Genomic DNA, 72,089 nt, shown 5'->3' with positions numbered 1-72,089 from the left:
ATATCAACAGCAAATGTTCAGAGGAGACTGCGTGAATCAGGCCTTCATGGTTGAATTGCTGCAAATAAACCACTTCTAAGGGACACCAATAAGAAGAAGAGACTTGCTTGGGCCAAGAAACACGAGCATTGGACATTAGACCGGTGGAAATCTGTCCTGTGGTCTGATGAGTACAATTTAGAGATTTTTGGTTCCAACCGCCGTGTGAGATGCAGAGTAGGTGAACGGATGATCTCCGCATGTGTGTGTTATGGTGTGGGGGTGCTTTGCTGGTGACGCTGTCAGTGATTTAATTAGAATTCAAGGCACAAAACCAGCATGGCTGCCACAGCATTCTGCAGTGATACACCATCCCATCTGGTTTGCGCTTAATGGAACAATCATTTCTTATTCAACAGGACAATGACCCAACACACCTCAAGGCTGTGTAAGGGCTATTTGACCAAGAAGGAGAGTGATGGAGTGCTGACCGTAGAGCGAAGGAAAAGCAGCCAACAAGTGCTCAGCATATGCGGGAACTCCTTCAAGACGGTTGGAAAAGCATTTGTGGTGAAGCTGGTTGATAGAATGCCAGTATGAAAACCTGTCATCAACGCAAAGGATGGCTACTTAGAATAATCTAAAATAGAAAATATATTTTGATTTGTTTAACACTTGTTTGGTTACTACATGATTCCATATGTGATATTTTATAGTTTTCATGTCTTCACTATTATTCTACAATGTAGAAAGTAGTAAAAAAAAGATAAAGAAAAACCCCTGAATGAGTAGGTGTGTCCAAACTTTAGATTGGTACTGTAAATATATACATATACACACACTACATATGCATATATACAAAAGTATGTGGACACCCCTTCAAATGAGTGGATTAGTGTCACGTATATGGAGGGAGTCAGGAAGCAGGTGCAGAAGGAGAGTTTAATAACATAGATGCAAGGCAAAATGAACAAAACAGGGGATGCGTACTGAACAGGAAAACAACCCAATACTGCCTGATGACTGAGGCTAATGAGGGCTAAATAAAGGGAAGGTAATGAAGGTGATGATGAAGTCCAGGTGGGCGTAATGATGGGGAGCAGATGTGCGTAATAATGGTTGCCAGGGCCGGTGGTTCGTAGACCGACGTTGAGAGCTGGAGAGAGGGACCGGGAGTAGGCGTGACAATTTGTATATTTCAGCCACACCCTATGCTGACAGGTGTATAAAATTGAGCACACAGCCATGCAATCTCCATAGACAAACATTGGTTAAAAAAAATGGCTTTCAACGTGGCACCGTCATAGGATGCCACCTTTCCAACAAGTCAATTTGTCACATTTCTGCCCTGCTAGAGCTGCCCTGGTCAATTACGTGGTAGGCCACACACTCTCACAGAACGGGACCGTCGAGTGCTGAAGCCCGTAGAGAGTAAAAATCCTCTGTCCTAGGTTGCAACATTCACAACCAAGTTCCAAACTGGCTCTGGAAGCAACGTCAGCACAAGAAGCTTCATGAAATGGGTGTCCATGGCCGAACAACCACACACAAGCCTAAGATCACCATGCGCAATTCCAAGCGTCGGCTGGAGTGGTGTAAAGCTCGCCGCCATTGGACTCTGGAGCAGTGGAAAAGCGTTCTCTGGAGTGATGAATCATAATTCACCTTCTGGCAGTCTGACGGACAAATCTGGGTTTGGCAGGAGAACGCTACGTGCCCGAATGCATAGTGCCAACTGTAAAGTTTGGTGGAGGAGGAATAATGGTCTGGGGCTGTTTTTCATGGTTCGGGCTAGGTCTCTTAGTTCCAGTGAAGGGAAATCTTAATGCATTCTAGATGATTTTGTGCTTCCAAATTTGTGACAACAGTTTGGGGAAGGCCTTTTCCTGTTTCAGCATGACAATGCCCCTCTGCACAAAATAAAATGTTTTTTTCCCAGCGAGATTGGTGTGGAAGAACTTGACTGGCCTGCATAGAGCCCTGACCTTAACCCCATCGAACACCTTTGGGATGAATTGGAACGCAGACTGCGAGCCAGGCCTAACTGCCCAACATCAGTGCCGGACCTCACTAATGCTCTTGTTGCTGAATATCACCAAGGCCCCGCAGCAATGTTCCAACATCTAGTGGAATGTCTTCCCAGAAGAATGGAGGCTGTTATAGCAGCAAAGGGGGACCAACTCCATATTAATGCCCATGATTTTGGAATGAGATGTTCGACGAGCAGGTGTCCACACACTTTTGGTAATGTAGTATATATATATATATATATATATATATATATATATATATATATATATATACACTACATTATATATACAGTTGAAGTCGGAACTTTACATGCACTTAGGTTGGAGTCATTAAAACTCGGTTTCAGCCACTCCACAAATTTCTTGTTAAGTTTTGGCAAATCGGTTAGGACATCTACTTTGTGCATGACACAAGTAATTTTTCCAACAATTGTTTACAGACAGATTATTTCACATATAATTCACTGTATCACAATTCCAGTAGGTCAGAAGTTTACATAGACTAAGTTGACTGTACCTTTAAACAGCTTGGAAAATTCCAGAAAATGATGTCATGGCTTTAGAAGCTTCTGATAGGCTAATTGACATCATTTGAGTCAATTGGAGGTGTACCTGTGGGTGTATTTCAAGGCCTACCTTCAAACTCAGTGCCTCTTTGCTTGACATTTTTAATATATATATATATATATATATATATATATATATATATATATATATATACATATATATATATATATACATATATATATATATATATATATATACACCTTTATTTAACTAGGCAAGTCAGTTAAGAACAAATTATTATTTTCAATGACGCCCTAGGAACAGTGGGTTAACTGCCTTGTTCAGGGGCAGAACGACATCATGGGAAAATCAAAAGAAATCAGCCAAGACCTCAGAAAAAAATTGTAAACCTCCACAAGTCTGGTTCATCCTTGGGAGTAATTTCCAAATGCCTGAAGGTACCACGTTCATCTGTACAAACAATAGTAAACAAGTATAAACACCATGGGACCACGCAGCCGTCATACCGCTCAGGAAGGAGACGCGTTCTGTCTCCTAGAAATAATGAACGTACTTTGGTGCATAAAATTAGAATCTGTCACGTCCTGACCCTAGTAAGATGTCATTTTCTATAGTAGAGTAGGGCAGAGTGTGACAGCGGGTGTTTTGGGGTTGTTCTATGTTCTCTATTTCTATGTTGGGATTGTTTGGGGTTGATCTCTAATTGGAGGCAGCTGATCCTCATTGCCTCTGATTAGAAATCATAGGGGTTTTTCTCATTGTTGTTTGTGGGTTATTATCTTTTGAGTAGTGTGTTTTCCTCTCTGTGTCACGGTTTGTTGTTTTTGTATATTCAAGTATTTAAGTGTATTGCATTCAGTTTCACGTTTAATAATTATGTGGAACTACGAACACGCTGCATTTTGGTCCAATCCTTCAAACAGCCGTGACAGAATCAAACCCAGAACAACAGCAAAGAACCTTGTGAAGATGCTGGAGGAAACAGGTACAAAAGTGTCTATATCCACAGTTAAACAAGTCCTATATCGACATAACCTGAAAGGCTGCTCAGCAAGGAAGAAGCCACTGCTCCAAAACCGCCATAAAAAAGCCAGACTACGGTTTGCAACTGCACATGGGGACAAAGATTGTACTTTTTGGAGAAATGTCCTCTGGTCTGATGAAACAAAAATAGAACTGCTTGGCCATAATAACCATCATTATGTTTGGAGGAAAAAGTGGGAGGCTTGCAAGCCAAAGAACACCATCCCAACCGTGAAGCACGGGTATGGCAGCATCATGTTGTGGGGGTGCTTTGCTGCAGGAGGGACTGGTCCACTTCACAAAATAGATGGCTTCATGAGGAAGCAGAATTATGTGGATATATTGAAGCAACATCTCAAGACATCAGTCAGGAAGTTAAAGCTTAGTCGCAAATGGATCTTCCAAATGGACAATGACCCAAAGCATACTTCCAAAGTTGTGGCAAAATGGCTTAAGGACAACAAAGTCAAGGTATTGGAGTGGCCATCACAAAGCCCTGACCTCAATCCTATAGAACATTTGTGGGCAGAACTGAAAAAGCGTGTGCGAGCAAGGAGGCCTACAAACCTGATTCATTTACACCAGCTCTGTCAGGAGGAATGGGCCAAAATTCACCCAACTTATTGTGGGAAGCTTGTGGAAGGCTACCCAAAACGTTTGACCCAAGTTAAACAATTTAAAGGCAATGGTACCAAATAATAATTGAGTGTATGTACACCTCTGACCCACTGGGAATGTGATGAAAGAAATATAAGCTGAAATATATCACTCTCTACTATTATTCTGACATTTCACATTCTTAAAATAAAGTGGTGATCCTAACTGACCTAAGACAGGGAATTTTTACTAGGATTAAAAGAAAGAAATTGTGGAAAACTGAGTTTAAATGTATTTGGCTAAGGTGTATGTAAACTTCCAACTTCAACTGTATAAACGCCCCCCTCATACTCATCTGGATGTTGAGAATGTTTTCATCTCTATCTCTGTAATGTGTCTGTATCTATGTAATTGTATATGTATTTATGTTAAATATAGGAATCACAATAGAAATAAGTCCCCGGCATTAGTGTGCAATCCCAGTCACTTAAAAAAGTATTTGTGTGTATATATGTATTTTTGGAAACTGACAAATAAAGTCAATCAATCAATCCAAACTGTGCACGGCCATTAGATGAATGGAATGAAACATCTGTTACAAAACACCAAAAAGTTGAATGACATTCGGAGATTGTCAAACCAAGCCTTCCATACTGGATATAGCCTATAAGGTAGGGAGGGATGTATTTTCTGTTTGTCGAGGTTGACAACGTCTATTTATTGTGGTGTTGAAAACGCAAACCATGATTTTGAAGAGCCTGAGGTCGCTATGCTTTGTTTATTGGTTGTGTGGTGTATTGGCACAGGTGGAAAATTCTTTGCATATATTTTACATAATTATAAATATGGCATCAAAATGTTGAAAATCTGATTTCCCCCTTGCTGATCTTTGTCTGCAGCCAGCTCTGATCGTAGTGTAATGAAACAGGCAGGGAGAGTGAACTCTCAATCTTCTGGCCCGCAGCCGTGAGTGGTCTGGCAGCCCAACTGATAGGCAAACATTTAGCAAATTAAGAAATCATGTGACTAAACTAAATCAAAATAATCTATACTATGAAACAAAGATAAATGTTATAAAAAATGATAGCAAAATGTTTTGGGGCACCTTAAATTAAATTTGCCAACTCGGCTCCATCATTCATTGAATCAGATGGCTCATTCATCACAAAGCCCACTGATATTGCCAACTACTTAAAAACCTGTTAAGGATAGGGGGCAGTATTTTCACGGCCGGATGAAAAACGTACCCAAATTAAACTGTTTACTATTCTTGCCCAGAAACTAGAATATGCATATTATTAGTAGATGTGGATAGAAAACACTCTGAAGTTTCTACAACTGTTTGAATGGTGTCTGTGAGTATAACAGAACTCATATGGCAGGCACCTGAGAAAAATTCAACCAGGAAGTGGAGGATCTGAGAATTGTAGTTCTTCTTTCTAGTCCCTTTCGAAACTACAGTATCTGTGGGGTCACGTTGCACTTCCTAAGGCTTCCATTGGCTGTCAAAAGCCTTCAGAAAGTTGTTTGAGCATTCTCCTGTCACTGGGCAGAGTATAGTAGCTCAGTCACTGAGTGGACTGCCTGGGGACAAAGGGATTGGATATGCGCGCCCGCGAGCACGCTGTTCCTTCTTTTTCTCCTTGAATGAATACGCCGTTGTCCGGTTGGAATATTATCGCAATTTTACGTTAAAAATACCATAAAGATTGATTTTAAACAGCGTTTGACATGCTTCTAAGTACGGTAATGGAACATTTTGACTTTTTGTGTCTCGAATTGCACTCGCGAGTTAGCCTTTGGAAAGTGACCTGAACGCACAAACAAAACGGAGGTATTTGGACATAAATATGGATTATTTCGAACAAAAACAACATTTCTTGTGGAAGTAGCAGTCCTGGGAGTGCATTTTGACGAAGATCAGCAAAGGTAAGAGCATATTTATAATACTAATTCTGAGTTTAGGTGACCCCGAACTTGGCGGGTGTCTGTATAGCTTGCTGTGATGGCGAGCTATGTACTCAGAATATTGAAAAATGTGCTTTCTCCATAAAGCTATTTTAAAATCTGACACAGCGGTTGCATAAAGGAGTACTGTATCTATAATTCTTAAATTAATTGTTATGTATTTTGTCAACGTTTATGATGGGTATTTTTGTAAATTCACCGGGAGTTTTTGGTGGGAATACATTTTCTGAACATCACGCGCCAATGTAAAATGCTGTTTTTGGATATAAATATGAACTTTATCGAACAAAACATACATGTATTGTGTAACATGATGTCCTAGGAGTGTCATCCGATGAACATCGTCAAAGGTTAGTGCTGCATTTAGCTGTGTTTTGGGTTTTTGTGACATATACTGTATCCTTACTTGGAAAATGGCTGTGTGGTTATTTTTGTCTATGTACTTTCCTAACATAATCTAATGTTTTGCTTTCGCTGTAAAGCCTTTTTGAAATCGGACAATGTGGTTGGATTAAGGAGAAGTGTATCTTTAAAATGGTGTAAAATAGTCATATGTTTGAGAAATTGAAATTATTAGATTTTTGAGGTTTTGTATTTCGCAACATGCTGATCCATTGGATGTTGGCTAGGTGTTCCGCTAGCGGAACATCTGTCCTCAACAGGTTTTAATTACTTTTTCATTGGCAAGATAAGCCAGTTTAGGGATGACATGCCAGCCACAAAGGCTGACACTACACATCCAAGTATATCGGACCAAATAATGAAAGACAAGAATTGTACTTTTCAATTCCGTAAAGTCAGAGTGGAAGAGGTAAAAAAAAGTATTGTTGTCTATCAACAATGACAAGCCACCGGGGTCTGACAATCTGGAGGTAAAATTACTGAGGATAATAGCAGACAATATTGCCACTCCTATTTGCCACATCTTCAATTTAAGCCTACTAGAAAGTGTGTGCCCTCAGGCCTGGAGGGAAGCTAAAGTCATTCCGCCACCCAAGAATAGTAAAGCCTCCTTTACTGGCTCAAATAACCACCTAATCAGCCTGTTACCAACCCTTAGTAAACTTCTGGAAAAAAATGTGTTTGACCAGATACAATGCTATTTCACAGTAATCAAATTGACAACAGACTTTCAGCATGCTTATAGGGAAGGATACTCAACAAGCACAGCACTTACACAAATTACTGATGATTGGCTGAGAGAAATTGATGATAAAATGATTGTGGGGCCTGTCTTGTTAGATTTCAGTGCAGCTTTTGACATTATCAATCATAGCCTGCTGCTGGAAAAACATATGTGTTATGGCTTTACACTCCCTGCTATAATGTGGATAAAGAGTTTACTTGTCTAACAGAACACAGAGGGTGTTCTTTAATGGAAGCCTCTCAAACATAATCAAGGTAGAATCAGGAATTCCCCAGGCAGCTGTTTAGGCCCCTTGCGCCTTTCAATCTTTACTAACGACATGCACTGACTTTAAGTAAAGCCAGAGTGTCTATGTATGCGGATGTTCAACACTGAAATGACTGCAACACTTTACAAAGAGTTGCAGTTAGTTTCAGAGTGGTTGGCAAGGAATAAGTTAGCCCTAAATATTTGTAAAACTGAAAGCATTGTATTTGGAACAAATCATTCACTAAACCCAAAACCTCAAATAAATCTTGTAATAAATAATGTGGAAATTGAGCAAGTTCAGATGACTAAACTGTTTGGAGTAACCCTGGATTGTAAACTGTCATGGTCAAAACACATTGATACAACAGTAGCTAAGATGGGGAGAAGTAGGTCCACAATAAAGTGCTGCTCTTCCTTCTTAGCAACACTATGAACAAGGCAGGTCCTACAGGCCCTAGTTTTGTCGCATCTTGACTACTGTTCAGTCGTGTGGTCAGGTGCCATAAAAAAGGACTTAGGAAAATTGCAATTGATTCTGAACAGGGCAGCACGGCTGGCCCTTGGATGTACACAGAGAGCTAACATGAATAATATGCATGTCAATCTCTCCTGGCTCAAAGTGGAGGAGAGATTAACTTCTTCATTACTTGTATTTATAAGAGGCATTGACATGTTGAATGCACTGAGCTGTCTGTTTGAACAACTGGCACACAGCTCGGACACCCATGCATACCCCACAAGACATGCCACAAGAGGTCTCTTCACAGTCCCCAAGTCTAGAACAGACTTTGGGAGGCGCACAGTACTACATAGAGCCATGACTACATGGAACTATATTCCACATCAAGTAACTGATGCAAGCAGTACAATTCGATTAAAAAAAACTGATTAAAAAAAACCTTATGGAACAGCGTGGACTGTGAAGCAACAAACATAGGCACAGACACATGCACACAGACACGATAACATATGCACTATACACACACATAGACATGGATTTAGTACTGTAGATTTAGTACTGTAGATATGTGGTAGTGGTGGAGTAGGGGCCTGAGGGCACACAGTGTGTTGTGAAATCTGTGAATGTATTGTAATGTTTTTAAAATTGCATAAACTGCCTTAATTTTGCTGGACCCCAGGAAGAGTAGCAGCTGCCTTGGCAGCAGCTAATGGAGATCCATAATAAATACAAATACATTTCTCATTAATGAGAGGTCAGAAAAAGTCCAAGTATGACTAGGTGAGATGAGGGGGAGAATAACAACTTCACATAGGAGATACATTTCAACAGAACTAGTGATACATTCTGTGTATAATACAGATGTGACAACTTCGTGGTTAGTTACGTGTAACTGCTGTAACCACCAGAAAGATGCTTAGCCACATAACGGAATGGGGTAGGGGTCTCTATGAGTCACAGGCCAAGTTCTGTTTTTTTCCCCACTACATTGTCAGCCAACATCTTTTGTTGTTACCAACAGATGAGAACCAAGGTGGAATCAACATTATTTCAATACAACCACTGTGCATCTCAGTAGCTGCATCTGCATCGCTCACCTTTTGTACTAACATGAATTCTAAGTGTCACTGACTGACTTGTTGAATCTTCACTTTTGTGAAATGACAAAGTAGCTTCCTCTCTAGAAAGCTTTTACAGGCATGTTCTTTGAGAAAAGAGCCCTGACCTAACAGAGTGACTAACATTATAAGGGGGAAGACATGTAACATATGTCTCAATTTCTGTCACTGTCACGGGTGTCGTAAGGATCAGACCAAATTTCAGCGGGAATGTGTATACTCATTTTATTTTTTATTGGGTAGAAAGAAGGAAAAACAAAAACAAAACACACGTATACAAAAATAACGACGATAAACAGTCCTGTAAGGCATATAGCTATACAAGGAACAACTACCCACAAAATCCCATAGAAAAACACCCCTCTTAAATAGGACCTTCAATTAGAAGCAACTAGGAGCAGCTGCTTCCAATTGAAGGTCAACCCCATTAACTAAACATAGAACAAGACATACAAGATAAACATAGAAATATACTAACATAGAACATAGCCCGACATAGCCCAACAAACCCCGAAACACTCTAAACAAACACACCCCTGCCACGTCCTGACTAAACTACAATAACAAATAACCCCTTTACTGGTCAGGATGTGACAGTACCCCCCCCCCCCCCCCCCCCCCCCCCCCCCCCCCCCCCCCCAAGGTGCAGACGCCGGATGCACCTTACACAAAAAATAAACACAATAATCCCAAACTAAAGGGAGGGAAGGGAGGGTGGCCACCGTCACCGACGGTTCTTGTGCTACACCTCCCCCTCCCCAACCTCCTCCTACGGAGGTGGCTCAGGCTCCGGCCTTACTCCCCAACCTAACCTGTCCACCCCTTCTAAATACTTATTAAATATTACCCCTCCCGAAGTCTCTGGGCTATGGCGCATCGCTGAAAACCTCGGGCTGATGTGCGTCGCTGGAGACCTCAGGCTGAAGGGCGACTCTGGCTGCGCCGATTCCGGACTGTAGGGCGACTCTGGCTGCGCCGATTCCGGACTGTAGGGCGTCTCTCTCGGTTCCGGATTGTAGGGCGTCTCTCTCGGTTCCGGACTGTGGGCCGTCTCTCTCGGTTCCGGGCTGTGGGCCGTCTCTCTCGGTTCCGGACTGTGGGCCGTCTCTCTCGGTTCCGGACTGTGGGCCGTCTCTCTCGGTTCCGGACTGTGGGCCGTCTCTCTCGGTTCTGGACTGTGGGCCATCTCTCTACGAGGCACTGTCGCCGGACACTCTGGACGAGGCACTGTCGCCGGACACTCTGGACGAGGCACTGTCGCCGGACACTCTGGACAAGGCACTGTCACCGGACACTCTGGACGAGGTAGCCGGACACTCTGGACGGGGACTGCACACTGAAGGCCTGATGCATGGGGCTGGCTTAGGAAGCGCCAGACTAGGGACACGCACCACAGGGCTAGTGCGAGGAGCAGGAGCAGGACGAGCTGGACTGGGCTGACGCACTGGAGGCCTGGTGCGTGGGGCTGGTAGTGGAGGTACCAGACTGGAGACATGCACCCCAAGGCTAGTGCGAGGAGCGGGAACAGGACGTACTAGACTGGGCTGACGCACTGGAGGCCTGGTGCGTGGTGCTGGCTTTGGAGGCGCCAGACTGGAGACACGCACCTCAGGGCTAGTGCGGGGAGCGGGTACAGGATACACTGGGCCGTGGAGGCGCACTGGCGGTCTCGAGCACAGGACTGGCACCACCCGTACCTCCTGGATGCCTGCTTCCCCCCGGCAAATGCGGGACGCTGGCACCGAGCACACCGGCCTGTGGATGCTCGGCCTCGACGCCGTGCGCATCACCCCATAGCACGGGGCCTGACCAGTACCACGCTGCCTCCGGTAAGCACGGGGAGTTGGCTTAGGGCTCAACCCTGGCCTAACCAAACTACCCGTGTGCCCCCCCCCAATTTTTTGGGGGGCTGCCTCTCAGGCTCCCTTAACTCCTCCATAGCCCTGGATCTGCTCATCCTCATCTCCGCCCATGTCCATCCTTCTTCATCGTGCTCCTTACCCCGCTGCTTGGTCCTTTGTTGGTGGGTAGTTCTGTCACGGCCGTCTGAAGGATTGGACCAAGGTGCAGCTGTAATGCCCTGGCCATAGAGAGGGGTTTTTGTTCTTTATTTTGGTTAGGCCAGGGTGTTACATTGGGTGGGCGTTCTATGTTCTTTTTTCTAGGTTGGGTTGGGTTGTTTCATTGATTTTGGCCGTGTGGCTTCCAATCAGGCACAGCTGTAGTTTGTTGTTGCTGATTGGGAGTCACACATAAGTAGCCTGTTTTTCCTTTGGGTTTTTGTGGGTGATCTGTGTAGTGTTAATCCTGACAGGACTGTTTTGCTGTCGTCTTTTGTTTATTTTTGTAGTGTTCTCTTTTTCAATTAAAATTCGAATGATGAACACATCCTCCGCTGCACCTTGGTCTAATTCTGATGACGGGCGTTACAGCAGCGGGAATGTGTATACTCATCTTCTTATTTATTGGGTAGAAAGAAGGAAAAAACAAAACACACGTATACAAAAATAACGACGATAAACAGTCCTGTAAGGCATTGATAACGACGATAAACAGTCCTGTAAGGCATTGATTTTGGCCGTGTGGCTTCCAATCAGGCACAGCTGTAGTTTGTTGTTGCTGATTGGGAGTCACACATAAGTAGCCTGTTTTTCCTTTGGGTTTTTGTGGGTGATCTGTGTAGTGTTAATCCTGACAGGACTGTTTTGCTGTCGTCTTTTGTTTATTTTTGTAGTGTTCTCTTTTTCAATTAAAATTCGAATGATGAACACATCCTCCGCTGCACCTTGGTCTAATTCTGATGACGGGCGTTACAGCAGCGGGAATGTGTATACTCATCTTCTTATTTATTGGGTAGAAAGAAGGAAAAAACAAAACACACGTATACAAAAATAACGACGATAAACAGTCCTGTAAGGCATATAGCTATACAAGGAACAACTACCCACAAAATCCCATAGAAAAACACCCCTCTTAAATAGGACCTTCAATTAGAAGCAACTAGGAGCAGCTGCTTCCAATTGAAGGTCAACACCATTAACTAAACATAGAACTAGACATACTAGATAAACATAGAAATATACTAACATAGAACATAGCCCAACAAACCCCGAAACACTCTAAACAAACACACCCCTGCCACGTCCTGACCAAACTACAATAACAAATAACCCCTTTACTGGTCAGGATGTGACAGTCACAGAATAAAACAGTGACATCCCACTGGGCACATAAGTCTATTTTTGATTTACATTTATTTCAGTTGTCAAATCAAATGAAATCAAAAGTTTATTTGTCACGTGCGCCGAATACAACAGGTGTAGACCTTACAGTGAAATGCTTACTTACAGGCTCTAACCAATAGTGCGAAAAAAAAAGGTGTGTGTGCGCGTGTGTGTGTGTGTGTGTGTGTGTGTGTGTGTGTGTGTGTGGGGGGGGTTAAGTAAAGAAATGAAACAACAGTAAAAAGACATTTGAAAATAACAGTAGCAAGGCTATATACAGACACCGGTTAGTCAGGCTTATTGAGGTAGTATTTACATGTAGGTATGGTTAAAGTGACTATGCATATATGATGAACAGAGAGTAGCAGTAGCGTAAAAGAGGGGTTGGCAGGTGGTGGGACACAATGCAGATAGCCCAGTTAGCCAATGTGCGGGAGCACTGGTTGGTCGGGCCAATTGAGGTAGTATGTACATGAATGTATAGTTAAAGTGACTATGCATATATGATGAACAGAGAGTAGCAGCAGCGTAAAAAGAGGGGTTGGGGGGGCACACAATGCAAATAGTCCAGGTAGCCATTTGATTACCTGTTCAGGAGTCTTATGGCTTGGGGGTAAAAACTGTTGAGAAGCCTTTTTGTCCTAGACTTGGCACTCCGGTACCGCTTGCCATGCGGTAGTAGAGAGAACAGTCTATGACTGGGGTGGCTGGAGTCTTTGACAATTTTTAGGGCCTTCCTCTGACACCGCTGTCACGACTTCCGCCGAAGTCGGCCCCTCTCCTTGTTCGGGCGGCGTTCGGCGGTCGACGTCACCGGCTTACTAGTCACCACCGATCTATGTTTCCCTGTTCGTTTGGTTTTGTCTTAATTGTACACACCTGTTTATGATTTCCTGATTATGTTCATTATTTAACCCTCTGGCTTTCCTGTTTGTCTTGTCCGTGATTGTTCATGTTTTGTGGTTGTTGGAGGTGTTTCTCCCAACCATGTATTATTGCTGTGGGAGAAGTTTTATTATGGTTTTGAGTAAACACGTTTTGTTTGCACTCATCCCTGTGTCCTGCGCCTGACTCCGATACTTCTCCTAACGAAATCATTACAACCGCCTGGTATAGAGGTCCTGGATGGCAGGCAGCTTTGCCCCAGTGATGTACTGGGCTGTACGCACTACCCTCTGAAGTGCTTTGCGGTCGGAGGCCAAGCAATTGCCGTACCAGGCAGTGATGCAACGGTCAGGATGCTCTCGATGTTGCAGCTGTAGAACCTTTTGAGGATCTCAGGACCTGTAATTTAAACAAAATTATTCTATGTGATGATGTTGATTGAATTTGCCAAAAATCATCAACGTAAGGGAATTTCGTATTTTTTTCACCCAACTTTGAACCTAAATCGAATGTCATGGTGACATTTCTTGTTGATTTCATGTTGAATGCCATTGTGACATGTTTTGTTGATTTCATTTTGAATTCATGTTAGTTGAATGACAACTCAACCAAATGTAAATCTAAAATAGACTTCTGTGCCCAGTGGGATGTCCCTGTTTTATTCTGTGACAGAAATTGAGACATAGGCTACAGTAAGAAGCATTAGAAGGTTGATCAGGGGGTCTTAAAAGACAAACAACTTGGCCTGTGACTCATAGAGACCCCAACCCCATTCCGTTATGTGGCTAAGCGTCTTTCTGGTGGTTACAGCAGTTACACGTAACTAACCATGAAGTTGTCACATCTGTATTATACACAGAATGTATCACTAGTTCTGTTGAAGTTAATCTCCTTCCATGTCGGGTTGGTATTCTCCCCCTCGTCTCACTTAGTCATACTTGGACTTCTATGACTTCTCATTAATGAGAAATGTGCTACCATCATGTACTAGAACCTTTATTGTACCTTTGTCACCTTAAGTAGTAGGTCTTAGCAAGATAGCATCCAGATTTTGTCATTAAATATTTTAGACAATTGAGTACGGTATATTTGGTTGTTGGCAATTCGGTTTCAAAGGATCCTGATGGTTTTAAAATCAGTCAAACTGATGACATTGGACATTTTGCACAAGTCCAATCTTACCACCGTTTTAGAGTTAGAGTTTTCTCCCGGGTTTGTAAATGAAACAGACAACTTGTTAACTAGATTAATGCATTCATTCTATTGATGTAAGTAAGACCATTTTCTGGTGAGCACTACTTTATTCAGTTTTCTGGGGCAACAAGTCATGACAGAATAGAAGCTGCATATATCTAACTATAGTTGACAAACAAAAGGCCTACCAAATGTCAGAAATTATAATATGACCTAACAAATGTCGGGAATTAAACAGAAACTTGTCTAAATTTGGGGTGAAAGTAGCAAGTGTGCTATACAGTGGAGTACGGAGTATAAGAAAAATAAATGATAATGGAATTATTATGGTGAAAAGAACTGCGCATTAATTTTTATTTATTTAACTAGGCAAGTCAGTTAAGAACAAATTCTTATTTTAAAATGTCGGCCTACCCCGGCCAAACCCAGAGGATGCTGGGCCAATTGTGTGCCACACTATAAGACTCCCAATCACAGCCGAATGTTATACAGCCTGGATTCAAACCAGGGACTGTAGTGGCGCCTCCTGCACTGAGATGCAGTGCCTAAGAACGCAGCACCGCTCGGGAGCGATGTTGCTTATTGTTTTATTTAGCTACTTAGTTGTCATTACTTTGAGCAAAACTGGCACTATTATCTGAATTACCGTTAATCAAGGATTATTTTACCAGTGGTCCCAACGATCGTCTCTCACCTCAGATGGAGAGATGAGAGCATCTTCAATGAGTAGCAAGCTAGTTAGGTACACGATGCATTAGCTAGACTTTATAAACTATCAGCCCTTCACTACCCGCATCTTCTTTGTATTGTTCAAGGTAAGCTATAGCCAGTGATGTTGGAGTGACAGTACTATTGAAGACAAGATGCTATAGCTAACGTTAGCCTAAATGTTTCACTGACTATTTCAGCAGACGTGGTATTTTTCATCCCTGTATCCCACTAAATAAGTTAGGTAGCTAACAAGTTGATGTTAATTCATTGAGCGAGAGGGAGAGAGAGATAAGAGACGTACAGTGGTTTGAAGAAGAAGAGAGCCCTTTCTTTGTGAGTGTATGTGTTTTAATAAATAAGACTGATAAAGAACTGAAACTATTTTTTTCCCTCTGGGTAAAATGGTGAAGGAAATGGGCAGGATCATGGATCCAAAATGGTTGTCACCATGAGGCACTCAGCTTAGGTAACAATGATGACCTAGTAGTTTGTTTATGTGTGTTAAAAATCTCTTTGTATTTGTCAGAGAGAGTCAATAATCATGACTCGCAATATAAACCATTAATTTCAATATGAATGAAATCCTTCTTGCCCACTGCAATCCTGGCCTTCAACAATACCAGGTTGCAGTCAACACACAACACTACCCAGTAACTTTATTGGCTTTTGCACACTAGCACTATACTATTTTACTTGCTTTTCTTCAGTTATATATTTATGTTTCTCATGATTATATTTTAGTGTTGTGAGTATTGTTTTGTTCGATTAATCATGTAACAATTAACTCATTAGGATTTGGGGCTGTAACGTCTGCATCCAACTCACACCCTCAAACACATAGATCCCCTGAACGCAGCTCACTTTCCAGCTCACACTCTCAAACACATAGATCCCCTGAACGCAGCTCACTCTCCAGATTCCAATCACCTGAATTCTGATCACCTGTTCACACACCTGTATGTCATTATCACACACTATTTAGTTCAGTTCTTTGCACCCCACCATTGTGAGGTATTGTTTGTTTTGTGACACACGTCTTTCAGAGTGCTGGGTTTCCCGTGATTTATTCCTCCAGTGTATGATAGTTTTTGCCTGCCTCACTAATGTCACCTTTTGCCTATTCCCTGCCTGTACTTTAGCCTATCAGATTTCCTGTTATCTACCTATTGCCTGATCTCCCGGACGACGTTACTAGTCTTTTCCCTGCCTGTACTGTTGCCCTTTGGACCCCCTGTGTATGAACTTCTGCCTGCCCCTGGACCCAGCTACCTGCCTCCTCCTGTGGTCCTTTGCAATAAACACCTGCTGCGCTTGAAACCAGCTCTCTGTCTCCCCTCGTGTTCATTACAGGGGCACCATGGAATAAGTTGTTTAACGAGTTACCATCTCCTGAATTAAACTCTAGATGATATATACATTATATTGATAACAGTAATTTACTAATCATTACCTCATATCAGTCATAATTCTGAACGTCGTGTACTCCTTGCATCTGCACAAACCCCAGCTTTACTGATCATTCTGTACCACACAAACTGATTTATTATTATAATTATTTATTTACTAACTAACTAAATGATAACACAGGATACACACACACGGTATAGGTTATTGATTAGAAACTTCATACGATGGAAACAGGTTCCTAGTGGACTAACAACAACATGACTGCTTGTTTATCAAAAGAGAGAGGAGTAGAGAGGAGAAAAGGGAGAAAGGAAGAGAGACAACACTTATACAATTGGAACTATGCTCACAGTAATCATAATACTTTGCCCCCGAACTGCCGCCCATTTGGAGTAAGAAGTCATGAACATATTTATGCGTTTGTCTTCCTTCGTTGTTTATCTCTGTTGGACCCAGGCCTTTGTGGAAAGGGTTCCGTTGGGCCTTCTCCTGAGCTCTTAAGTGTAAGGCTCTGATTGTCCACAAGAGGTCACAATGTCCTTCTTCTTAGTTGGCTGTGGCTTCAATGCCTTGTCCTGTAGTCTGAAGCAGAACTAACAGGGTGGTGTTTACTTTCACTCATTCTGGAAGAATGGTCCACTGAAGACAGCTAATCAGCTGTGTCGATGATCCCCAGCGGGGTGATGTGAGCAGTGTAGTAGACGATGGTTTGAAGAGAATAAGAGGATGGTTCTACTTGAATTCACTTTCTTAGATACAGTACTTAGAACAGCTACTCAGCCGTAACATTGATTGTTAGAGAGGCTACTTTGTCGTCTTCACCTCGTGTTGATTTTCAGGGTTGTAACCAATGGAGACCTAAGCTGCAGCTTGAGTCCTTCTGGTCTGATATGTTAATTCTCAACTCATCCTTTATACACTCTGGTAAAAAGGGGGCGTTCTGTCATGTTGACACACTCTCGGAGCTCCCTCGCGTGTGGCTACTTACTGGGGCAAAGTATCATCAAAACTATGATCTCGTTTTAAAACTAAAATATCATTCCTATCTTAACAAAAACACTCTCATCATCTTTGAACAGTGTGTATACTGTTCAAGTTACAATATTTTTGTTAGAACATTTCTATACCATTTTTAATGATATCACAAAATAGACATTAGTTTTCCATAGACCATCTCTCATCATTCCCCACATTTGGATGATATGAATATTGTTCTAGTGTTCACTTTTGGACGTTAGAGTTTTTTGGCGGCAGAAAGTCTCTTTAACAAAGTCACATTCCAATCACCAATTTGAAAGGGTAAAAAGAGTCCTCTGCTGCATACAATTTACGACCGGGCATGAGGTGTCACAAAACCCCCCACATCAATCCCTCCTCCCCTCTGCGGGTGAGAGGGGTCTGATAGAATTTGATCCATTGTAAACCTGATATTTGGATCCTCACAGGAGAGTCATGACAACAAACTAATTTAAGCTCATCTCTCAGCAGATGAGATTGTTCCTCCTGGCCATGGAGACATCGGCAACTCGTTCCAGTTATCATTTCAATTATCGTTATTTTTGCCATCTTTCATGCCATTCAGTGTTGTGTATATATAGTAAAATCAAACAGATCTTTCTTTAATGTTTTTATTTTGAAGGATTTGTTATTGACATTTCATAATTGCACTGAAATGTATATTATTTTGGCTTCAATTCAAATATATGTATCTGTCATTGTACTGTACAATAATTAGTTATAGTAATGATTATTTAATGCAAACAATACAAGCAGTTGCTGTTTTAAAAATGACAAATATAGTGTTTTTCTCTCATACCTCAATGGAATCATTAAAAATGTAACGGAATCTTGAATGCTGCTTTCTCAGTTGTAACCTTTGGCTGAAGTCAACTTTAAAAGCTCCTAACTCGGGTTCTAATAATAACATTTTTTTAGAAAAGAAATATGTTTTGAAGGGTTTTCCTGGGCTGCCACACATAGGTGACGTTTCATATGGTATTAATTTCTTAGATGTCCATCGTCCATTTCGTATCATATGTTACATATTGCAATGTGTACAATACAGTATGTAACGAATTCCAATTTGTTGTAAATGAAGTTAGCTAACTGCCAAATGCTAACGTTAGCTAGGTGGCTAACATTAGCTAGGCTAGGGGTTAAGGGTTAAAGGTTAGGGTTATCTAACATGCTAAATAGTTGCAAACTAGCTCAAATGCTAAGGTTGTCCATGATACCTTTCACTTTATACATCTACCCACCCAACCAACATACATTTGTTTTTGCCTTAAGTAACCTTCTGTCTTATATAACCATGGAAAACGTAACATATACTAATTTGAGCATCCCAGATTTACATTTACTATGTTACGTCTAGTATATGAGACCAGGCTGAGACAGCAAACTTTAAGGATGAGACTGCATAACTTATCAGGGGATTTAAACAAATAAAAACGGGAGAGGGAATAGTGAGACCTCCACACACTACATCATATGGCAGCTCTGATCTACCCAGAAGGCACTGCGCGAATACAGGTAGGCCTATGTAGAAAAGTGGCAAATATTTCAACAAGCAGCAAAAAGACATACAGTGCATTTGGAAAGTATTCAAACCCCTTGACTTTTTCCACATTTTGTTACGTTACGGCCTTATTCTAAAATGGATTACATAAAATGTTTTAATCATCAATCTATATACAATACTCCATAATGGCAAAGCAAAAACATACATATATATAGGTGTCATATATATTTATGTATTAAAAATAAGAAACTGAAATATACAATACAATACAATACAACATACAATACCAGTCAAATGTTTGGACACGCTTACTCATTCAAGGGTTTTTCTTTATGTTTACTATTTCAACATTGTAGAATATAGTGAACACATCACAACTATGGAATAACACAATAGTAGTAACCAAAAAAGTGTTAAACTTAGATTTTAGATTCTTCAAAGTAGCCACCCTTTGCCTTGATGACAGTTTTTCACACTCTTGGCATTCTCTCAACCAGCCTCACCTGTAATTCTTTTGAAGGAGTCTTGAAGGAGTTCTAAAATATGCTGAGCATTTGTGGGCTGCTTTTCCTTTACACTGCGGTCCAACTCATCCCAAGCCATCGCAATTGGGTTGAGGTCGGAGGCCAGGTCCGACCTCAGGTCATCTGATGCAGCACTCCATCACTCTATTTCTTGGTCAAATCCCTCTACTTCTTGTCCAGCGTGGAAGCCACACCTCCTCCTCCATGCTTCACGGTGGGAACCAACAATGCGGAGATCATACGTACACCTACTCTGCGTCTCACGAAGACATGGCAGTTGGAACTTAAAATCTAAAATTTGGACTGATCAGACCAAAGGACAGATTTCCACCGGTCTAATGTCCATTGCTCGTGTTTCTTGGCCCAAGCAAGTATCTTCTTCTTATTGGTGTCCTTTAGTAGTGGTTTATTTGCAGCAATTCAACCATGAATGACTGATTCACACAGTCTCCTCTGAACAGTTGATGTTGAGGTATGTCTGTTACTTGAAATCTGTGAAGCATTTATTTGGGCTGCAATTTCTGAGGCTGGTAACTCTAATGAACTTATCCTCTGCAGCAGAGGTAACTCTGGGTCTTCCATTCCTGTGGCGGTCCTCATGAGAGCCAGTTTCATCATAGCGCTTGAAGGTTTTTGCGACTGCACTTCAAGAAACTTTAAAAGTTCTTGAAATTTTCCGAATTGACTGACCTTCATGTCTTAAAGTAATGATGGACTGTCATTTCTCTTTGCTTATTTGAGCTGTTCTTTTACCAAATAGGGCTATCTTCTGTATACTACCCCTACCTTGTCACAACATAACTGATTGGCTGAAACGCATTAAGAAGGAAAGAAATTCCACAAATTAACTTTTAACAAGGCACTGCTGTTAATTGAAATGCATTCCGGGTGACTACCTCATGATGTTGGTTGAGAGAATGCCAAGAGTGTGCAAAGCTGTCATCAAGGCAAAGGGTGGCTACTTTGAAGAATCTCAAATATTAAATATATGTTATGTTTAACACTTTTGTGGTTACTACATGATTCCATATGTGTTATTTCATAGTTTTGATGTCTTCACTATTATTCTACAATGTTGAAAATAGTGAAAATAAAGAAAAACCCTGGAATGAGTAGGTGTGTCCAAACTTTTGACTGGTACTGTAAGTATTCAGACCCTTTACTCAGTACTTTGTTGAAGCACCTTTGGCACCGATTTCAGCCTCGAGTGTTCTTGGGTATGACGCAACAAGCTCGGTACAACTGTGTTTGGGGAGTTTCTCCCATTCTTCTCTGCAGATCCTTTCAAACTTTGTCCGGTTGGATGGAGAGCGTAGCTGCACAGCTACTTTCAGGTCTCTCCAGAGATGTTCAAGTCCGGGCTGTGGCTGGGAAACTCAAGAACATTCAGAGACTTGTCCCGAAGCCACTCCTGCCTTGTATTGGCTGTGTGCTTAGGGTCATTGTCCTGTTGGAAGGTGAACCTTTCCCCCAGTCTGAGGTCCTGAGCGGTCTGTACCAGGTTTTCATCAAGGATCTCTCTGAACTTTGCTCTGCTCATCTTTCCCTTGATCCTGACTATTCTCTCAGTCCCTGCTGCTGAAATACATTCCCACAGCATGACACTGCCACCACCATGCTTCAGTGTAGGGATGGTGCCAGGTTTCCTCCAGTCGTGACGCTTGGCATTCAGGCCAAAGAGTTCAATCTTGCTTTCATCAGACCAGAGAATCTTAGAGTCCTTTAGGTGCCTTTTGGCAAACTCCAAGCAGGCTGTCATGTGCCTTTTACTGAGGAGTGGCTTCCGTCTGGCCTCTCTACCATAAAGGCTACTTGGTGGAGTGCTGCAGAGATGGTTGTGTTTCTGGAAGGTTCTCCCATCTCCACAGAGGGACTCTGGAGCTCTGTCAGAGTGGCCGTCGGGTTCTTGGTCACCTCCCTGACCAAGGCCCTTCTCCCCCGATTGATATTTTTGGCCAGGAGGCTAGCTCTAGGAAGAGTCTTGATGGTTCCAAACTTCTTCCATTTAAGAATGATGGAGGCCACTGTGTTCTTGGGGACCTTCAATGCTGCAGACATTTTTTGGTACCCTTTCCCAGATCTGTGCCTCGACACAATCCTGTCTCGGAGCTCTACGGATAATTCCTTCAACCTCATGGCTTGGTTTTTGCTCTGATATGCACTGTCAACTGTGGAACCTTATATAGACAGGTGTGTGTCTTTCCAAATCATATCTAATCAATTGAATTTAACACAGGTGGACTCCAATAAAGTTGTAGAAACATCTCAAGGGTGATCAATGGAAACAGTATGCACCTGAGCTAATTTCGAGTCTCAGATCAACAGGTCTGAATTTTTATGTCAATAAGGTATTTCAGTTGTTTTTTTAAAATATAAATTTGCAAAAAAATAATTACACCTGTTTCCACTTTGTCATTATGGGGTATTGTGTGTGATTACAAAAATGTATTTAATCCATTTTATAATAAGGCTGTAACGTAACAAAATGTGGAAAAAGTCAAGCGGTTTGAATACTTTTTGAAGCACTGTATATGTTACAAACAGGGTGCTTAATTGAATTGGGATATTTTTTTATATAAAACATACAGTAATATACAAAATTCTCCCAACATTTGCAGGACAATGTAAACCACACCAATTTAATCTTTAGTATGCTGAAACGCAGGAATGTTTATCATATTGTTACTTTTCCCAGAACACAAAAGTAGTTATTTTATTACTAGTATTCAATGAAGGTCTGATGCTAAATGTGCAGGGCATTCAGTTCCAGGATCATTTGGCAAAAGTTGTTGAACATTGCAGATAGAAATGCAATGAAGAGCTGACATGATTCTTTGTTCTACATGTTGTTCTACATATATTCAGAATGAAGTGAACCTCTCTTCAGTGACAATGCTGTAGATTATGGTTCTTCCAGCAGAGGGCTTCAAAGGTAAACTATTGGGACTGTTGGCAATGGGGCATTGAGTGAGGGAACGATCTATGGAGCCAGTGTACTAGAGTGACATATAGTGAGGGTAAAAAGTATTTGATCCCCTGCTGATTTTGTATGTTTGCCCACTGACAAAGAAATTATCAGTCTATAATTTTAATGGTAGGTTTATTTGAACAGTGAGAGACAGAATAACAACAAAAAATCCAGAAAAAACGCTTGTCAAAAATGTTATAAAATGATTTGCATTTTAATGACGGAAATAAGTATTTGACCCCTCTGCAAAACATGACTTAGTACTTGGTGGCAAAACCCTTGTTGGCAATCACAGAGGTCAGACGTTTCTTGTAGTTGGCCACCAGGTTTTGTCCCACTCCTCTTTGCAAATCTTCTCCAAGTCATTAAGGTTTCGAGGCTGACGTTTGGCAACTCGAACCTTCAACTCCCTCACAGATTTTCTATGGGATTAAGGTCTGGAGACTGGCTTGGCCACTCCAGGACCTTAATGTGCTTCTTCTTGAGCCACTCCTTTGTTGCCTTGGCCGTGTGTTTTGGGTCATTGTCATGCTGGAATACGCATCCACGACCCATTTTCAATGCCCTGGCTGAGGGAAGGAGGTTTTCACCCAAGATTTGATGGTACATGGCCCCGTCCATCGTCCCTTTGATGCGGTGAAGTTGTCCTGTCCCCTTAGCAGAAAAACACCCCCAAAGCATAATGTTTCCACCTCCATGTTTGACGGTGGGGATGGTGTTCTTGGGGTCATAGGCAGCATTCCTCCTCCTCCAAACACGGCGAGTTGAGTTGATGCCAAAGAGCTCCAATTTGGTCTAATCTGACCACAACACTTTCACCCAGTTGTCCTCTGAATCATTCAGATGTTCATTGGCAAACTTCAGAAGGGCATGTATATGTGCTTTCTTGAGTAGGGGGACCTTGCGGGCGCTGCAGGATTTCAGTCCTTCATGGCGTAGTGAGTTACTAATTGTTTTCTTGGTGTCTATGGTCCCAGCTGCCTTGAGATCATTGACAAGATCCTCCCGTGTAGTTCTGGGCTGATTCCTCACCGTTCTCATGATCATTGCAACTCCATGAGGTAAGATCTTGCATGGAGCCACAGGCCAAGGGAGATTGACAGTTCTTTTGTGTTTCTTCCATTTGCGAATAATCGCATCAACTGTTGTCACCTTCTCACCAAGCTGCTTGGCGATGGTCTTGAAGCCCATTCCAGCCTTGTGTAGGTCTACAATCTTGTCCCTGACATCCTTGGAAAGCTCTTTGGTCTTGGCCATGGTGGAGAGTTTGGAATCTGATTGATTGATTGCTTCTGTGGACAGGTGTCTTTTATACAGGTAACAAGCTGAGATTAGAAGCACTCCCTTTAAGAGTGTGCGCCTAGTCTCAGCTCGTTACCTTTACAAAAGACACCTGGGAGCCAAAAACATTTCTGATTGAGAGGGTGTCAAATACTTATTTCCCTCATTAAAATGCAAATCAATTTATAACATTTTTGACATGCGTTTTTCTGGATTTTGTGGTTGTTATTCTGTCTCTCACTGTTCAAATAAACCTACCATTAAAATTATAGACTGATCATTTCCTTGTCAGTGGGCAAACGAACAAAATCAGCAGGGGATCAAATACTTTTTTCCCTCACTGTAGTGCCAAACCACAGATAGACAGGCAGATGTTGATATTAACTTTAAATCAGCCTGATGACGGATCAGAAATTAGCGTGTAAAGGATGTCACGCTGCTTGCTTAGCAAGTACCACTTTCTCGCGATTTGGTCCATACCTGGCACAAACTCAGGACCTCTGCCTTGCTAGCACACGTGACCACCCTCCTGAAAGGTCAGCGCCGTGCGAAATGCTAGTTATTCGCTGGCGCAAATCGGGACACTTCAGGCTGAGAAGTAAGTTTCACACATTCCGCACTATGTTAGCACCCTAAATCCCAATACAAATTTTCTCCTGTAGTGTGGATAGAGAATATTGATTATGTGTTAGGCGGCTGCACAGTGCTAATACGGATGTTGACTACAGTATGTGCTAGGAACCTGGATGATTAAACCTATTACTGGTTCAAAAAAACCTTAGCAATAACTGCTCTTCTAAAATATACAAAATACTGCTATCATAATCAAATACACATTTTACAAATATTCAAGGAACAGTGTAATCTTCACATCATTTCTGATCCTATTCTAATTCATCTGCAGAAAGCAAATGATGTCAGCCCTTGTGATTGGGCACGGAAGGCCCTCTAGCACAGCCTGGCTCCATTCCATTGTGACCTCTCTTCCAGCATCCAAGGTCTCTGTCACATTAGCATTTTCCTGCATATCTCTGAGACTTGGGTCCTGATGAGAAACACTGTCACTGCTGGTCACCAGGCTTCCCACTGCTTTCCTAAACCTAAAAGAGGAAACTGATCAAATACACTGCACGCTTGCCCTTTATAAGTTGTTTAGAAAGCACAGAAAGTTCAAATCTCTGTGCCATGCAATCTGTGTCTGATAATAATTAAATTACTGGGTATTACCAGTTAGGAAATTATACTTAGAATTATCCACATAAAATCTGACTTACAACACATTATGAACAACCACAATAGCTTTTAAAGATTACAAAATGCACTGTGGGTACAAAACATTAAGAACACATGCCTAATATTGAGTTGCAATCAGACAATGACGAATTAACAAAGGTTATATAGCAAGTAATTTAGAAAATTAGACAACAAATCTGAACACCCAACAACAACAACAACAATATACATACACAAAACGTTTTGTATACATTTTCAGATGGGGTGCAGTCTGAGGGCATGTCACTATTGCTAAATACACCACCACGAGGGTATCTGATCCCATAGGAAGTTGTGTCTGGTTTTGTTTGTGATTACTCACCTGTACACCAGGTTTATATATTTTTCACTGTGTCATTCAGGGTACTTTACGTAACAAATCCATTTGAAAAATGAAACTAGTAAAATGTGTAGCAGCATTTAATGCTGTTGAATGACAGATGAGGTTGGAAGTCTCCTGTAATGTAGTTTGCATTTGGAGTCATTCTGTATGGTTATAGCTTGGGAGTGTACAGTATAAAATACTGTTAAGCAAGGCTTCATTTGAGTGAGCCGGCACCTCTCAGTTTTTGACTGCTTCTTTCCAGAACCCATTTGTTAGGATCCGGTACCTCTCATGGCATGACAAATCATTTTCACTGTTTGAAATGTAAAAATCCTAATAAAACCTATCAGAATTAATTCAAGTTCTCCTTTGTAATTCTCCTGGCGGCACCCTGAAAAACGTACTGTTAAAACGTGCCTAATATTCTAAGAATTGATTTGTGTTGGCCAGCGGGGGTTTATGGTTTGCGCAACACTGTAACCTTTATACACCAATGCATGGCCATAACTGTGGTGAGAGAAAGACAGCCTCTATCCCTCACATAACTAGAATGAGATTCACTTTCTATGATCTCTCTCCCTCTCTCTGTTCTGATAGACATGAGCCTGCAACTCTCCTCTCTCCAGAGTTGCACTTCATCATTTAGTTCCTTATAAAATCATAGGTGCAGGAGGGGTGCTGAAGGTGCCACAGCACCCATGATGAATTCAAATACATTTGCCAAAGTAATAGAATGACTTCCGTGTTCAGAAAGAAATGACATAATTCTGAATACTACATCAGGAGTTGGACTATAATTTAGCCACAGAGAATCAATCTTTCTTTTTTTTTAAATAGCCTTGCTGTGGATTGTGTGTAGCCCAATCACAAGGCATGCTGACAGTCAGGAACGCGTGGCAAATCTGTCAGTGAACAGCATGCAGCCAAAACAGGCCTTTTGCAATATTTAAAATGCAATCGTGAGAAAACACAGGTTGGAAATCAAATGGATCCTGCCGAAAAGACAATACTAATCTGATTGTAGGCTACCAAGTTATCAACTTCCAAATAGGCCTATTGAGCGAACAGCATTGTCTTACAAAGTAAAACAAGAGAGCGACAAGCTTTTGGCACGAGCGCATCAGCCATCTCCATGAGTGAGCTGCTCATCATTAGGTGAGTCAGTGAAACTGGAAACCTTTTTAGGACTATCATTTCCTCCTCATATTGTACAATATGCGTCTCCACACACCTAGGCTATTGATGGATTCAAGACAAGGTCGTTTTTATTGATATCAGATTCTCAGTTTGTCAGTGTCAAAGTAGCCTGACAATTTAATCATTTGTGAGGTATAAAAAAGATTCTGCTAGTCTCCAGTCATCTAAAATGATGTAGAATTGCATGAAATATAAAAGGCCACATTTTTCCCGGACCCCAGGCTACAAATGTTTGCTCCATGTGTGCGACTTCTACAAGCGCCTCTACTATACTGCTCTATGCCAATAAGCAAAAGCGGTGATAATTCATGCAATGCTTTAATATAAAGGTCATTTTTTTCCATGCGTACCCATACCTCAGAGCCCCAGGTCACCCTCCCCTTTTAAGGTTCTTAAAAGGGGAGGGTGCACTGCAGAGAGACAGATGGAGCTGTGCAGGGGTGTTGTGTTTTGAATCTTAACAGTCAATAGGATTTAGTGACATCTTTAACTATCATCCAGACTCCTCTGCACAAGATAAACCACAATACACAAATAGCAATGAGAAAAAATGTGTCTGTACCAAATCCATTTACCTATTTACTTTTTGTTGATACAGACATTTACAAATACAAAACAAAGTTTTAGTACATTGTCTTAGATCACCTAATGTGTTGATTTCTGAACCAACAAGGGAACCGAATCATAAAGTCCAAAGTTATTATTGTGTGTCTACTAGTAAACAGAGTGACCCGTCTGACTCAAATCATCTTCATGTTGAACTTGCGGGCCCCTCCTTGTCCGCCACTGGCTGCAGGGCCATCCACCTTTCTGAAAGAGTACTCAACTGAGAAGTTATTCTTGTGCTGTCCCCGGCCCTGGCTCCATGCAAACAGCATCAGGAAACAGAAAACCACCACGCCAAGGAACAAGCAACACCCCATGGCTGTGGATATCAGAATTGTCTTGAGGTCCAAGGTGAACTTGAGGAAGACCTTGGTGTCGTTCAGATTGGTCTCGTTGAGGTCACCTGTGTAGTATGTTCGGTTGGCCATGAGCGCAGCGTCTAGAGGCAGTGCGCTCACGGTCAGCGTGGCAAAGTAGGTGGCATTGCCCCCAGCATTGCTGGCAATGCAGATGTAGGTGCCGGTATCGGTCAGCTGGGCGTAGCGGATCTCCAGCGTTCCCTCGGGTAGGACGGTGACACGTCCAGTACTCTTGGTAGTGATCCGGCGGCGCTGGGGAGATACCCAGAAGATGATAGGTGTGGGCTCACCCTCTGCCCGGCACACAAAAGACACTACCTGGCCCTCCCTGGCAGTCACTGGCTGCAGCTTCCTGTTGCGTATCTTGGGCTTCTGGCAGGTAAAGTGGTCGAACAGGGCAGAGTCTGAGAACGCGCTGAGGGCCCTGCCCTGCACCTCCATGGGGCCCGCACACACTGGGGACCTCCCTTCAAAGTTGAGGGTCTTCCTGCGCTGGAGGATCCAGAGCAGGCGGCAGTCGCAGGACAGAGGGTTCCCATCCACACGCAGCGTCTCCAGGGTATTGACAGACTGGAAGGCGCCCTCCTCCAGGGTTACCAGGGCGTTAGTGGACAAGTTGAGCAGGCGGATCTGTCGAAGGCCGCCGAGGGCGTACGGCTGTACCGTCATCAGGTTGGTGTTGACCAGGTGCAGCTCCTTCAGACGGACCAAGTCCCTCAGGGCCCAGGACTCCAGCACGGAGATGGGGTTGTATGAGAGATTGAGGCTGATGAGGTGGGGCAGGCTGCGCAGGGCAGCCGTGGGCACGGAAGTGATGTTGGTGTTGGTGATGGACAGCCAGGACAGGTTAAGGCCCTGGAGGCTGTGGGGGGAGATGTGCTCCAGGAAAGGCCAGTGGTCGATCTCCAGCCCCCGCAGCCCGCCCAGTTTACGGAAGTTCTGGTCCTCCAGGGAGGAGATGCTGAGGTAGCGCAGGCGCAGAGTGACCAGGCTGCGGAGATAGGACAGAGACTGGCTGGAGATGGAGGTCAGGTTACACCTCTCAATGGTGAGCTGCCTCAGACCCACCAGGCCCAGGAAGGCCTTGTTGGAGATGTAGACCAGGTCATTGTCACCAACCTCCAGGTTCCTGAGGCTTTTCAGGTCCTGGAAGGTGAAGTCCAACAGGATGACAATCTTGTTCCCGCTCAGGTCCAGTGTGGTGAGGTTGGTGAGGCGTGAGAAGGCGCCCATGGGGACCAGTTTGAGCTGATTCCCCCTCAGCGACAGCACCCTCAGGCTCTGCAGGCTGGAGAAAGCGTTGGGCTCCAGGACGGTGATGATGTTCTCACTCAGGTCCAGCTCCTCCAGCCGAGGGAAGGAGAGGAGGTCGCCATGCTCCACCCAGCGAAGCCTGTTCCCACTCAGGTCCAGCAGACGTGTGTCTGAGGAGATGCCGTCGGGGAAGGCAGACAGGCGCTTGCCCTGGCATGCCACAGACTTGAGCTTGGCCATGCACTCACAGCGCTGGGGACAGCCTTGAGTCTGAGTGGAGGCCACAGTAGTCAGCAGCAACAGTAGCAGGCCAGGCCACCCCAGGCCTGGAACGGCTGCCATGCCCCCTCTCTACCTTTGCACCGCTGGGGCTGGATCACTGCACCAGACACCTGTCCACAGAGACCAAGAGAGAGAATGAAACAAACAAAGACAAATCAGTGCATGTATATTCCCTCCAGCAGTTGAGATCAAACACTGTAAATTAGTAGAATTACAATTACTGGTTTTAATTAACTTCGCACTGAAGTACAATTACAGCTAGTGCTCTGAGTCAAGTCTCAGAGGGTTACACACCATGGGAAACCCGGCCTGAGTTTCCAGTAAATTATTATTCTGTTTAGAGGAACGACCCCAGAAGATAATGAGTGAAAAGTTAATTTAGTCATCATGAATAGATCAGAAACAATGGTGTGATCTAAAGATCACACCAAGACTCTGTCTAACTGACTCATACCCTGTTTGTCATGCCTCCATGCTCCAACATCAGCCAATACCGCTGGGCAGAAAATCTAGTGTTCAATCCGGGTGCGAGTGTCATTGTGTTCAAATGACTCTTTAGTGTAGCTCTCAGGCAAGGTCACCCATCACACAAGGCTACGACCCAGCGCACAGCACTATAATACTTCCATTACATCTCCATATTGTCTCTCTGAAGCTTGAAAGAACTCTGCCTGGATCTCATATAACAGACCACTCCACAGGATAATGACCACCTGCATCAGAGCGTTAATCCCTTCCTCAATCCATCATTTTCTCCAGTTTATACCTTTGACATGAAACATCCCAGGATTAACGTGTTCCATAACATCATATTCATTAAATGGTGGGCTTACGGAGGAGTAAATGTATTAAAACCCCATGAGACCTGTCACTCCCATTAGTTCATGCATGAGGAAGTCCCCAAGCCATGTGTTCTGTGTGTCACCCGAGCACACAGATACTCTACTTACTACAGGCCATAAATGAACGCAGTGAAATCATGAACAGAGGAGCATGCCCTAGAATGGTTAAACATAGCAACGCCTCATGAAATATGCACTCAACACAGTGTGCCATAAATGTATGAATCAATTAGACAGAAATGCTGCTAAAGTCACAGATTAATGTAATTTCCTGTGGGGGGTTATTAGTAAGAATTCTGAGAACTCTAACACTGTGTTATAGTCTCCTCCCCTCTGACACAATATTGTATGCACACACCCAAACCCCTCACACCTTCACACGCACAACACAGGGTGTGATCAGAGAGGACCAGTGACACTTGAAAGGAAACAGAACATGTCTGAGGATTTTCAACTCCCACGGATGATTTAATCATTATTTTCATGTTCCTAAGATCTACACGCTCTGATTTAAATTGATCTTGAGACATAGGAATAAGTATACCCATTAGTCAACCTGTCAGAGCCTAAAACTAGCTGATAATATAATGTCTTCTGATCAGTTTAAAGGCATAAATGTACTCGTACGGTACAGCTTTGAAGAGACACAGGAAATGCATACGAGGCATATTTAGGAAATGCAAATGCTATCGATTTCAAGGATTTATTTTGCCAGGCTTAAAGACCACACAACGCAATCTAATTGCCCTTTAAATGTTACAGCCTCTTCCTGGAAAGACCATACAAGGTCCTTTTGAGCAAAATAAAATGATGGCCTACTTGTCTTGTTAGCATATCTTTCTATGTGCCCTGTGTGATTTTCAAATTCATCAAATTTAAGCTGCAGAGGTATTGAATGAACAATGGGAGTGTAATATCATATGGCAATTCCCCAGGCATGGGTCGATGTAAAAACGAATGAATAATATATTAAGTCATTGTACTTATGGGGGGCACACAGCCAAGAACAATAGTTCTCCCATTTCTCCTACAGAGACCATACTATACAGTATAGTGCCAGCCAGATAAACACAGACCGTGGAGTGGGTGGATACAGTGACCCTGAACTCATCAGTTCTCTGGCAGGAGCGAATTACCTAGCAGCCCCCGAAAACACCCAGGGAGATTCTGGCAAAGTGTGGCTTTTCAGCTGCAAAGTTCCAAGCACAGGTTAGCAACAGAGACAGATTTAGAATATAGAGTGGGTTGTGTTGCACCCCTCTATCTTTGCAACACTATATCCACCTCAGCCTCATTTGTCCGCTTCTCCTCGTTCACCTGTGATTGCATAACAGCTATTAGCGGACAAAGTGGATGGCAAATTAAGAAAATGTGTAGATGAGAGGAGCCGTTTACCAAATGATGTCTGTCCTTATTTACAGATACCAATTCAGAGTTATGGAGTTGAAAGGCTGACCTGAGGGCCTGTGTTGTGAGGCCTCCACATGATGAAACATGAGGGACATTAAGAGAGGACAGGGCAATATGGCGCTGCAGAAGTTCTGTCAAACAAGACTGACGTAAACATATCGTCCCCCATGAATGATTGAGTGCCCATTTGGAAAATGTATGGAGTAAAAAGTACATTGTTTTATTTAGGAATGTAGTGGAGTAAAAGTAAAAGTTGTCCAAAATATAAATAGTCAAGTAAAGTACAGAGACCACAAAAAACGACTAAAGTAGTACTTTAAAATATTTTTACTTAAGTACTTTGCACCACTGCTTATTACTATAGTTCCCGTCTTGAGCCAATCAGTGTAACTGTAAATGCCAGTGCTGTCTGAGATATCGCGTGACTATCGTACTATCGGACTGTCACGTCCTGACCAGTATAAGGGTTATTTGTTATTGTAGTTTGGTCAGGACGTGGCAGAGGGTATTTTGTTTATGTGGTTCGGGGTGGTGATTTATGTAGTAGGGTGTTTGATTTATTATTTCCGGGTTTTGGTCTATGTTCTATTTTTTGTATTTCTATGTTCTTTCTGGTTTGTTGTATTTCTATGTTTAGGTTGATGGACTCTCAATTGGAGGCATGTGCTTTCTCGTTGCCTCTGATTCAGAGTCCTATATATGGATAATTGTTTGGTGTGGTGTGGTGGGAGATTGTTTCTTGTTTTGCCTGTGTGAGCATGACAGGACTGTTTTGTTGTTCGTGAGTTATTCGTTTTGTTATTTTGGTGTTCTCTTTATTTAAAATAAATACAAGATGAGCATCCACATTCCTGCTGCGTTTTGGTCCTCTATTCCCGACGACAACCGTTACACGGACAGAGACGGAGACAGATCCACAGTCCCCTTCCCAATTTCATCGTGGGGGACAATCGAGCACATTACTCACGATGGGTTTGTGAGCCCCCTATAATGTATTGTAATGCATAGAGCATCCAGCCTCTCCACAGGAGAACAGAGGTGTTTGTTCATGGACTCTAATCCATGAAAATGTTGAATGATAAGGTGTTTACAAACATTTCCAACCCATTCGATATCTCAAACCGAACATAACAGAGATGTTGATAGGATCAATGTAGTTCAATCACAATGTTCTTTCTCTCAATATATCTCTCAAACGTCAGCAGTTGTTGTTGTGACACTGGCTTGAATTGACTGTGTCTACAGTAGGTTAAGTTGCCGGAGTGATGATGCTATGTGGGTGTTGGATACTGCTTAGAGGTAGCAAGGAAGAGGTGTGGGTGTGTGTAGCGCTCTCCAGCAGGCAGCACATCATCTAATCTCTGCAGCAGGCAGCACATCATCTAATCTCTCCAGCAGGCAGCACATAATCTAATCTCTCCAGCAGGCAGCACATCATCTAATCCCTCCAGCAGGCAGCACATCATCTAATCTCTCCAGCAGGCAGCACATCATCTAATCTCTGCAGCAGGCAGCACATCATCTAATCTCTCCAGCAGGCAGCACATAATCTAATCTCTCCAGCAGGCAGCACATCATCTAATCCCTCCAGCAGGCAGCACATCATCTAATCTCTCCAGCAGGCAGCACGTCATCTAATCTCTCCAGCAGGCAGCACATCATCGAATCTCTCCAGCAGACAGCACATCATTTAATCTCTCCAGCAGGCAGCACATCATCTAATCTCTCCTGCAGGCAGCACATCATCTAATCTCTCCAGCAGGCAGCACATCATCTAATCTCTCCAGCAGGCAGCACATCATCTAATCTCTCCAGCAAGCAGCACATCATCTAATCTCTCCAGCAGGCAGCACATCATCTAATCTCTCCAGCAAGCAACACATCATCTAATCTCTCCAGCAGGCAGCACATCATCTAATCTCTCCAGCAGGCAGCACATCATCTAATCTCTCCAGCAGGCAGCACATCATCTAATCTCTCCAGCGTTTCCACTGCAAGTGATGGACTCGCATCGATTTCAGCTCCACCACCATGAACACTCACACTTTACATAAGCATGTCCTCCTCAGTCTGAAACACAGCACTCCTCTCTGAGGTTCCATCATCAGAAGTAGTAATACCCAGCCAGCATGGGGAAGCCCGGGGGCACCTGGCATAGTAGGCCAGCATGAAGATTGATTCTCTGGATGGGCTCTATTTCCCAGACTTCCCCTCTACCTTCCACCTCATAGTCCTATGATGGATCACTGCTGCACTACCAGCCTGGGCCTTGGGCCCTCCACAGCAGGCAAGGACACACAGGCACCACTGGAGGACAGCAGGCCAGGAGTGGTATGGGGAACCACTGTGGACATTATGGTGACAGGGCAGGTCGGAGGAGATGGACAAGGCGATATGCAAAGTACTGTGACTGATGATGGCTGCTGTCTGCTCTCTATAATGGATGTCATATTATGTTCATGTGTTCTTCAGGCTTTATAGAGGGACTAAGAGGTACTGTATAGAGGCTTTATAGAGGGACTAAGAGGTACTGTATAGAGGCTTTATAGAGGGACTAAGAGGTACTGTATAGAGGCTTTATAGAGGGACTAAGAGGTACTGTATAGAGGCTTTATAGAGGGACTAAGAGGTACTGTATAGAGGCTTTATAGAGGGACTAAGAGGTACTGTATAGAGGCTTTATAGAGGGACTAAGAGGTACTGTATAGAGGCTTTATAGAGGGACTAAGAGGTACTGTATAGTGGCTTTATAGAGGGACTAAGATGTACTGTATAGAGGCTTTATAGAGGGACTAAGAGGTACTGTATAGAGGCTTTATAGAGGGACTAAGAGGTACTGTATAGAGGCTTTATAGAGGGACTAAGAGGTACTGTATAGAGGCTTTATAGAGGGACTAAGAGGTACTGTATAGAGGCTTTATAGAGGGACTAAGAGGTACTGTATAGAGGCTTTATAGAGGGACTAAGAGGTACTGTATAGAGGCTTTATAGAGGGACTAAGAGGTACTGTATAGAGGCTTTATAGAGGGACTAAGATGTACTGTATAGAGGCTTTATAGAGGGACTAAGAGGTACTGTATAGAGGCTTTATAGAGGGACTAAGAGGTACTGTATAGAGGCTTTATAGAGGTACTTTATAGAGGCTTTCTACTAAAATCATCAGGGATTACTTTGTATCGTATGGAGAAACCCAATGGCACACAGAGGATGGGAGTAAGAATGTGATGTTGTCCAACATGCATATTTGATAAGGAAGAAACGGAGGGGGCTTATGGGTCTTTTTATAAATAATGGGGCCAACTTATATTATTTGACATATAGGGCCTAACTTTTATCCCCCCTCCCCAAATTGTAGACAATTCCCAATTTAAGAAGAATGCATTTTCTGGGGGCCTTGCCAATGCATTGTTATTCAAAATATTATTACATTCTAAAATACGTGAAAATAATGTAGACATTGCCTGACTAATTAGATTTGATGCATGCATTGCAATTTTTCTGTAGCCTATTTGGCCGCCGCAGGCACACATAACTAAGCCCTGAATAGGGGTAGTATTCATCTCACCATTTGAATATCACCATCACTGTTTTTATAATGACAAACTGACCAAAAACAAGGTTCCTTTTTAATGGAAGAATTTCTCTGGAAAGCAAAGTTGAAGCCAACATTAGACGCTGTCATCCTCATAATAACCACACGTGGTTTTAAAGGTACACTATGCAGAAATCGCTCAGCCATTTCCTAGTTGCTGAAACTTTAATAGTTCTCCTAATTTCCGTTTGTATGACAAAATAAGCTAGTATAGTGTAGAGAATCATTGTACCATCTAAACCGCTGTGAAATATATTTTCCATTACCCCCAAAATATTGTTGTTTCAGCTGTTTAAGCTGGTGTTTACGCAAAAACAAAACTTAAGAACGGTAAGCATAGATTTATAGATCTATAACTCATATGTCTATGTGAATTTGGTCAGGTTGCCCAAAATGTTACATACGTATTGCCACTAATGCTACAGAGTAGTACACCATCCTTCAATTGAAGCAGCTGGAAACAAAATGAAAGTGGCCACATCTCTCACAAAAATGGATCAAGAATGATATCAAGGATAATTACAAGGGAGCAGGAGAACTTCTAAATTGGCTACAGTAATTACAATGCATTTTCAAGCACCAAAGGTAGGCCTTTTCCAATACTTACATTTCTGAGCTCCACATTCAAGTTCAAGTAAAGTAGGATACTTCAAGCCCCTTATATTGTTTCAAATTGCAGGTGCAACATGGAAAGCAAAATGTATTTGTCATGATATTTCATTACCAGAGGATGTTGTGAAGAAGCCCGCTAGGCCATGTGATCCGTTGTCATTATAAACAGAATACTTAGAAGGAATAGCGTTGGGTAGTCTATCCTACACAATTGCGCACAAAAACACACAAAAACATATGAAAACATGAATTTATTGCCTTGATGCTTATTCTGTTAAATCTAACGAGACCCTACTGTAAATCAAGCAGACAACAACAGATTATCAACATCCATTTTCTAGGAGTATTAGATCATTAACAAATGAGACTCCAAAATATTCTGGACATTACTCGCAAACACCTTTTTTCCAGCACTCGGGTTGTTGTTGCACACACCAGCTGTTCATCACTTGACTGTCATTAGGAAAATTCCTTCCTAGATTGGATTATGTGTGAAATTGTAATCTGAATGTAATGACGTTAATACAATTTGCTGATTAATTATCAATTACTTATCAACAGCTGTAACAAGTTGCCCAGTGTAGGAAATCCTCACTGGTACCCTAGTTTATAGAAAGACCCTTACTGTATACGTGAGGGGTTCTCGAAACAGCCGCTGAATAATACAAATAAAAAAATGTCACAGTCCACGGTCATGACACACTGACAGCGACATAACCTTACCTGTGTCATTAGACCCCCCATCTACCCATACCACTACCACCGCTGATTCACAATATACGATAGATGGGTGGATATGGATAATGTATGGATACTAGATCCATAGACAAGACAATGGTCCAGACCAGCCCCTTCACCAGCAACCATTTTCTTAGCTTTATTTTCTTCATTGTTTTTACAAACAAAATATTGCATTGACTATGTTGACTGACTATAAACGGTACCTCATTGTTGGGTGACAAATGGTAAGCTGACATTTTGTATGGGCAGCATTCAGACAGCATTGCTCCGAGGTTAAAACGGGATTGGGTGAGGTCCTTGACAAACACTTCCAAACGATCTATCCGTCTAAGCAAAGTCAGTTTGAGTTAACGCCACAGAGTTGTTGCTCAAAAGAACATTAAGTTAAATGTCACCCTCCAATGACCCACACTCCATCACCGTAATGCTATGTGAAATATCCTCCCCCAGTTGCACACACTGTTGCCATGAAGCCAGGGTGGCTTTTAAAATGCATGCAATGATGTTATCTTACCAACTACCAATCGTCTTGGCTGTGCACCCAATGATGTTATCTTACCAACTACCAATCTTCTTGGCTGTGCACCCAATGATGTTATCTTACCAACTACCAATCTTCTTGGCTGTGCATCCAATGATGTTATCTTACCAACTACCAACCATCTTGGCTGTGCACCCAATGATGTTATCTTACCAACTACCAACCGTCTTGGCTGTGCATCCAATGATGTTATCTTACCAACTACCAACCGTCTTGGCTGTGCACCCAATGATGTTATCTTACCAACTTCCACCCTTCTTGGCTGTGCATCCAATGATGTTATCTTACCAACTTCCACCCTTCTTGGCTGTGCATCCAATGATGTTATCTTACCAACTTCCACCCTTCTTGGCTGTGCATCCAATGATGTTATCTTACCAACTTCCACCCTTCTTGGCTGTGCACCCAATGATGTTATCTTACCAACTTCCACCCTTCTTGGCTGTGCACCCAATTGTGTTATCTTACCAACTACCAACCTTCTTGGCTGTGCACCCAATGATGTTATCTTACCAACTTCCACCCTTCTTGGCTGTGCATCCAATGATGTTATCTTACCAACTACCAACCGTCTTGGCTGTGCACCCAATGATGTTATCTTACCAACTTCCACCCTTCTTGGCTGTGCATCCAATGATGTTATCTTACCAACTTCCACCCTTCTTGGCTGTGCATCCAATGATGTTATCTTACCAACTACCAACCTTCTTGGCTGTGCATCCAATGATGTTATCTTACCAACTACCAACCTTCTTGGCTGTGCATCCAATGATGTTATCTTACCAACTACCAACCTCCGGCTAAATCGTAGCTCTTTCGTTATCACCTCACTGTGGTTTCATCTCTCTGTTGTTATTAAAAACATTTTGGAGCAATATTCTTTCCCACACTATAAAGGCCATAATTCAACTCCGAAATGACTCAATGCAATAAATATTTTCTCATATGCTCTAAAGGGTGCGTTCGTAAATGACCTCCAGAGTGTCAGATTTCACTCTGGGCCTTTGGAAATTTAGAGGGTTGAGACACTTGTCCCACTAGGCACAGTTCAACGTCTAGTTTTGATTTTCATTTGGCTGAGTTGTCAACTAACGTGAATTCACTGTGACATCAACAAAACATTTCATCATATCATTGGATTTAGGTTAAAAGTGGGGTAAAAAAAAAAGACGAAATGCCCTTACATTGATGACTTTGAAATGAAGTGGAAACAATTTTGATTCAACCAGTTTTTGTCCAGTGGGGTGGCTGTGCTTTCCAGATGTGGGTGTGAGCAGGCAGGACAAGGCGAATAGCGTTGTAGTTAGTGACAGAGGGTCGTCTAGAGACAGAGACAGGGAAACAGAGGACTGGGCTGTGGTACAGTAAATAAGCATATGTGGCAGTAGGACTCTTAAATGAACATCTTCTCCCTAACCCTATCCTCTACCCGTTACACAACATCAACACAGACATGGTGGAGGGATGACGACGGACTAGCAGCGCAACTCTACATCTTCATTAGACAAAGAGAAGTAGTAGAGTATATGAAAATAGTAGGTGTGTGTGTCTAGCTATATATTGCACAGTTGTCTGGGCAACTTGCAGTATAAAAACAGAAAAAATAGAATGTCCTCTTATAGCCGTTGATTACTATTAAGTCATTGTAGAAAATCCATTTGGAAAGAACTCAATGGACTTGGATGTCCTGTGTAGCTCAGTTGGTAGGGCATGCACTTGAAATGCCAGGGTTGTGGGTTTGATTCCCACGGGGGACCAGAATGAAAATGTAGGCACTCACTACTTACTGTAAGTCACTTTGGATAAGAGCATCTGCTAAATGTAAATGTCTGTCCTTGAAAAGTGTGTTCATATATTACCAAATGTAATGACTTGCAAACACCCTTGGCTCTGCACAATTTCTGTGAAGTGCTCTGATTGTTTATGTATACATGGTACCTGTTCAACCACGCTGAAATACCTTCATTCTATTTCCATTTCCTGTCGAGGAGTTGAAAACTAAAATTAGTTTTAAAGCTAATAATGGCTAACAATTGAAGGTAGTAAATCTTCAGCCAGAAAAAAACATGATGACATTGAGGATGAACAGCGGGAGCTTTATAACTGCATAAGGATGTCCATTGATTTCTGGCAGGGGGACAGAGTGCACTGTACAGTGCAGGACCAAAATACAAACGCAACATTCAACAATTTCAAAGATTTTACTGAGTTAGAGTTCACATAAAGAAATAAGTTAAATAAATTCATTAGGCCCTAATCTATGGATTTCACATGACTGGGACAACAGATATCCATCTGTTGGTCACAGATACCTTAAGAAAAAGTAGGGGCGTGAATCAGAAAACCAGTCAGTATCTGGTGTGACCACCATTTGCCTCATGCAGCGCAACACATCTCCTTTGCATAGTTGATCAGGCTGTTGATTGTGGTCTGTGGAATGTTCTCCCACTCCTCTTCAATGGCTTTGCGAAGTTAATGGATATTGGCGGGAACTGGAATATGCTGTCGTACACGTTGATCCAGAGCATCCCAAACATTCTCAATGGGTGACATGTCTGGTGAGTATGCAGGCCATGGAAGAACTGGGACATTTTCAGCTTCCAGGAATTGTGTACCGTTCCTTGCGACTTGGGACCGTGCATTATCATGCTGAAACATAAGGTGATGGCAATGGATGAATGGCACGACAATGGGTTTCAGGATCTCCTCACGGTATCTCTGTGCATTCAAATTGCCATTGATAAAAGCAACTGTGTTTGTTGTCTGTAGCTTATGGCTGCCCATACCATAACCCCACCGCCACCATGGGGCACTCTGTTCACAACGTTGACATCAGCAAACCGCTCGCCCACACGACGCCATACATGCTGTCTGCCATCTGCCCGGTACAGTTGAAACGGGGATTCATCTGTGAAGAGCACACTGATCCAGCGTGCCAGTGGCCATCAAAGCTGAGCGTTTGCCCACTGAGGTCGGTTACGACGCAGAACTGCTGTCAGGTCAAGACCCTGGTGAGGATGATGAGCACACAGATTAACTTCCCTGAAACGGTTTCTGACAGTTTGTGCAGAAATATTTTGGTTGTGCAAACCCACAGTTTCATCATCTGTCCAGGTGGCTGGTCTCAGACGGTCCCGCAGGTGAAGAAGCCAGATGTGGAGGTCCTGGGCTGGCGTGGTTACACGTGGTCTGGGTTGTGAGGCCGGTTGGACGTACTGCCATTTTTTTTTTATGACGTTGGAGGCCGCTTGTAGTAGAGAAATTAACATTCAGTTATCTGGCAACAACTCTGGTGGACGTTTTCTGCAGTCAGCATGCCAATTGCACGCTCCCTCAAAACTTGAGACATCTGTGGCATTGTGTTGTGTGACAAAACTGCACATTTTAGAGTGACCTTTTATTGTCCCAAGCTCAAGGGTGCACCTGTCAAATCAAATCAAATTGTATTGGTCACATACACATGGTTAGCAGATGTTATTGTGAGTGTAGCGAAATGCTTGTGCTTCTAGTTCCAACAGTGCAGCAATATCTAACAAGTAATATCTAACAATTCCACAACAAATACCTAATACACACAAATCTAAGTAAAGGAATGGAATAAGAATATATACTTGTAAACATATGGATGAGCAATGACAGAGAGGCATAGGTTAAGATGCAATAGATATTATAGAATAGAGTATATACATATGAGATGAGTCATGCCAGATATGTAAACATTATTAAAGTGGCATTATTAAAATGACTAGTGTTCCATTTACTAAAGTTGCAAATGATTTCAAGTCTGTAGGTAGGCAGCAGCCTCTCTGTGTTACTGAAAGCTGTTTAACAGTCTGATGGCCTTGAAATATAAGTTATTTTTCAGTCTCTCGGTCCCAGCTTTGATGCACCTGTACTGACCTCGCCTTCTGGATAGTAGCGGTGTGAACAGGCAGTGGCTCGGGTGGTTGTTGTCCTTGATGATCTTTTTGGCCTTCCTGTGACATCGGATGCTGTAGGTGTCATGGAGGGCAAGTAGTTTGCCCCCGGTGATGTATTGTGCAGACCACACCACCCTCTGGAGAGCCTTGCAGTTGAGGGTGGTGCAGTTGCCGTACCAAGCGGTGATACAGCCCAACAGGATGCTTTTGATTGTGCATCTGTAAAAGTTTATCAGGGTTTTGGGTGACAAGCCAAATCTCTTCAGCCTCCTGAGGTTGAAGAGGCGCTGTTACGCCTTCAGTTTGTCTTTGATGTGTACGCCGAGGAACTTAAAACTTTCCACCTTCTCCACTGCTGTCCCTTCGATGTGGATGGGGGCGGTGCTCTCTCTGCTGTTTCCTGTGTAATGATCATGCTGTTTAATCAGCTTCTTGATATTCTACACCTGTCAAGTGGATGGATTATTTTGGCAAAGGAGAAATGCTCATTAACAGGGATGCTTTTGTGTGTATGGCCTCTTATTTCTGCTCAAGAAACATGGGACCAACACTTTACATGTTGCATTAATATTTTTGTTCACTGTAGATAGCTTGGAGGCAAGAGGGTGAAAGTGAGTGAGACCAGCCATCTTGCTTGACATTCAGCCTTCCTCAGCTGGCCTCAATCCCCTGTCAAGAGTTATCACTTCACCAGGGCTGGGCATTGCACATTTGCTTCACTTGGCATCACATTAGAATAGATGCAGACAGAGATGGGGCATATAAAGCCACTAGAGCACTTGATTACACATATTCACAGACAGAAAAAGACACAAAACAGTCCTGTCCACACTCGCACTCACATTCACACTCATACTCATGCAAATGCACAAAGGCACAATCATTCACACTTGCACACACTCTCATGAACACACACTGTCATGATGCTTTCAGTGAATTGGCTAACAGAGATGTGAACAACCCCCTCCCCCTCTCCTGTTAGGAGGAGGGGGGCAGTTTTACAACTTTACAACCACATTGTAAATTCCTTGCAGAGACTCTTGTCTCCCTGACCATGCAGTATGAGAGAGAGAGGGTCACAGTAGAACAGAGACTCTTGTCTCCCTGACCATGCAGTATGGGAGAGAGAGGGTCACAGTAGAACAGAGACTCTTGTCTCCCTGACCATGCAGTATGGGAGAGAGAGGGACACAGTAGAACAGAGACTCTTGTCTCCCTGACCATGCAGTATGGGAGAGAGAGGGTCACAGTAGAACAGAGACTCTTGTCTCCCTGACCATGCAGTATGGGAGAGAGAGGGTCACAGTAGAACAGAGACTCTTGTCTCCCTGACCATGCAGTATGGGACAGAGAGGGTCACAGTAGAACAAAGACTCTTGTCTCCCTGACCATGCAGTATGGGAGAGAGAGGGTCACAGTAGAACAAAGACTCTTGTCTCCCTGACCATGCAGTATGGGAGAGAGAGGGTCACAGTAGAACAAAGGAACTCTCCCGCCAAATTCTATTACATCCCAGAATTTGAGAATTGAACAATATTCCTATTTTAGAGAATGTGTAAACGGTCGGTGGAGAAGCCAGCTACGACCCGGTCCGTTTTGTTTCATGTTTGTGACCTCATGAAAGACAATACAGCCACATTACCCTAACTCTGTTTATACAGGTTCCTCAGTTATGAGGCTTGCATCTAATTCTTGTATAAAATGAATGAGTAAAGATGAAACTATTTGCGAAATGATGTAATGTGATGTTAACCTTTAAAATGAGAGAATTGGCCTCCATGTAAAGTTTAACTAAGTCAGTAGCCATGCCCAAGTCAACAGACAGTGCTTGGCAATGATGAACCAACCCCTTTTCCACTCTTGAATAAAATCCTCCGTGACGAAAAGTCACCTCAGTTCCAAATAACAGGAGGACTTGTCCTCCACGTTGAAAAGGGCTAATTTCAACTCTACCGGGCAGGAAACTTGAGAGCTTGCTCCACATGTGAAATGGTATGAACTCTGAACTATTTATCACCTAAAGAAGAACTGCATACTAAACTAACATACAGTTGAAGTCGGAAGTTGACATTCACCTTAGCCAAATACATTTAAACTCAGTTTTTCACTCCTGGTATTTAATCCTAGTAGAAATTCCCTGTCTTAGGTCAGTTAGGATCACCACTTTATTTTAAGAATGTGAAATGTCAGATTAATAGTAGAGACAATGATTTCAGATTTTATTTATTTCATTACATTCCCAGTGGGTCAGAGGTTTACATACACTCAATTAGTATTTGATTGCATTGCCTTCAAATCGTTTAACTTGGGTCAAATGTTTTGGGTGGCCTTCCACAAGCTTCCCACAATAAGTTGGGTGAATTTTGGCCCATTCCTCCTGACAAGAGCTGGTGTAACTGAGTCAGGTTTTTAGGCCTCTTTACTCACACACACACATTTTCAGTTCTGCCCACAAATTTTCTATGGGATTGAGGTCAGGGCTTTGTGATGGCCACTCCAATACCTTGACGTTGTTGTCCTTAAGCCATTTTGCCACAAGTATGCTTTGTACCTGTTTCCTCCAGCATCTTCACAAGGTACTTTGCTGTTGTTCTGAGATTGATTTGCACTTTTCGCAACAAAGTACGTTCATCTCTAGGAGACAGAACACGTCTCCTTCCTGAGCGCTATGATGGCTGCGTGGTCCCATGGTGTTTATACTCGCGTACTATTGTTTGTACAGATGAACGTGGTACCTTCAGGCGTTTGGAAATTGCTCCCAAGGATGAACCAGACTTGTGGAGGTCTATAATTTTTTTCTGAGGTCTTGGCTGATTTCTTTTGATTTTCCCATGATGTCAAGCAAAGAGGCACTGAGTTTGAAGGTAGGCCTTGAAATACATCCATAGGTACACATCCAATTGACTCAAATGATGTCAATTAGCCTATCAGAAGTTTCTAAAGCCATGACATCATTTTCTGGAATTTTCCAAGCTGTTTAAAGGCACAGTCAACTTAGTGTATGTAAACTTCTGACCCACCAGAATTGTGATACAGTGAGTTATAAGTGAAGTAATCTGTCTGTAAACAATTGTTGGAAAGATTACTTGTGTCATGCACAAAGTAGATGTTCTAACCGACTTTCCAAAACTATAGTTTGTTATCAAGAAATTTGTGGAGTGGTTGAAAAACGAGTTTTAATGACTCCAACCTAAATGTATGTAAACTTTCGACTTCCGCTGTATATCAGACTGCAGCTGACCATATGCGCAAATTTAGTACGAAAACAATGACCGACGAGGAAGCATCTCCAGAGTGAGATGGACCTCTCAGACCATGTGAACCTCTCACACGACGACCCGGTAGATTCCACAAAGGACGAGGGGGACATTGACTGGACAAACCAGAGCCTCACAACACCAGCTCAACTATCGAAGCCAGCTTCACGTAAATACAATGCATTGCTTTTCCAACTGAGCGATTGTTAGTGGCATATGTATTTATGTGAGAATAGCTTCCCAGGTCCGATAGAGACCCATGTTCCTTAGTCTTCCTTCCAAAACCCCCTTCTCTTCTCTCTGAATCCATCGTGTTATAACCAAACTGTTTTTGTTTAGTCCACTAGGGACGGTATTTACTGCATATTATTATTATGTATTGTATATTCTGTAATTGTTTAATTAGTTAGTAAATAAATAATTTAGGCAATTTGTGTATGGATGATTCATAAGTAAAGGCTGGGTCCATGCAGATAACCAAGAATTTTACGACGTTTGGAATGAGAACTGATGAGGTAATAATTCATTAATAGGAGACTGTACTTGATAAGATATGAAAATATCTTTAGAGTCGATTCGGGAAATAGACTCTATAAACATTTCCCCCCGTGCCCCGACTTCCTAGTTAATTAAACTTTACATGATTAGTTTAATCACGTAATAATAATTACATATAGAGAATTGATATGATAAAATAACAGTCTTCCCATTTAATGACAAGTCAGAGACACGACAACACACGCACACACAGTCAAACACACACCATCTCCTGTGCAGTCAGCGTAACTGTGACTGTTCCCTCTAAAGGTCAGTGTCTAGTGTCTGCAGGCAGAGAGAACACACGGGGTCACAAGAAGAGTCCTTGTTTGCAAACACATCCATGTTGAGCTAATGAAGTTGGGATTCTGGAATGCCTGAACACCACAGAGCACCCTCTTTGCATTCTCTGGGTTCTAATTGGTGCCAAGGACAGTTCAGTGACACGTAACAGATTATGTAATCGGATGGGACCCACAGGCGCTCGGTGTCGTTCTCATCGCCGCGTCCATTAATTAAGAGTATCTCGGACTCTCCGTCATTCAGTCTATAGCTTTCACTGCAAGCAAATCAACAAGGGCAATTAAGCACAGTTAACAGGAGTCATTGGCTTCTGTCAGTAAATTGAGAACTATGAGTGGAGGAGTCAAATAGAGAGTCAGTAACATGAGGAAATTTACAGTAACTAGTTGCTCATGCACATTTCTCAAACTGCTATGATGAATGGCAGACTAGTGTTTCAGGCAATCCAATACTGCATTTAAACCTCATTGAGGAAGAGGTCTACCAGAGAGGGAGTGGTATGTAAATTGAAAGTAGTCCCTTTCCTCTTGCTCGGGCAAATGCTGGGGGATTCAAACTCTCAGAAGCAATGTGGAAGTTCAGTATAATAGTCCATGCAAAGACATCTCCAATCAAGCGCTCTGGTGAGAATAGTTGTCATGAGAACGCTGAAGTAGTTCTGTGACAAGGAGCCAGCCAAGACCGTCTAGAAATATGTCTATTGCTTATCCATTAGCCTTATCAAGCTCAGCCACCCGTTTAGTGTAGGAAAAGACCACTTATCGGAGCTACAGTCAATCTCTCTAAAGTCTATACGCCACTCTTTTGTCCATCAAACTTCTAAGCTTAACTGAGTTCACAGAGATATTGATCTACTTTCAGTAAGATCTGTATTTCACTGCTACCTGTGCAACGCATTCCATCATTGTAATAGCAGGCAAGGTGGAAATATCTGCCGTTCTGCCCTTGAGCAAAGCAGTTAACCCCCAACAAGAACTGCTCCCCGGGCGACGATGGCGTGGACGTCGATTGAGGCAGCCCCTCGCACCTCTCTGATTCAGAGGTTGGGTTAAATGTTGGACACACACTTCAGTTGAATGCATTCATTTGTGCAACTGACTAGGTATCCCCTTTCCCTTTTAAGAGGGGAGTGGTTTTGTCTTTATTATGAAGCCTAAAGGGAACAGTAAAGAAAAATCAAAGTAATTATAAAGGTACTATGGTTACCCAACCTGATCAGGTTGGCTCTCAGAGTATGAAATATAAAATATATTACAGATGATGCAGTTTCCCTCTGAAGTGACACAGGAAGTCACTCAGCTGGATAAAACATATTAGTCGTAATCCACAAACTCATGCCAAAGACACTTAGGGGAAAATACATAGCACTTTAAACTGAACAATAAACGATCTCACTCACAACAGCCTTCCACATACACTCTCATGTACCAGTACTGAATTGGAAAGCCATTCATTGAGAGAACAGAATAACCCTCCAAGTTAATGGTCTTACACTGCTCTATTTCCAAAGAGGACCAGATGTCAGGTTGCTTAATGAGCAAAAATCAAATTTCAAGGTGCTAAAGAAAATTCAAGCAAACTATGTCAAAAACATCCTTTCTAAATTAAGGTAAAGTGAAATTTACATCGTGTCCACTGATGGCACATCTTGGTGAAGTGACTTTGGTTGTCAAGGTTGAGTGGCTTGTTGGACACAGCGATCCTGCAGCAGACTGGCCCCCTGCAATACTGACCTGGAGTGATGAGGGTGGAAGGAGGGCGAGAGAAGGAGGAGGAAGAAGGTGACTGAAGGGCAGAGTGGAAGAGTAAAGGGCCAACAAGAGGTGGACAAGGCCACAGGGGACAACAGGGGGCCCTAGGGGCCAGGGAACAGGTCACCACTGCACCAGAGGCGCTGACAGACTGAGGCTGAGCCTGGGCTCTCATTACCAACAACATAGGCAACACCTGATACTCTGGCCCTCACCCACATGAAAGGCTCTCTCACAGCCTGCTAGTGCAGTAGGGCTCAAAAACCAAAGCAGAATAGGTCACCTGATTGCCCCTCTCAAGCAATAGCCTACTCCTAGTTAGCATAATGACAGGACAACAGCATGAGATACAGAAGGCTATTTTAGTCTATATTCAGAGTGATTGGTTTTTGTTTACTTTTCTTTTGCACAACGATTCCATATGGAGGACGTTACAGACATACAATATGATTCATTATTTTGAGCTTTGTCTTTACCCTTGAGATAAAAATGTGATCATAGAAACATTTTTCAAAATGTTAATTCTAAACAGCAAAATGTGCAGTTCAGACAATAACTACTACTGACCAACTATTTAAAATTGTCACACACACACATCTGAGGCACACTGAGAAGGATTATTATATAATGTTATTGTGATGGAATGTAGGGCTGTGTTGTCAATATTTCAGCCTGGCATGTTTGCCTGGCCTACTTCAATGTACTCCATCTAATCCGGGGGTGCTCTTTCCGCCCGGCCCACTCTGCCTTCTACACCCCTGGTAATCTCACCGCTGCCAAAACAGACAGCTATTGTGGACAGCTGGCAGCCTCTAGGAAAATGACAACACAGAAAACTGTCTAAACACTGGAACAAAAGGTTAAACATCCAAAATTGTGTCTCTGCTATGCTGCCTGCCCCCCTAGTGACAGGACAGTTTGGGATTATGGTATTATTGCTGTCCAGAAACATATGTTAGAGGTGCCTGCCACCATTCACTGTATTGTATGGGGTGTTATATGAGATAACATTTATATTTTTACAGGTGTATATTCAAGAAAATACAAAATAAACAACAAATAAATCAATGTACTCCTTTAGTCAGATTCAAATGTCAACAGGCTCTAGGACCTGAGAAGCCGCAGATAAAATTAAAGCCATTTTCTGGGACTTCTGGTTCGTTTGGGCAGTACAATTAATCACATGCGCAATAAAATGCCACAAAATCCACCTTCTTCATGATCACTTTCCCTCCACTGTTGAACAACCCTTAATCTCCACAGGCTGTGGGGCATCCACCACTATTATCTTCAGCTCCACTCGCTCCTCTAACTACTTCCTGTGCCTCCATGTAGGAGACTTTCTGTACGGCCCTGACCCTTGTCACTTCATACTCCCTAACCGGGCACTCTTGGGAATTGGGAAAGTGCAACACCATTCATCCTCACTTTCTTCAATAATATTCCTTCGGCACACACTTGATACATGGCCATACTTTTTGCAATTCCGGCAAAATGGCTTGGACTTGAAAATTCACCGCGTACCTCACATATCCCAGCTTCACATGATAAGGGAGATGCTGCTCGTCCAACATCAATGATACCGGCAGGCTTTCCTCTTTCCACTACACGGTTCAGATGGCGTGCTTCAACTACTCCTGGTATGTTTCTTGTAAACCACGAGGCCTCAACATCCGACGTGACGCCAGAGATGACACCTGTTATCTGTGTTCTGCCCCCACAATCTAAACTCTCCACTTTTTATGTCAGTAGTTTGTAGAGCCATAATGCCTTCTGCTTCTGCTCTTTTGACACACAACAAATCCGAACTAAACCACCTCTAGTCACTCTGACCGACTCCAGCTTTCCTAACGCATCCGTGATACTTCAAAAGGATCGCCCAAAAAAAGCATCATCGTTAGTGTATCGTAATCCAACCAAAAACCTATGTTAATTTACAACTTTTTTGTTTCATTTTCCTTTATCACCGTCTTCTACTCTCTTTCACTATCAAGTTCATCCATCCACCTTCCATATTCCTCCACTCCGGAAACAATCATCGTTGTCATCCTCTCGTTGTATTTAGCTAGCGTCTCCATTCCCTTACTCTATTTTTGCACACTCGCTAACTTAGCTTTGCACGAGCTACTTGACTGGTTCATCTGCACACCAGCCAGTACAATGTATCTAGTGGGTCACAAGGCCACAAAATTCTGACGAATTAAGTTGACGGTATCATTGTAAATCCCTTGGGGAACTCACCTCATTCAATCACAAGGGACACGTAGCACTGTGACCAAGGTATGCAGGGAGAGACGTGTCTTATGTGAACTGGTTGAGCTGGGTGGAGCCTAGGGGACGTTTGGACTGATCCAAAATGACTCCAGTCCAGGCCACGGAAATTACAACAGGCAATTATTGTGGTGCAGTTGTAATAGAAATTGCATTTTGCTTTTTGTTTGTTCACCAAAAAGGCAGAATATGGTCCGCTTCACAGTCCAGCATTGATGTAATATTTTGCTATGAGGTAACACTGTTGGATAATTTATTTGTTTGTTTAGTGAGCTATACTCTGAGTGTTAATAACATCTATTTCTTGATAATGCCAAGTAATGAGGTCTTCATGCCAATGCTATTTGACAAGATTACGTTAATTACACTAAGACTGCTAATGCAATTAAGCGCCACAGAAAACATTCACAAACTTTTCTCAAGGCACATAGGGAAGAAAATCTCTAATTACATCATAGATAGTGATTGGTAATTAATCTACAAACATAATTACTGTCCCATTTCACTGTATCTATTACATGCTTAGCCAAATACACAAATGAGAGGAGAACATATTTCAGAGGAAAACGCATCAGGTAAAAGGGCTATGGAGGAGCAGTGGCATATATTCATGGGTGCGAAGGGAAGCCCGGCTTCCTAAAAAAAATTGACCAAGAAAAAAAGAAGGAAAAAAATGATGTATCTTTCTTCTCTGTGTTTTCCTAAATTAGCCATGGCTGGAGATTGAGATTTAGACTTCTGGCTTTACTTCATTCTCCGTACTGGCCAATGATTTTAACAGCGATTCTGATCCAACCATAAAATACATTGTGCCCCTGGACTGAGAGGATGGAAGTTCAATATGTAGCTAGATGTAGAAGGCTAATGTTAACTAGCTAACGTTGCCCATGGAAGGAAGTTAGGCTTGCGAGCAACACCGGCATTACAGAGGCAGGGGGGGACCTGGTGTGATTAAGGCGAAGGGAACACCGGCCACCTTTTCCCTCTATTCAACTGGCCAATGTACAGTTACTCGATAATAAGATGGATGACCCCCGATCACGGATTTGCTACCAACGGGACTCTCGAAAATGCTATAGTCTTTGCTTTTCTGAAACATGGCTTTCGGACAAGATACCCCACCTAATTTGCATACCGCCCCAACGTATCCATGGATGACGCAATCTCAATTGCTCTCCAGACTGACCTCACCCACCTAGATAAGAGGAATACAGTACCTATGTGAGAATGCTGTTCATTGACTACAGCTCAGCATTCAACACCATTGTCCCCTCCAAGCTTAGGACTCTGGGTCTGAAAACTTCCCTCTGCAACTGGATCCTGGACTTCCTGATGGGCCGATCTCAGGTGGTGAGGGTAGGCAACTTCACCTCAGGCACGCTGACCCTCAACACAGAGGCCCCACAGGGGTGTGTGCTTAGTCCCCTCCTGTACTCCCTGTTCACACATGACTGTGTGGGCACGTACGACTCAAACACTATCATCAAGTTTTCTGACAACACGACAGTGGTAGGCCTGATCACCGGTGACGATGAATCAGCCTATAGGGAGGAGGTCAGTGACCTGGCAGTGTGGTGCCAGAACAACAACCTCTCCCTCAATGTCAGTAAGACCAAGGAGCTACACACTCACACACACTCACTCCATCATCTGCTCACTCACACATAATAATGCACATACATTTATACTGACTCTACATACCCGCACACCCACTCACATACAAGCTGCTGCTACTTTGTTTATCTTATATCCTGTTGCCTAGTCACCTTACCCCTTTTCATACCTACCTCCATCCCTCTAGTATCCATGCACATTTTAAATATGGTATTGGAACTGACCCTGTATTATGGTATGCTTACTTACTTACTTATTGTGTTCTTATATATTTCTTATTTCTTGTGTGTTTTTCTTCTAGTATTATATTGTCATTGATTATTACATTGTTGGATTTTGAGTTTGCAATAAAGGCATTTCACTGTACTTGTGCATGTGACATTAAAACGTGAAACTTGCTGGAATAGTGGAGGCAGCTCCTGGTTGCTCTCCGGTTTTGTAATGAAACAAAAAGGTGTGGTTGAATTTATTCTGCCACTGTGTCATATGAACTAACAGGTTATAGAGCAAACAACGCAATTATCACAACACGTTGTAATATGGCTTTTTTTTCTGGCTTGGTTTCCCCAGTGATTTTACCCATGCACCGCCACTGCGGAGGAGTGAATTCAAATGAAGTATCTGGGCCACGTCTACAGAGAAATTAATTTAACACCATCTGATACCGCCTCTTGTTACAGAGAATAAGAGAAGGGAAAATAGAGGTGTGGAGAGACCGATTGACGATGTAGAGTAAACAGCAGATGAACGATCCAGTGAAAATCAAAAGGTCAATTTTCAACAAAGGACAAGAAAAGAGACAAGCCTGCAGGATGACAGAGAGGAAGAGAGAAAACAGTCTTTCCTGAAGAAAGAAATAATAAAAAAACTGAAGAAACAAAGAGAATAGGAGAGAGGGTTTAAAGCAGGGGTGGGGGACCTCCGGCATCCGGGCCGTATACGGCCTACGAGAACGTTTGATCAGGCCCCAAAGCCAATTCATAAATATTATTTTTTTAATATAAAAAAAATCTCTAGATGTCGTTTTTCCACAAAAATAAAATAAAAAATTCAGGTTCTCATCATCATCGAGCACCTGTTCATCAGAAAAATGGCTACAGTAAAGAAAAGAAAAGTAGATGCAGAGTGTTGCGTTTTCCAAGACAAATGGACAAATTCATATTTTTTTGTTGAAGTGAAAGGCAAACCTGTATGCCTAGTTTGTGGGGATGCACTTGCAGTAATGAAAAAGGCCTATTTGGAGTGTCATTACAGCTCGAAACATGCTAAACTGAATGAGTTGCAAGGACAACTTCGTGTGGAGGAAGTCATTGCTCTTCAGTGGTGTTTGGGTGCCCAACAAGCCGCCTTTACAAAACCTCGTTTGGATGGGGAAAATGTTATGCAAGCAAGTTTTGTGGTGAGCGAGCTTATCGCAAAGAAACTAAAGCCTCATTCGGAAGGAGAATTTGTAAAAGAGTGTCTCCTGAAAAACTAAGTGGCCTTACTACAGATGGAGCGCCAGCCATGGTTGGCTCGAAAAAGGGGTTAACCACATTAGTGAAAAAAGAAATGAGTTGTCTCAGTCTTGATTCAAGTGATTTAATTGTATGCAACTGCATCATACATCAAGAAAGTCTGTGTGCACAGTCCCTGATGCCGAACAACGTAATGGCAACTGTAGTGTCGACCACCAATTTTATCAAAAGCAAAAGGCTGAACAACCACCAGTTTAAGGAGCTATTGAGTGATCTTGAATCGGAGTATGGTGATGTGGTTTACCACTGTGAGGTGCGATGGTTGAGCCGTGGAAACATGCTTGCATGGTTTTACGGACTGAAGGAGGAAGTAAATCAATTCATGGAGATGAAGGGGAAACCTGTCGCAGAACTGAGTGATGACAAGTGGATGTGTGATTTGGCCTTCATGGTGGACATAACCAAGTATCTGTCTGACTTGAAGCTCCATGGGCCGAACTAGCTTCTCAGCGATCTTCTATCAAACGTGAAATTGTTCGAAGCGAAATGAAAGCTGTGGCAAGTCCAACTAGAAAGGGGTAACACAGTGCATTTTCCTACTCTGCAAGGACAAGAGCCTGACATTACGTTGGAATATGCCGGTGAGTGCGGAAAGCTTGCGAAGGCATTTTGTGAGCAGTATAAGGATGTGAAAAGTAAACAACTGGAGTTGAACATATTTGCGGCCCCGTTTACCGTCGAACCCGCGGATGTGCCGGATGGCCTACAACACGAAGTCATTGAGCTGCAAAGCAATGACGAGCTCATAGCCAGGTACAACAACCTCCCTCTCCTTGAGTTCTACAAAATGTACGTTAGTGCTGAGCATTTTCCTGTTCTGAGGAGACATGCACTTAAATTTGCATCTGTGTTCGGGACGACCTACTGCTGTGAGCAGTTCTTTTCCAAACTGATTCTTGCAAAGTTTCGATTTCCCGCTCAAGACTGACTGATACAAACCTGGAAAACCAGCTGCAAGTAGCGTCATCTTCACTGCCAGCTGACATCATTCGCTCGTCAAAGATAAGCAGTTTCAGCCATCGCATTAGAGGTGAGTTTGAACAAGTAATCATAATAACAACATTATTTACAATACTAATATTTATTTAAATAGGACTAGCACTTGTCTAAATAATCAAGGGCACAAGAAACATCATACAGGTAATATTTTAACTATACAACCAATGTCAGTGATTAAAGTCACATTAAAACATGAATAAAGCAGAAAATAGCAGATTTTAATAATATGGCCCCCAAATGAATTTATAAATATCCAAATGGCCCTTGATGGCAAAAAGGTTCCCCACCCCTGGTTTAAAGGAAGGTGAGGGATTATACAACTTGATAGAACCAGGGAAGGAGAGAGTGGAAGAAATGGATTTGTCTAAATTGAAGCACTGCGGAGAGTGCAGACGTGCGTGACTGGATGGGTATTTGACAGGTGTTCTCTCCTGTCTCTCTGGTGTAAATGTCAGCTCGAGAGAAATCCTACCCCACTGTGCAGTGGCCATACTAAAGTTTGCCTCATGCTCCATGGAGAGGTAACACTAAGCGTGATAAATAACAGAGGTTCTGAGTTCTCCCAGATGAAAGCTTAGGAGGACTCAGCTGCTCTCTCTCTCTCTCTCTCAGTATGTGATTCCTACCCTAGCACCTTGGTCCTGCCTCCCAACAGGAACAGGAATAGTACTATGTGACGTGTATCATATGTTTTTACAATCATATATAATTTTAATCTGCAACATACAGTAGATCATACATTATTGAGTATTTGCCTTATAGAAAATGCCAGCAAAAGGCCAACAATTGAGTCTCAAATAACAATGGTGACAGTCTGTAGCATATCTAGCGTTATGATAATCAACAAAATGCTATGCTCACAGCAGAGTAAAACTACAACTGTCTATTGAAATCACACTAAACCTGTCTAAGCATGTAATTTCACTGACCCTGGATTGGGGCAGCTGCTAACAGAGATCCCATATTCACTTCATAGCCTCCCACAGGCTTGGCTAGGCAGCATGCTATGGTCCACTCTGTACAATGAGATCTCTGGGTAATTGGGTGCTGCACATGAAATGCAGATCTCTTCTGACATCACACAGGAACTCACTGGAGCAGGGATAAAACAGTATGCTGTATAAAAGCACACAGGCAGTTAGTGTCAACAAACAGCACAGCACAGCCAAGCACACAAACAAACAAACAGCAAACTCCCGGCCATCACACAGATAATAGGCCCCTTAGACAATGTTTATCCCGACTCATCCACCAATCAACCTTCACCACATTTGGAAGAAAGGCAGCTCTTCATCCGAAGGATGAGAGATCAACTGATCTGAGATGAGAGCGAGAAAAAGAGCGAGAGAGGGGGGGGGATTGGAGAGGGTTATGGGATAGGTTCTGACAGTTTACTGCCATACAACCGACCAATCTCTGAATCTGTGATGGTTGTGTATTTCTAAGAAAGCTGAATAATTCATTTCAACCAATGACATGCTGGAGTGGAGAGAGGCACCGGTGCATGATAAATTCATAGCATATCCCAGTGGTCTAAAGGCACTCTGTCCTCTTAACCTTAAGTGTGGCAACCCAGTACACACAGACGAGAGTACACCTGTCAAACAGAGAGAACAGTGAACGCCATCCAAGAAAAAAACACACACACAACGCATACCCAACGTGCCTCAGCCCTGTTTGAAAAGGCTCTGAGAGAGGTGACACACACACACACACACACACACACACACTCAAGAACCAAAGTATTCTCCTCACTCTACTCTACTTTTTAAGCAGCCAGTGAAGTCAAATTCTCTCATGTGTGTTGACACACATAAATATGCAGTGTGTGCACTGTGCCGAAAAATATTTTAGATTACATTTTTTTAAATGAATGATCTTGTCACAGCTGTCCTTGTGCTGTCTCCACCCCCCTCCAGGTCTTGCCCATCTTCCCCATTACCCCCTGTGTATTTATACCTGTGTTTTCTGTCTGTCTGTGCCAGTTCATCTTGTTTGCCAAGTCAACCAATGTTTTTCTAGTAGCGCCTCTTTTTTTCCCAGTCTCTCTTTTTCTCGTCATTCCTGGTTCTGACCCTTGCCTGTCCTGACACTGAGCCCGCCTGCATGACCACTCTGCCTGCCCCTGACCTCGAGCCTGCCTGCCGCCCTGTACCATTTTGGACTGCCCTGGCTATGAACTCTTGCCTGTCCCCGACCCGCCTTTTGCCTACCCTTGGATTATAATAAATATCAGAGCTCAAACCATCTGCCTCCTGTATCTGCATCTGGGTCTCACCTTGTGTCGTTATAGTATGAACTGGCCATGACTGACAAAGCAGACTTGGACCAGCTCCATCACGCTGTCTCCCTGCAGGGAGCTACCATTAAGAGACAGGAGGAGCTACTTCAGAATCTGATGGAGGGGCTCCGATCTCTGGCGGAACGCCACAACCAGGGGTTCAAGACATTAACAGAGCAATTCCGTGAATTAGCTCGCAAGCAGCATGCCACATCTGAGACCTCCCAGCCACTCAGTAACTTCCCTACTAGTGGTGGGTTTGTTCAGCCTACTCCGGCTCCCCGAGAACTCTGCTTACCTCCTCCGGAGCGATATGCTGGCGATCCTGGAACCTGCCGGGCGTTTCTTTCCCAGTGCTCCCTCATTTTTGAGCTACAGCCATCTTCGTTCCCTTCGGATTGATCGAAGATAGCTTATCTAATTAAGCTAAAGTCCGGAAGGGCACTCTCCTGGGCGACGGCTGTTTGGGAGCAACAATCCACCGTTTGTCATAACCTGGAAGATTTCATGGCGGAAGGTATTCGATTCGCCGGTGCCCGGGAGAGAGGTGGCCCGAAAACTACTGAAGGTACATCAGAACTCCCGTAGTGTGACAGACTGGCCGCCAAGAGTGCCTGGAATCCGGAGGCTCTGTTCGATACCTTCCTTCACGGACTATCGGAGGAAATAAAAGATGAGCTTGCAGTGCAGGAGTTACCATTGAACCTCGATTCCTTCATCGCCCTTACGATTAGGATTGATGGGCATCTACGAGAACACCGGAGTGAGAGGAGGTTGGGTCTCGGGAACATTCGTTCATCCGCTGCTGCTTGCTCACCTCTGAAGGAATCCGGAGGTCCCCGAAGCGTGCACTTCCGAGAAGAGCCGAAGCCACCCGAGTTCCCTCGAGAATCATCGGTGATGAGTGAGTCGGTTACCCCTAAGACTGTGCAACTGGGCAGAGCTGGATAATCGCCTGGGGAACGTTCCTGCTCCAACTGTTGTCGGATGAGAGTTTTATGGACGCTACCCTAGTTTCTGAGTTAGGTATCCCCACTCAACTCCTCTCTGTTCCCATGGACGCTAGGGCACTGGACGGCCGCTCCATTGGAAGAGTTACCCACAGTACTGTTCCTGTTAATCTGCGGGATTCAGGAAATCACAGTGAGGCTATACAGTTTATCCTCATTGATTCCCCCCATGTTCCTGTTGTTTGGGGATTTTTTGGGCTCCAAAACCACAACCCCGTTATTGACTGGACCACGAGTTCAACCCTGGGTTGGAGTCCATTCTGTCATTCCCATTGTCTCAAAGCGGCGCAGCCTTCCCTGAGATGTCCTCCTCAGGGCGTAAGTAAAGCCTCGGATTTCTCTGCCATTCCCGCAGAGTACCATGACCTCCTGGAGGTCTTCAGCAGGGCACGGGCTACTTCTCTTTCCCCGCATCGTCTCTACGATTGTGCCATTGACCTTCTCCCAGGCACCACACCGCCTCGTGGTCAGCTATATTCCCTATCCGGCCCGGAGACCAAGGCCATGGAGGAGTACATTGAGGAATCTCTGGCTGCTGGAGGCATCCGTCCATCTGCATCTCCTGCCGGTGCAGGGTTTTTCTTTGTGGAAAAGAAGGACAAGACCCTGTGTCTGTGCATTGACTACCGGGGTCTTAATGACATAATGATCAAGAATCGTTACCCCATACCACTCCTCTCCTCGGCTTTCGAACCTCTCCAGGGGGCCACCATCTTCTCCAAGCTGGACCTTCGGAATGCCTAGCACCTGGTTCAGATACGCGAAGGAGATGAGTGGAAGACAGCGTTCAACACTGCCAGTGGATATTACGAGTCCAAACAGCATGACCAGGTACTCACCAACGGCCACGCTGTCTTCCAGGCCCTGATAAATGATGTGCTCCGGGACATGTTAAATCGTTTTGTGTTCGTCTACCTCACACTACATCCTGGTGTTTTCCCGTTCTGCCCAAGAACCCGTTCTTCATGTTCGACAAGTCCTTCAGCGCCTCCTGGAAAAACAGTTATTTGTGAAAGCGGAGAAGTCCGAGTTACACCATTCTACACTCTCCTTTCTGGGATAATATTTTAAAATTGAATATAACCTTAATTTTGCTGGACCCGAGGAAGAGTACAGTCGTGGCCAAAAGTTTTGGGAATGACACAAATATTAATTTTCACAAAGTCTGCTGCCTCAGTGTCTTTAGAATTTTTTTGTCAATGTTACTATGGAATACTGAAGTATAATTACAAGCATTTCATACGTGTCAAAGGCTTTTATTGACAATTACATGAAGTTGATGCAAAGAGTCAATATTTGCAGTGTCACGATTGTGTGTAGAGAAGGACCAAGGCGTAGCGGGCTCTGAGTTCCACATTTTATTTTAGTGAAACCAACAACAACAACAACAAAGAAACAACCAACAAACCGTGACGACAGAGGTGCTACATGCACTGACTCAAAACAAGATCCCACAAACAATAGGTGGGAAGAGGCTGCCTAAATATGATGCCCAATCAGAGACAACGAGATACAGCTGGCCAACATAGAAATACAAAACTAGAGTACACACCCTAGTCACACCCTGACCTAACCAAAATAGAGAATAAAAAGGATCTAAGGTCAGGGCGTGACATGCAGTGTTGACCCTTCTTTTTCAAGACCTCTGCAATTCGCCCTGGCATGCTGTCAATTAACTTCTGGGCCACATCCTGACTGATGGCAGCCCATTCTTGCATAATCAATGCTTGGAGTTTGTCAGAATTTGTGGGTTTTTGTTTGTCCACCCGCCTCTTGAGGATTGACCACAAGTTCTCAATGGGATTAAGGTCTGGGGAGTTTCCTGGCCGTGGACCCAAAATATCGATGTTTTGTTCCCCGAGCCACTTAGTTATCACTTTTGCCTTATGGCAAGGTGCTCCATCATGCTGGAAAAGGCATTGTTCGTCACCAAACTGTTCCTGGATGGTTGGGAGAAGTTGCTCTCGGAGGATGTGTTGGTACCATTCTTTATTCATAGCTGTGTTCTTAGGCAAAATTGTGAGTGAGCCCACTCCCTTGGCTGAGAAGCAACCCCACACATGAATGGTCTCAGGATGCTTTACTGTTGGCATGACACAGGACTGATGGTAGCACTCACCTTGTCTTCTCCGGACAAGCTTTTTTCCGGATGCCCCAAACAATCGGAAATGGGATTCATCAGAGAAAATTACTTTACCCCAGTCCTCAGCAGTCAAATCCCTGTACCTTTTGCAGAATATCAGTCTGTTCTTGATGTTTTTCCTGGAGAGAAGTGGCTTCTTTGCTGTCCTTCTTGACACCAGGCCATCCTCCACAAGTCTTCGCCTCACTGTGCGTGTAGATGCACTCACACCTGCCTGCTGCCATTCCTGAGAAAGCTCTGTACTCGTGGTGCCCCGATCCCGCAGCTGAATCAACTTTAGGAGACGGTCCTGGCGCTTGCTGGACTTTCTTGGGCGCCCTGAAGCCTTCTTCCCAACATTTGAACCGCTCTCCTTGAAGTTCTTGATGATCCGATAAATGGTTGGTTCAGCTGCAATCTTACTGGCAGCAATATCTTTGCCTGTGAAGCCCTTTTTGTGCAAAGCAATGATGATGCCATGTGTTTCCTTGCAGGTAACATGGTTGACAGAGGAAGTGCAATGATTCCAAGCACCACCCTCCTTTTGAAGCTTCCAGTCTGTTATTCGAACTCAATCAGCATGACAGAGTGATCTCCAGCCTTGTCCTCGACCACACTCACACCTGTGTTAACGAGAGAATCACTGACATGATGTCAGCTGGTCCTTTTGTGGCAGGGCTGAAATACAGTGGAAATGTTTTTTGGGGATTCAGTTCATTTGCATGGCAAAGAGGGACTTTGCAATTAATTGCAATTCATCTGATCACTCTTCATAACATTCTGGAGTATATGCAAATTGCCATCATACAAACTGAGGCAGCAGACTTTGTGAAAATTAATATTTGTGTCATTCTCAAAACTTTTGGCCACGATTGTAGCTGCTGCCTAAATACAAATAAAAAAAGCCTAGGATCTGAAAAAGCCTAGGTACAGTATTTCTGATCAAACAGCTCCACTCTCTCTGACAATGAAGCTGAATTCATGTTCCCTGAGGATGAGGCAGCCTGCTTAGAAGGTTCTCACCATCCAACTGTCACCAAAATGCTTAGAAGGTTCTCACCATCCAACTGTCACCAAAATGTACAGACAGACACAAAGGACCACATTTGATTTATTCGTTCAAAACATCCAGAAAAAAATGGAATAGGAGAATGGAATAGGTCCCTTCCCGCTGCTCGTAGGCAGCCTTATAAAATGACACAGATAGAGATAGAGTAGTAAAAAACATGACCCTAAAAACACTTGGAGAGACGAGGAGACTTCCATCTCTCCCTCTGCCTTCCGCCCCACACATATACATTAACCCGGCATAATGAAGGAAATAACTGGGTTCAGTTTCCATCATCAGCTGTCCTCACTACCACACTCTGCCATAGCACTTATATAAAATAGAAATGGACCCGACATCCTGCTGCTATATAGCTGTGTCTGCTCTGCTCTCCTGCTGTTGTACCTGCTGCCTCCTCTGGAGACGATTTGAGGATCTGACTCATTATTATTTAACACAGAGGAAAGATGGCATGCTTCTGAACTGATACCATGATCCCCTGCTTTAGATGATAGATAGGAGTCATGCATTGGACAGAGAGGCTGATTGAGGAGAATGCTGGTGGATGGCTGAGCTCCAGCACAATCTGACTGATCATCCATCTTCACCTTTCATCATCACACTCACTCAGCTCCCCTGCTGAAGGTTGTCGGTCCCAAGCTCAGTCAGCTCAGTCTAATACCCTGTAAACTATTAACTAACATGCGTGAAATGCTTCATAAGAAAACCGATTAATCAAAGCAGCACCAGTAACACCAGACAAAAGGGATCTATTATAACTTCTCGCCAGGGTCGGGCTGTTTGTGGGAACATTTAAACAATAAAATAGCTATTTTGGACAAACACTTAAAAATCTATTAAATGAATGCCACCTGCAGCTGACAAGTGGTGGGCAGACCATGGGTAGGGTAATCAAATACCCTGTGATCTCACATCAATCACATTATGGCACAATGGTACAACCAGCTTGTGGCTTGTTTGATGACTAGATCATTCATTTTGTAATTAAAGAGCTGGCCCAAGCAACAGACCCACTGAGAGACAAAGAGGAACCTGAGCCATTGTCCCCCAAAGGCCACAGTAAACAGGTGTTCTAAAACAGGAATGCCAGAGGGGCTATGGCCTACGATGAGTGAATCAGCTACTGTAGCATAGAGCCTGTATAACTCACCCTGCTGCCCCCACAACCCACTCATGTACATCCATACTGGAGAGAGATCTGTTTTATGGCCAGAAAGTCACACTATTTCAAGTCGAGCTGCCAGGCAAAGAAAATACATAAAATGAAATGAGGTGGAGACTGACGAGTATATAAACTCACAGCCCCTGACCACCTCCTCCGGCTCTCCACTGCCCACTAGGTGATTTAGCGGCTCTGCAGCCACACTCAGTTACACTTACAGGTTCATGTTTTTAACTGTCAGCCTCTCACACTTCCATGCCCCTATCTTCTGCCATTTTGTATACCTTCTGAAAACAACAGGATTAGGTTTTTGTTTTTAAAGGCTGTGTATGGGTAAGGAACGAAGTTTATGGTTGACCAATAATTGACATCCCTGAAATGTGATGAGAAACCAACCATTAACAAATTACTTATCAGCGCTTAACAGAGTGCAGGCTGTAGCAGATTACATTGACCATGGAACAAAAATAGCCTATAGATATAATAACCAGCTACAGTGAACCAGCTAAAGCATGCAAACCGCTACTAATCAGTCCTAGCTCTCTCTTTTAGCACCCTTGTAAAGACATGACTAGTTCATTCCACTCTCTTTCATGCCAAGACCAGAAAGACATCAAAACGCTGCCCCCGAGGAATACAAATCCCTGTCTCACCCTCTCCTCTGTTCTGACCTGCTATTGTAGTATCTGCGTTGGCAGATGCTCTGGGTGCTACAAAGAGGTCACAGGCAAACTCATTAGCTCAGATGCCAAATGAACCGGCCATGTTGTTACAAGGGTTCCGCTCAAAGCGAGAACAGAGGAAATGCATTATGGTTGGAGGAGGTGAAATGACTGGTGGATAGGTGTGGTATGATGATGGGATTGTGGTGGTGTGACAAAACTGAGGAATATTGCCTGCGAACACGAGCAGGGCTCCTTCTGTAATCTCCTTTATTGGCTTTAGTCTCCAGCTGGTGGACATCCAAAGACATCATAGTACAATACTGAATCAAGTTACATAATGGTGCTAATTCCAATCACTACACCTCTATTGTACGTATTACACCTTCATAACAAGGCAATGTAGCAAATGACAACCCTGACACGTAAAACTGTAACACAGGTTGACAATATTGGGCTCCCGAGTGGCGCAGTGGTCTAAGGCACTGCATCTCAGTACTAGAGGTGTCACTACAGACCCTGGTTCGATTTCAGGCTGTATCACAACCGGCCGTGATTGGGAGTCCCATAGGGTGGCGCACAATTGGCCCAGCGTCGTCTGTGTTAAGTTTTGGCCGGGGTAGGCCGTCATTGTAAATAAGAATTTGTTCTTAACTGACTTGTCTAGTTAAATAAAGGTTAAATTAAAATATTGAAAGGAGCCTGTCTGTTCAATGACCTCTATGAGGTGTGAACCAGGATTGATGTTCTTAAGGTATGATTGATGTTGCCGACTCACAGCGCTGCAGTTGGTCTAGGACAGGTCATTCTGAACATTCATTATGCAGCTGAAGCAGTGAGAGAGTGGGAAGTCAACTTAAGTAGAATGCCCATATTTCAAGAGCGAACTGTCCAGCTGGATATTTTCACTGTTGCCACTTACATGCTACTAGTAGCCCTCAGGCGTTTGACAGCACACAGGGGCAGTGTTCTGCTGTCCTCCACCACTTTTCCACTCCTTCATTCTCTTCGCCCACTGTGACAGTAGTGGTGCTCGAAGTTTACTTACAGGGGATGCATGGCTGTTTTACTGTCCTCAAAGCCATGCTGGGAAACAATGAGGCTCGGCTCTGCCAGTGCTGAGGAGATGTAATGTCACATTTGAGCACAGTGGACAGCTTTATATGCAACAGCAGGAGATGGCAGAGATCCGTAGGCGTAATGGATACATTGCACTCAGAGGCACCATGGGTGCCATAACAATTCATTAGGCCATTTCATTATGGATGGGCAGGGTTATACTGTGGCTAGGTGCTGTTAAACGCAATTGACTGAGGGTTATAAGTGCAATTGCTACCGGTGCTCTCCTGTCTCTGATTAACCAATATCCCATCCAATATCCCATAACAGACAAAGTATCATCTTGTCTCATTGCATCTTATCTCATCTCTCACATAAAAATCCATCAGGAAAACCAATAAAAACTGGTATCAGAAATAAGTCCAGGCATACAGGCAGGCAGATTGGATAGGAGAACTAGACTGTTTCACCAGCAGCTATTGTTCCTGCTGTCTGACTGTCTGACTGACTGTCTGTCTGACTGTCTCAATGTCCATCTGACTGACTGCATGTCTGTCTGACTGACTGCCTGTCTTTCTGAATGTCTGTTTGATTGACTGCATGTCTTTCTGAATGTCTGTTTGATTGAATGCATGTCTGTCTGACTGTCTGTCTGACTGAATGTCTGTCTGTCTGTCTGTCTGGCTGCATGTCTGTCTGTCTGACTGCATGCCTGACTGAATGTCTGTCTGTCTGTCTGACTGCATGTTTGACTGCATGCCTGACTGAATGTCTGTCTGTCTGTATGACTGCATTTCTGTCTGTCTGTCTGACTGCATGTCTGTCTGTCTGTCTGACTGCATGCCTGTCTGTCTGACTGCATGTCTGTCTGTACATCTGCATGTCTGTCTGTACATCTGCATGTCTGTCTGTTTGTCTGACTGCATGTCTGACTGCATGTCTGTCTGTGTCTGACTGCATGTCTGACTGCATGTCTGTCTGTGTCTGACTGCATGCCTGTCTGTCTGACTAGGGCGGCTAGAAGCCCTAGAGCTCCAGAGTCAGTCATTCAGTCAGTCCCACTAAGCCAGTCAGTCTGACTGTGGCAGGACAGGGAGTCAGTCCAACAACACGTCCGCCTCACAGTGAGACGCCTGTGGGGTCGATCCCGGGTGCAGCTTCCTCTCTGTCCTGGTAATCAAGCTCTAATTGTGTGAGGATGAGCAAAGACACGGGCAGAACGTGGTGGCACAGAGGAAGAAAACACAGAAGACACATTTAGGGACAGAGAGAAAATACCCACCCACAGTGATAACAACATCAGATGTCTGTCTAGCTCCTTGGAAAACAATCTGTTATGACTGCACAAACCCACTTTGACCTGAGGCTGATGGAGAAACAACACACAGAGCCTCTGGAAGTGTTAACAGAAGGGTTGGGAATGGGATGACACTGATGTGATCGGAAAACCGCACAAAAGTCCACAAGGCAGGGAGAGAAAAGAGGATGATTATACAGTATCCATTCATTTAGCTCCAATCTAATATGTGGTGTTACACCCTAATTAATTAATGCTATTACACCTTCAGTTGATTACAGGTGGATGTCAGTGACAGGGAGTCCTGTCCCAAGTGCTATGGGGATCCCATGTGTTCAATGTCTGTGCTGGGTGCATGCCTGTGTGAATGTGTGGCTTTTGCATCAGTAGAAGTTGTCTTACCCAGATCTTGACCGGTGGTCCATCCACGTTCGCAAGCCTGGTCCTCACTCGGCGTGTGTTTGTTGCCTGTGCGTCTCTGGTTCTGCAGTCCGTCTGTCCAGAGAGTGTGTGTGTGTTGGACTGTAATGTTGCTCCACCAGCTTCCTATGATAATACTCACTGAGCCTCCAGCCTGTGACAGCAGCAACTGAGCCTGACTGCAATTGCTTCGCTCCCCCTCTCGCTCCCTCTCGCTCCCCCTCGCTCCCGCTATCTATAGTGCATCAACCCCTTCCCTCTGCCTCTGCAGATGAAAAGGCAACTGAAGTCTCTTTCCCCCTCTCTCTCTTCTTTGTGTTCCAGAGTCAGCTTCTGGTTCCCATTGGGCACAGGGCTTTGTGTCTCTGCCACTGTGACAGCCTGAGCTGGTGATGGTGTGCTCTTTCACTACAGGGGCATGTGAGTGTGTGTGTGTGCGCATGTGTGTGTGAGGGAGAGAGACAGCCCTGCTGCTGCTGTTCAGTGGAGCACATCTGTGCTGTTGCTGCCTCTCCACTACTCCGGTTGTTCAGCTTCACAACTCACTCTGCTAGCAAACTAACGGCTTAGGGATCATCTCAAAAGTCTGGAAAACAGGAAAAACATAGACAAAAGGTTTAGCTCATCCACAAAGGGCCAGATGGCAATGGAATGATGGAAAATAGAGAGGTTCAATACATTGCATTTGAGATTGCTTGAACATGGAAATATACTTTTTTTCTTGATATTATAATATATTTCTAAACTTCTGCTGATCAGACAGTAAAAAAGCACATTTACTCTCTCCCTCTACATAACCCCAGACAAGCAACATAGGAGTCACATTTTATCCCCCCTGGGAGCTCAGAAGCTGAGAATGAGGAGATAACTTTACCTCCAGGCTGTTCAAACATATATTTTATACTTCGGCCATGGTGTTAAATAACAGAGTAAATCGGAGTCTGAGGCAGTGCAAGAGCGTCATATTCAGGTGAACGCATAGACTGTACCTTATTTCACCCCTTATTGTCCATTTATTGTCCCTAAGAGACAACACTTCAGGTGCACTGATGCAGAATCTCTATGCAAAGCTAAGAAAATGCGAACACAGTTATATTATGTAAGGAACCACCAAGTAATGATCACATGGAAGGGTGATACTTTTTTTTCTGTTTCTGTACTAGCACAATTCCTACTCATTGGCGGACAATGTCATTCCAAAAATGTATGTTCATAATCATATTGCAGCCTACATGATAGTTCTGCTGTTTTGTCTGAGGGTTTACATTTGATCTCTTATAGCAGGGGTTGGCAAAAGGCGTGTGAGGGAGTTATTTTTAAATATTTTTCTTTACACCAATCTCGACAAATCATTTTTGTATAGACCTAGCTTTGTGCACAGGAGCATTGTCATGCTGAAACAGGAAAGGTCCTTCCCCAAACTGTTGCCACAAAGTTGGAAGCACAGAATCGTCTAGAATGTAATTTTATGCTCTATCCTTAAGATTTCCCATCACTGGAACTAAGAGGCCTAGCCCGAACCATGAAAAACAGCCCCAGGCCATTATTCCTCCTCCACCAAACTTTACAGTTGGCACTATGCATTGGGGCATGTAGCATCTCCTGGCATCCGCCAAACCCAGATTGGTCCGTCGGACTGCCAGATGGTGAAGCGTGATTCATCACTCCAGAGAACATGTTTCCACTGCTCCAGAGTCCAATGGCGGCAAGCTTTACACCAGTCCAGCCGATGCTTGGCATTGCGCATGGTAATCTTAGGCTTGTGTGTGGCTGCTTGGCCATGGACACCCATTTCATGAAGCTCCCGACAAACAGTTCTTGTGCTGACATTGCTTCCAGAGGCAGTTTGGAACTCGTAGTGAGTATTGTAACCGAAGACAGACGATTTTTATGCGTTTCGTGCTTCAGCACAATGACGGTGCCATGTTCAAAGTCACTGACCTATTCAGTACGGGCCATTCTACAGCCAATGTTCGTCTATGGACATTGCATTACTGTGTGCTCAATTGTATACACCAGTCAGCAACAGGTGTGGCTGAAATTGCCGAATCCACTAATTTGAAGGGGTGTCCACATACAAGTGTATGTCAACAATCCTTCCTCCAAGAGACTATTCTATGGATTACATTTAGTGAGAAAAAAAATTATGGTATTTTTATGTCTGGGTTTTGTGAGGAAACACTCTAGCCTTCTGTTGAGCAAGAGGCAGGCATAAGTTGCCACCATCTTGGAGTCAAGTGTACTCATGGATGTTGGAGTCAAATGTTCTCAGGGATGTTGGAGTCAAATGTTCTCAGGGATGTTGGAGTCAAGTGTACTCAGGGATGTTGGAGTCAAGTGTACTCAGGGATGTTGGAGTCAAATGTTCTCAGGGATGTTGGAGTCAAGTGTACTCAGGGATGTTGGAGTCAAGTGTACTCAGGGATGTTGGAGTCAAGTGTACTCAGGGATGTTGGAGTCAAGTGTACTCAGGAATGTTGGAGTCAAATGTTCTCTGAGTCAATGTCTTGCATGTGATGCTGAGCTATTGTGATATTGAGAAGCAATACGTATGTTGGTGCAAAGTCAACCATCACATTTCACCTTGAGTGAGAGTTTCTAATCAATGCAGTCAACAAGCCCATACAGATGCTCTCGATATGTTCAAGCCAACACACTCATTTTTGAAGTAAGTAATAGTCTATCTACTGGCCCTGAGAAACTTTAATTACACTCACAAACATTCTCGCACACCAGATGCAAAAGACTGAGAGAAGGAAGAGAGAAGGGAAAGAAGAGAGAGAGAAGTTTAATAGACTGAGGAAACTGATAAATGGACCGGATTGTAACTATGTGCCCTTACAATCACAGATGAGTGCAGCTTTTATAATGAGGGGCACTGGAATTTGTATGTGCATACATGCGTGAGCATACATGCACGAGTTTGTCTGTGTGGCTCAGACACAACAGTGTGACTGCTGTTATCAACTGCATATCTGCCCTAGGGAGGAAGCTGCTGTGCTGGGGGGTTAACAGCTTTTGCAGCCTGACTGTTCCCTCACTGCAGCTGTGAAAGGGGCCGAGTAATTCTGCTGCTCTTTCATGCCCTGCGGACCAGGCCGATCTGGGGTGGCACACAGCAACACAGTAACACACACTCCCAGGACTGGGAGGGTGGTATGCTGACCTCAACTAGGGTGCTGTATGATTTGTGTGACTGGCCAAACACTTTCAAAACATAAGGAGCATGCTCACTACAGAAATCAGTAGGAAGGTCATTGTGGGGGAAGAGAAACGCATCTCTGATCAAATCCCGATTACTGAGACAAGGCTTCAGATGTTAGCAGCAGAAAGGTGCAGCATCTGACACCTGTGGAGTGAAGCTGGGTTATTGCAAGTGTCACTGCCTCTGGCACCTGAAACATATTCCCAAACTGAACAAATGTGTGCCTTGGTGCAGAGTCATGGTGATTAGCGTACCAGTGGAGGGTGAGTGTGTGTCTGCGTGCGTGATTCGGTGGTGGTTTATGCGAGAAAGGTGGTGACTCACACTGGCCTGAGCTGATGCTGGAGACCCTGTGTCCTGTGAGGAGGGAGGGGAGAGACGGAGGGAGCGAGGGGAAGGAGGGAGGGGAGGAAGAAAGGCGGGTGTGGAGTGTGTGTACCCTGTAGCCTCCATAGAGACTAGGAGAGAGAGATGGTAGACGAGGGAGAGTGAGTAAAAATGGGAGGAGGGAAAGAATGAAATGGAAAACAGGGTAGGAGGCGGAGTGAAAGCTGGATGACGAGGGAGAGATAAAGAGGGGTCTGTGGGGAGAGTGTGTAGGCTATGGATCCTGCAACATCCACAGAGACTGCAAGCTTGCAGAGAGAAGGGAAGGGAAGTCTGTGAGCCCTGGAGCCTCCGGAGGGACTGGCAGAGCAGGTAACGCCATGGAGGGAGACAGACAACGCTAGCTGCACCCGTAGGCCTACACGCTGAAGGAGGGCGCTCGGTGGGCGGGGGGCCATGTTTACTAAATACAGATCCCCACTGGGAGACTGCCTCTCTGTGTGAATGTGATTACACTACACACACCATTTACCAGCAGCAAAGCCTTATCATTACTGAATAATTACTTCTGCAACAGGAGCACAGGGAGGATGAATGGGTGCAGGTTATACTGTCTATTTAGCGGACAAAACATTAGGAACACCTTCCTAATATTCAGTTGCACCCCCTTTTGCCCTCAGAACAGCAACAATTTGTCGGGGCCTGGACTCTACAAGGTGTCGAAAGCGTTCCACAGGGATGCTGGCCCATGTTGACTCCAATGCTTCCCACAGTTGTGTCAAGTTGTATGGATGTCCTTTTCATACACACAGGAAACTGTTGAGCATAGCAAAACCCAGCAGCGTTGCAGTTCTTGACACAAACCAGTGCACCTGGCACCTACTACCATACACAGTTCAAAGGCACTTAAATATTTGTCTTGTCCATTCACCCTCTGAATGGCACACATAATGTACACAATTCATGTTTCAAGGCTTAAAAATAACAAGTGACATCAATAAGGGATCATAGCTTTCACCTGGATTCAACTGGTCGGTCTATGTCATGGAAAGAGCATTTGTTCTTAATGTTGTGTATACACATTGTATATCGCTAAGAATGTGAGAGTAGGGTGACTCCACCAGCAGGTCTCAAACCCAGGCCACCAGCACCAACGTTGAACACCCTAACCATTGTGCAAATAAGGGATATCTTTAGGGCATGTGCTTATTGGGCAAGTATAGTTAGGCCCTGTCCAGAATAAACCTTAACCTTGCCTCCCTAGGCACTTATGTAGATGAAACAACTTGATTGGTGTACATAGTAGGGTGAATGCACTTTGAAGTAAATCTCAGCTCTGTTAAAAGTACACTCAAGAAAAACTATTTTATTTATTATAGTGATTCAGGAGTTTCATTAAAACATGTTAATATGCCCTACCAACATTAGACAACTATACAGAAAACCCTTATATCGCTAAAAAAAGTACTGTAAATCAAGTCAAATGATGAAAATAGTCAGATTAACCGATACCTTACATGGACATAGTGGCGTAGCGGGAAGACCTGTGTACCGTGAACCAAGAGGTTGAGAAACCCAGGTGAGGACATGAATAATAATCACCTACTTCCAACAGACAAAGAGCTACAAATTGATCAGTGGTTCAGGGCCTTGATTGGCTTGGCAACCGTAACTGTGAGTGCTGTCTAATGATTTTTTGGGGGGGGAAAACGTTTCTTTGGGACCATCAGGTGACGCCCTAACAACTGATACACAGAAATGTTCCTGCAATGTTCCCATGAAACGTGTCTAGAATTAATAAATAAACAACAACAACAAAAACCCACAGGCCAGATTATAATTGTTGTAATGATTAGGCTTCGCTGTACCGCTGTACCTCTGTCAGGTCAAGACCAGGGTGAGGACGATGAGCATGCAGATGAGCTTCGCCGAGACGGTTTCTGACAGTTTGTGCAAAAACTATTTGTTTTTGCAAACCCACAGTTTCATCAGCTGTCCAGGTGGCTGGTCTCAGACGATCCCGCAGGTGAAGAAGGCAGATGTGGAGGTCCTAGGCTGGCGTGGTTACACGTGGTCTGCGGTTGTAAAGCCGATTGGACGCACTGCCAAATTCCCTAAAACAACGTTGGAGGCAGCTTATGGTAGAGAAATGAACATTAAATTCTCTGGCAACAGCTCTGGTGGGCATTCCTGCACTCAGCATGGTAATTGCACGCTCCCTCAAAACTTGAGACATCTGTGGCATTGTGTTGTGTGACAAAACTGCACATTTTAGAGTGGCCTTTAATTGTTCCCAGCACAAGGTGCACCTGTGTAATGATAATACCGTTTAATCATCTTATTGATATGGCACACCCTCAGGTGGATGGATTAACTTGGCAAATTCACGGAGTACCAGAACTGAGTTGATGTGCAGGGGTAGGAGGTAATTGAGGTTGATATGTACAGTGTCGTGAAAAAGTATTTGCCCCCTTTCTGATTCTCTATTTTTGATACTGAATGGTTTCAGATCTTCAAACAAAACCTAATATTAGATACAGGGAACCTGAGTTTACAAATAACAGCAACAAAAAATGGATACATATTTATCTGCCTCTAACCCTATTACAGGGGCTGAGTCACTGGCTTACTGGTGCTCTTCAATGCTGTCCCTAGGAGGAGTGTGTCACTTCAGTGGGTTGAGTCACTGATGTGATCTTCCTGTCTGGGTTGGAGCCCCCCCTTGGGTTGTGCCGTGGCGGAGATCTTTGTGGGCTATACTCGGCCTTGTCTCAGGATGGTAAGTTGGTGGTTGAAGATATCCCTCGAGTGGTGTGGGGGCTGTGCTTTGGCAAAGTGGGTGGTGTTATATCCTGCCTGTTTCGCCCTGTCCGGGGATATCGTCGGACGGGGCCACAGTGTCTCCCGACCCCTCCTGTCTCAGCGTCCAGTATTTATGCTGCAGTAGTTTATGTGTCGGGGGGGCTAGGGTCAGTCTATTATATCTGGAGTATTTCTCCTGTCTTATCTGGTGTCCTGTGTGAATTTAAGTATGCTCTCTCTAATTCTTTCTTTCTCTCTCTCAGAGGACCTGAGGCCTAGGACCATGCCTCAGGACTACCTGGTCTGATGACTCCTTGCTGTCCCCAGTCCACCTGGCCGTGCTGCTGCTCCAGTTTCAACTGTTCTGCCTGCGGCTATGGAACCCTGACCTGTTCACCGGACGTGCTACCTGTTCCAGACCTGCTGTTTTCAACTCTCTAGAGACAGCAGGAGCGGTAGAGATACTCTGAATGATCGGCTATGAAAAGCCAACTGACATTTACTCCTGAGGTGCTGACCTGTTGCACCCTCGACAACCACTGTGATTATTATTATTTGACCCTGCTGGTCATCTTTGAACATTTGAACATCTTGGCCATGTTCTGTTATAATCTCCACCCGGTACAGCCAGAAGAAGACTGGCCACCCCTCATAGCCTGGTTTCTCTCTAGGTTTCTTCCTAGGTTCTGGTCTTTCTAGGGAGTTTTTCCTAGCCACCGTGCTTCTACACCTGCATTGCTTGCTGTTTGGGGTTTTAGGTTGGGTTTCTGTACAGCACTTTGAGATATCAGCTGATATAAGAAGGGCTTTATAAATACATTTGATTTTGATGATGCTTGACCATTGGTATGAGGTTCTTACTGTGGAATGAAGTGTTTGGTTTTTGCCAGGCATAAATGGGACCCATTTCATCCAAGTTGACTTGTGTCAAGTTGACTGAATGTCCTTTGGGTGGTGGACCATTCTTGATAAACACGGGAAACATTTGAGCGTGAAAAACCCAGCAGCATTGCAGTTCTTGACACCGTCAAATCAGTGCGCCTGGCATCTACTACCATACCCTGTTCAAAGGCACTTAAATCTTTTGTTTTGCCCATTCACCCTTTCAATGGCACAAGTACACTGTCTCAATGCTGAAAAATCCTTCTTTTACCTGTCTACTCCCCTTCATCTACACTGATTGAAGTGGATTTAACAAGTGACATCAATAAGGGATCATAGATTTCACCTGGTCACTCTGTCATGGAAAGAGCAGAAGATTTTAATGTTTTAAAACACACACACACACACACACACACACACACACACACACAGAGAGAGACAGAGAGAGAGAGCAGGGATTTTCCTGCTTTAGTATTTCGATATGGATATCCTCACGACAGACAGATACATAATTGAAACAAAATAATACACAAAACATGACTGCAGCTATACGTTCACACGACAGCATGAAACATCTATCCCCTACACTTCTAGCATGAAACATCTATCCCCTACGCTTCTAGCATGAAACATCTATCCCCTACGCTTCTAGCATGAAACATCTATCCCCTACGTTTCTAGCATGAAACATCTATCCCCTACGCTTCTAGCATGAAACATCTATCCCCTACGCTTCTAGCATGAAACATCTATCCCCTACGCTTCTAGCGGGAAA

At 43.6% G+C, this 72,089-nt stretch overlaps 1 protein-coding gene across 1 annotated transcript; it reads right to left on the bottom strand.

Moving 5' to 3' along the window:
* Positions 1-26,910: 26,910 nt before the first annotated feature.
* LOC115192621 (leucine-rich repeat and immunoglobulin-like domain-containing nogo receptor-interacting protein 3) lies at positions 26,911-64,564 on the bottom strand. Its single transcript, XM_029751340.1, has 2 exons — positions 64,081-64,564; positions 26,911-29,219 (listed from the first exon to the last, which is right to left on the bottom strand). The coding sequence occupies exon 2, from the start codon at positions 29,167-29,169 to the stop codon at positions 27,349-27,351; it is 1,821 nt and encodes a 606-aa protein (XP_029607200.1). The 5' UTR covers positions 29,170-29,219; positions 64,081-64,564; the 3' UTR covers positions 26,911-27,348.
* Positions 64,565-72,089: the final 7,525 nt, after the last annotated feature.

The sequence above is a fragment of the Salmo trutta genome, chromosome 4 (assembly GCF_901001165.1).
Source record: "Salmo trutta chromosome 4, fSalTru1.1, whole genome shotgun sequence".
In the NCBI taxonomy this organism is placed as follows: domain Eukaryota; kingdom Metazoa; phylum Chordata; class Actinopteri; order Salmoniformes; family Salmonidae; genus Salmo; species Salmo trutta.
Note: the sequence above shows the minus strand (reverse complement) of the source record. Positions and strands in the feature narration are given on the sequence as shown.

Bases quoted from the DNA above. Each gene is read 5' to 3' on its own strand.
- LOC115192621 (XM_029751340.1), bottom strand. From the start codon at position 29,169: ATGGCAGCCGTTCCAGGCCTGGGGTGGCCTGGCCTGCTACTGTTGCTG.